A 72089-nucleotide genomic window follows, 5' to 3' on the forward strand; every position below is an offset into this window, starting at 1 on the left:
GGCTATTCTTAAAACTCTTTGATACACGTAAACACCATGTAAGACTCATGTAACAACATGCTCCTATATCAGGAAACCACAGTTCTAACAAATCTAACACACGTGTAAACTGTAAAAAATGACTCAGTGATTCTTGTGTCAGACTTTAAGAGCCGTGCAGTGGGTTCACACAGACTCTACTGGTGGAACCTCCTGGGATGATAACATGGTTATGTAAGTAAAAAGGGGCCTTTATAAGGCCTAACCTGTAGCCAATGAAGAACATGATTTTATCAGTAAGGGTGAAATGGTCATGGATTCTCTAAACCTCCCTCTGAACACCACTGTGTTAGAGCAGCGTGCATTGGAGTGCAGAAAGAGCAATACTTTTTATAACCTGGAGGATGGTTTCATTGCTTTTAAACTCTACAAAACTAGAAATGAGCAACAGTGAAAGGAATGGACGAGTTCATGCTCTAAAATGGCACGTCTGGTTGCTACACTCATGACCCAATGTTACATTCGAGGCCTGGAGCATCCACACTACTATTATTTGGTGTGTGTTACAAAATTAACAAGTAGAACTGTTCAAGGTTGCTACAGCTACTGTAGTATGTCCACATCGCCTGGAGTTGGTTGTGATTACAGATCATCAGAACCTTTTTTATGAAAATATCTGTGGAGCTGAAGTTACACCTCTGAATGTGAGCGTAACGGTTAGCAACAGCTAGAAAACATAAGCAAAGCATCTAATCATGTTGGACTCATTTTCAAAGCGTTTCTCTTATATTGCTTAAATACAGTTTGAACCAATGAACCAATTATAAAATCGGCCTTGGTCAAGAGTGTTTTTATAGATTGAAATAGAACTCTTTTCCCAAGTATAATTTTCAGACCAGTTGTGCAAAGCAGTGTGGCCTCTATAGGGTCTTATTGGCTCTGTTAAGACCTATTATTAACATCTGTATTGAGAGATCCGATTACAATTACATTTACCCAGTCTGATGACATTGTTTTTGGTGTGTGTGTGTGTGTGTGCGTGTGTGTGTGAGTGAGAGAGAGAGAGAGAGAGAGAGAGTACAAACAAGAGAGAGAGAGACAGAGAGTGAGTAAGAAAGCGACCAGAGACAGGAGCGGCGTAATGAATGAATGCACGCAGCTTGCTATAAAATCAATGTGTAGACACTGAGAAGCGTAAAAACACATTTAAACGATAGTGCAGGACACCAGCTGAGTAGGCAGTCCTTCATATGTGGCCCAGGACCCATTTAAGTTCACACAGCTAAAAGGATATGGCCACATGCATCCCAGAGCACCACCGAACGTGGTCTGAGTGAACAGATCTCAGATCACATTCGGGTACGTTCAACAGTCAGCTTGAAACACTAAAAAGAGACACCTATAACTCATTGTTAAGCATATCTTAACTGGGTAGCTAGATCCTGCTGATGAAACCTGCTAAGAGAAATTGTCATGGATTGTCAAGAAGAGAGGAGTCAGTTTACCTACTTCTACTATAAACTGAGGCACATTGCCAAACATACTATTCCCAGAGAATGCACTGGTCTTTGAATCAGCATTTGTAAGGTTCATCTTCTCACTCAGTGATGCTTGAAGATGTGCAGCAGCTCTGGTACCACATGGTAATTAGAAAATACTGGTGCTCAGGATTCAAACTCACACACACACACGCGCACACACATGCTCACCTCTCCGATAATATAACTATGACATATGTGGTAAGATAAGACGCAGTAAAAATGACGCAACCGGGTCAAGTAAAGTTGAGCAGCGCACGTCACTACACTGACAAGTTGGTACTTGCTAAAGTCTGATGTTTCCCGTCAAGCATCCGACGGACCCATATGAGCAGGATGCTGCCAAGTTGAACATGATTGACACAAATGACCAGGAAATACATGTATCATTTTAGCATGAAAATGAATTTGCTCCATCTACTATAAACCGACATCAGTAAGGTGTTAAGACCTTGACTTTAATGCACAATATGTTTAAAAAAATTGATGAAGGCCATTGAATTGAGTCGTATTAAAATGTTTAATTCACTGTTTAATTAGAACTCCAGCTCGAGCTCCTCCTTGGGAATGACGCAGTAGTAATGTTTCAGTCTGTGGTATCGGTTTGCCTCTCATGGTGCTAGTTTTTCCACACTGGTTTTGAATTATTCCTATACTTCTATTTCATAATGAATGAAAAAGTGAGACCAGGCAGGCATTGCACCCTATGGCTAATGAGTATCCAGTGTTGAAGACATCCGCATTAGGGCATGTGAAGTGTTGAACCAGCCGGCTGGGTGAGGGTGCAGCATGGGATTGAACCGTGTGTGTGTGTGTGTCGGGGGTGATTGCAGAGCCTCATTAAGCTGCAGTCTCAGGAAAATACAACCTCAGGCCATACTCAGACAATTTGATCCTTTTGGTCATTGATTTTCATTCGAAATGAATTGATGCACAGAGACGTCACGAATGGGAACATGCTGTATGTATGCGCACTGAGTCATAGCTGTACTGACCATAATGTTCCTTGTCGATGTTCTTTTCCTGCACAGTATGCTGACTCTTATTAGCAAGGTTAATTATGTTATTCTCCATGGTAAATACAGGAAACACCAGTGACATTGATTGGGAAAGAGCTAGCTGGGTAACTACAAAACGCAGGATATTGTCTACATACAAACAAAATTGGACGTACAGTAAGAGGGTGCTATACAATTTTAATTCCCCCCTATATTGTTTGTGTTAGGTATGGAGCAGCACTTACCTTTGGGGCATGTTCTATGAAACTGGTCCTTGTAAGTCATTCAGCGGGAAGCTTACTCATTCATATGGTAATGTTATGGGTTAATATTTGTTCCTCTGATTTGCAATAACCCAAAGTCCACCTCCTCTAATAAGCCCAATGAATAATGCACAATGCTTATACAATGTTTAGAAATGCATATCTTTGGAGATGAAAATCCCGGCCAACCTTGGGTGAGTTAATGGGAAGAGACGCGTCTCCCTGGAGGATGTAAAAGAGGCTCAGCAAAGTCCAGTAAACACCCCAGCTTCTCTAATGTGAGAGGTGAATCTTAATACTCAGAGTACAGCTTATAAACTCAGCATCTAGTGTGTTAGCAAGGATTAGATTTGAGTCATGTTAAAGAGTTGATCCGTCTCTTTTTTCTGTCCTAATTGCTCAAAACACACTTCACATCCTACAGTTCACGAGAGTCAAAAGGAGAAACTAGTCACTTTCTGTAAGTGGTGCTTATTCCTGTCTTCTCCCAGCCATACTGTTTATCACCAATCATGTTCACTGCCAAGATCCTCCTCTGTTTATTCAAAGCACACCACCACTGGTGGTGACATGGACATAAAATGCATGTAGCTGGGAGTCAAGCCACAAAGCACTTTAAAAGTTATTAAGAGAATTTCAAAATCAATTCTGGCAGGACGATGGCCTGGATAGTGAGGTTAAAATGGGACTAAATTTGAATCTGAGACTGCCAGCTGATCTCTGGACTGTGTGGAACCATTTGAAAGACTTGAGACAAACCAAAGATCACGACAATAACTTTGTCTATGTGGTGACGACCAGTTACAATCATTTCTGTTGGAGTTCAAATATCATTCCCCTAATTTTCAGCATTTCTGTGTGAAGTATCACATGTGAACTGTGGAAAATCTCTGTAAAAATCCCAAGTTGTCCTTCACAAGCAGAGAATGTCCATGTGAGACCAATTCTAACCTACTTGAAAGACTTGGGTTAGTTATGTGAGGGGGGGCATTTGTGTGAAGGCCAACTGACAAGCCTACTTGAGTCGTGTGTGTTTGTCAAAGTTTACAACCATCCTTGTGACATGCAGTGCTCCTAACAGCAGTTGCATGGAAAGAGAAAACACTGGACCAAGAATCGAGCCCTGTAGCGCTCCATGCCTAATTAAGAAGAGTGAAGAGTCATTGTCACAGGAGACAGAGCTATTTATTGTTCAGGAAAGATAAAAAAAACTTTTTGAAAAATTAGGGCATTTCCTGATTCTGCCACTGAGAGCTTCAGTCTGTTAATCAGTGTACAATAGTCATTTGTGTCAAAGGCTGCAATCAGGTCAAGTGGTTCCAAAAACAGCACCAGCATTCATCAGCAAGTCATTTATCATCTTGAGGACAGTCTGTATTATATAATGGGTTTTTCATCTGCATCTTCCATGAAAGGTGCTCTAATCTTTTTTGAGTGGGACTTTACACAGAAACAATATTTTCCATGGTTATAGTGGATACATTTGAAATTCAATTACTTGCAATGCATTGGGTTTTAAAAAAAAATGTTAATGTGTTTTTCCCTTTCCTGCTTCAAAGTTAGAGGACTTAGGAGATTCAAACTTTTCACTTCAACCAATCAGATTTGTCCGACTTCCGTGAGACAAACATGTTATGGCTGTCAAACTTTTTCTTTCTCTGCTTCCATTTCAGTGTCAGATCCATGAAAGCAGCTTCACTCCATTCACCTCGGGCCCTCTCCAGATTCAGCTGTCCGTGGCTCCTTCCACTGAGATCAGAGGAATTTATCTTCCCTTTCTCTCCACCACCAACGCTTCGTCAGGGGATATGATGTGGCTACTCCTGTACAATGGGGTCATACATCTGTTCAACTTTTCCTGTTTTGCAAATTATGTCATTTAATTGAATAACTCTTTAAATTAGTATCTCCTCAATGAAATATCCATCCATCTATTCTCTGCCTCTGATCCTTCAAGGGTCGCGGGGAGCCAATCCCAGCTGACATTGGACAAGAGGAAGCGTACACTCTGGACAAGTCGCCCGTGTATCGCAGGGTCAACAAAAACATCAACTACCATAAAATTGGGTTTCTCCGGACATTCTCCTGACTTTGCCTTTCACATGTGAGGAACGCAGCAGGAGATTTTCCAAGCCAGACGAGCCCTGACTGAAAAATGAAATATAATTATTCTACTTGCATGAAAAAAAAACCCCTCATTGAATGTGTCTGAATGGGAATAGTTGACCTTGGGACAGGGTTGATTTTCTATCTGTGAAGGACTGGACAGTTTCTGTTTCGTCTCGGTTCAACACCCTAAAATCCTGGACTCATGTATGAGTCTACAAAACCTTTTTTCTTATGTTGTAAAAAGCAAATTTTTAAGCACAGGCAGAATCATTTTATTCATACGATGGCTGTAAGTCTTAAAGTTGATTCACATTTCTATTATACATTACTTCATTGATATATGTATATATTGTAGGTTTTGTGATTCCTCCTGAAGCATTTCTTGGCAGGTCTAAAAAAAACAATGGAAAATCAAAGTCAAAAGACTGAAGCTGGTTGGGCCTGTAAAGGATAATCACATTTTTCAAATAGACAATATTTCTCTAATTTATTTCTATTTATGAGACTTTTTAGAAAGCATGGCACTTTGTTGCACTGTGTTAAAAAACTCAAATTCAGAAACACCATCAGACTCTCAATTAAATTAGACAAGCAGTCTTATATTGGACACAGTTATATAATTTAATAACTGGCTGGAGATGCAGTGTGGTATCAAAGTGTGAACACAGGCGGGCAGCAAGCGAGTGCCTCTAATATGCTCCCACCCTCGTAACACCACCACCCTCCAGCTCCAGCTCAGCTCAGTTTCACTCTCTCCGTTTGAGATGCATGTTTTCATCAGCACCACACATGTTTACATCACATATACGTCTCTCAGCCCGGCGAGAGTCTGGGGGGGGGGGGGGTTGGCACCGGCTCAGACCCCCTCACTCCTCCCTTCAACACATACGACTCCCTCCCACAAAGAACACATTCCACCCCTCTCTTGTCAAAAGGATACCCATCTGCCCCCGAGCCAAATTCCAGCCATGTTTTCTGGAAAGCTCGGCCTGGGTGAGCCTCCCCCTGAGAAGGGCCGGAACCCCCCCCCCCCCCCTCACCGCCAGGCCCCGAAAACGCTACACAGCATTGAGGGAGCAGACACTGAAGTCTCTCTTTCACCCCCCCTGACAGGTACCGCTGGGCCATTATCAAGATGTTAATGGATAGACGGAGCTGTATGACACGACGGGGAGCGCGAAGGTTCCAGAGGTGCACGTCTTCAGGATGAGCGGGCCTCGTTACGTCAGCCATGCCTTTTTGTTGAATATTCATTAGGAGACATGAATGCTTTGGATCAAAAAAAATTTCACAGAAACAACAAGCGGAGGTGATTCTGACACCAGTGGCCCTCTGCGTCCCAGATACTCAAGTCTAAATGCGACACTTTTGTCGTCTTCTTTGGAGAATGAAAGATTGAGATTGTCAGAAGAGAAGACGTGTACAAAATTCTACATTCCTCCCAGCGCTATCAAGCAGGCATGAGAGGAGGAGATGTCAGAGAGGCTGCCCGAGGCTGCTCTGGTATGCCTCACTCTTATCTGCACAGATGAACCCTTCTGGCTCTGACCTGGCAACCATCAGCCAGCCCCAGCACTGAGCGTACAGCCGCTAATGAAAGAAGTGCAGATCAGAAGTAGATGCACTCTCATGCTGCCACCACACATTAGGCAGCTCTCTGTGTGGCAGCAGGAAGCAATCACTCAAATTTATGTCCAGAAAACAAAAGCCAATTTGAATGTCTTTTAGTATGAATTTCTCTTCTCTCTATCATTATGGTGTCTGTGGTCGGTGCACATTTGTTCTGAGGGACACTGAGTGCTGGTCGAATGTAGAAAATGTATAATCTTTTCTAATTTTGAGATTTTGCTTTTTTATAATTAATTTCAGTGTAGGCTATAGTTTGTTTTTCTCCTCTGCTTAATTACTTGTTACTTTTATTCTAAGATTATACACTAAAACACCTGTGATCACTTACTAAAAAAAAAACAGTTGGTGCCTCTTGTTGATGTCTAGAGCTTCTTTCTAACATGCACTGAATCCCATATAATCTCCTGAAACTATCTGGAAGGGCTGTATGTGAGAACGCAGTTGCTGCGGACATTCTCTGGAGTTTCTCCTGCCCTGGGAAAAACTCCAGGTGATGTGTGAATGAGCCGATGTGAGAACACAGCAGGAGAGCGGGGAGGAGTGAGTGGACATGTTCATGATGGTTCTAACATGCAACAGATGGAAAATTGAAAAAAGCGAGAACAGTACAAATATCTAAGGATTAAAAAGAGGAGCCATACATGTAGAAGATGCAGGCAAAGATGTCGACTTGGAAAGACAAGATTCTGGAGTGGTAATAAGGAGCAACACCAGTGTCGATGTGCTATAAAAGATCTCCAGAGCGGAATTTATACAATATGTCCTGCATGCTGTGCCCCCCTCACCTGAGCGCTCTGTGGATTTTTCAGTTGTTGTGAGCACATCTGACTGGGTTCTTCATATGTGACTGACAAGCGCCGGACACCGCTAATGACAGATTTGAGGTGAAATTATCCAAAATGTTTGTAAAAGCCAAGATAAAATAAAAAAAATACAGAATATAGTGAAGCAGAATTTGTATCCTACCCCAATAACCATCTTATGACCTCACCATCTCATCTTGTGGCTCTTTGCAGGGGCCTGAGCCCTAGGTTAAGAGTCACTGTTGTAATTTACCCAATTGAATATAGAGTAGTTGGCATGGCGCCAACTCCCTCCATTACCAATATGTAATTTCTTTGAGTCACTGTTGGTATGTGTGCTGAGAGGAGGGTGAACATTCCTCTCGCTCATCTGATCAACATTTACATGAGCTGTGAACTTGTGTGGCCTTTTTTTACCCCTGGCACAAAGCGGTGCCAAGCACGACGCATGTCTTTACTTGTTTCAGACTGATACAGTTGTCATTTTCCGCTCCAGTGCCCACGTTGTTGACATAGCAAACTCATTAGAGGCCATCTGAGCGTACATGAATGTGTTGGTCTTAGAATGAGGAGTGTTCAAGTGCATCGTCGGAGCGTCGCTATGCAGCAGATTGTGTTTTTGATCCAACAAGAACCTGGTCTGAAGTCAGTGGCACGGTATTTCAACGGTGCTCAACGCTGACGTTGTCCTTGTGCTTGAGGTGAAACTGTTTCCTCTGCACAGACGCGTTGTCTCTTACTACCTTGCGGAAATTTGTCCTTATAATACCAGTCCACCGAGGTGCATCTGGCTTTTAAAGGGAATCGGTGACTTTGATTAGTATGTTGCGTGTTACGCTCAACACATGCCGATGATTAATTAAGAGACTAAGTACAACCCTTTTGAACCATGCACCTGGCAGAGTCACCTTTAATGTAGCAAAAGTGGATTTGACCTAAAACGATTGCACCATTTGCTTCAGACCAAACACCCAGAATGTTAAAACAGAGGCCATGTTGAAAGAGATATGTTGCGTCCAGGCTTCCTGCTCACACAGGTTTTTCTGTTGGGAGACTTGAATTCCCTGACCTGCCTGACCCTGAAGAAGAGGGAGTGCACTTCGCCTTTAAAATGGCTTTTTGTTAGAAACATCTAATGCTGTAATGAAGTCGCTTCCTAAGAATGCAAACTGTATGTATTGATTGTGCCTTTTAAGAGGGTGAATTTCATTAATATATTGGCAGAGTTCAACTGAGAACTCGTTGACACCGGCATCAATCTCTCTCTAGTCTGGAGCTGAAGTGGCAGTAATTCCATAGATGCTCTCTGATTGGCCACAGACGTCAGGTGACAGGGTTTAAAAAGTTTTGGAAGACAGGAAGCTGGTTGGTTTATTTTTCACTCTGCAGGATGAGAGAGGGCCATGGTCTTGCTGACTGTGTGTTTTCCTCACTAATTTGGTCGATGTGTGCTATTTGCTTCCTGGGTCCAAGCTCTGGTGTTTTTCTCGATGTCACAGATCTACGTCCCTTGCTGTAGTTTTGGATGTTAGGCTATGCTAATGTTAGCCAGCTAGACATAGCTGGGCAGCACAGAGGCAATAGGTTTGAAAACCAAAATATGGTTTATCAAATAGGTCAATGACAGTGTGCTCCAGAAGGTTTGGACCAGGATACTGATATAACATCACATGTAACGTCACACTTTACAAGCGGAACGCTGCAGAGGATGAATCTGGAATCAAATGTCTCCTGTTTTTGTGGCTTCTCCAAAATCGGAAAAATCTACACCTGCATGTAGGCACATGCTTCCCACTCGCTCTACCAATAATCCTCAAGTACATGAAACTTCACCCCCAGCTCTAAGCCTAAGTCTATCCACTGGGCAGGGGGCTGAGGGGGCGAGGGAGGCAGGGGTTGACATGTGAGTGACAGTGTCACTGCCAGTTATGTCCTCAGGCCATTGGGGAAAAAAGCAACACAGAGCAGCACAGCTTTAGAAGTGGAGGTCTTTTCCCCTCCAGAATCCCCTGAAGTGGGCATTAGTGTGGTGGAGGGCGCTGATGGTCCAGAGCTGTATCAGTTCGAGCCGTTGGCTGCAGCCCCAGTGATGCCCGAGGCCGGAGCTCTCGATGCAATACAAATGTGGGAGGGGGGGGGCATTCACTGAGTAGTGATGCTAGTCAGAAGGCTAATGTTAGCAAACGTTCACATATTACGATAAATACTTTGGTAGCTATTATATAAAATATGTCCGACTAATCAAGAGCCACACACTTTATCATCAGAGGTCTCATTGCCGTCTCCTTTCTCCCTTAGAGAATGTGTGTAATGTAATGCTGCTCTATTGAAACAAGACTAGACCACAGTTTGTCTATAAACACCCTTCCCCCAGTCTGATAATCAACCTGCCCACATTTGATTCGAGGGCGTTTACTTTAATATAAATTTTATGATGTGGAGATGTCCCAAACGGGTGACTCCATATCAGCATTGACCACGCAAGGTCCAAGGCAGTTTGAAACACTGGGCTATGAGTCATACATTTAGTAAGAAATGTGATGTTAAAATCACTATTATTGTATTTCTTCACAGTGCACTCTCAATCAAGTTTCAAGTTTAAGTTTATTCATGTCACTCCAGCCATATGTGTAAAACATACAAACACAATTGCATTTCTGAAGACCTGTGTACACATAGAAAGAGTTAAAAGGATTTAGAATAATAAAAACAATAGTAGTAGTCATGTAATTTGACACCACCTCTAACCTAACATCATACACACACCTCATTGAAATTTGCCTCTTAGCACATTGCAGCACGTCAGCGTCTGTTGTAAGTCAAAGGAAGGAGGTGATTTCCTGTTATTGCCTCACTGTTTGGTTTCCTGGCAACGCAGCGGCGACATCGGAGACGACAACTTCTGGGAGCCGCTTTTTGATCCTTGAACCTTGTTTCCTAATAACCCTCATAATGTGCTGTATATGAAACGTTAGATTTAACTCCTTACTCATAATGAAAGTGCGCTGTCGAGCCAGACACTCCTATTGATTGAAATAATGAAACATTTTGTCTGTCACCGGCGTCTCAGACAAATCAATCAGTCTTGAGGTTCATTAATCATGGATATCTGACACCAGTTGCTTTTGTCATGATCAGATTTGCATCAAGAAGCTTGTGCAGCATCTTCACCTGAATCTCTCAAGTGTTGAAAAAGCCCCACAAAGCAATACGTTCACTCACACACATGCCTTTTCACGAACCAATCTATGTTCAGTGACAAGAACCTCCACATAAAGTCTAATATAGTGAATCTATATTCGCTATATCAATATTCTCTATCTCGACCCAGTGAAAACATTGTATGGGATCAATGTGTTCGGCCTCAGGCTCTGAGATGTTCTATTAACAGCTTCACACAGCCATTTAAATCAGTGGGAGCCGATCGATCCCGAGTCATCCAGTGTATTGATGATGGTTGGTTTTAATGACTGGAATGTAAGTATGAATAACACAGAGACGGTCTGTTAGCGGCACTTTTGTGGCTGGAAAAACCGTGTTATCAGAAATCGCGTATGCAGCAAAATGTAATAAAGACACACGCATAAATAAGATAAAACGAAATGGAGGAGTTAAAAGAAATGTCGGCTTCAATGAGGGGACAGCAAAAGATGACATATCCGAGTCCATTTAGCGGAGGCAAAGTTGAAACATTACGGCTGATATGGCCTCTCCAAGGATGAGCTTTCTTTAAAACTGCAAACCGACAACAAAAGCATTTTAACTTTAAGGGCCAAAAACTAAAAGCAAAGGGCATTTGCATCAGATTTATATTGTTTTCAGGGTGAAAAGCCTCGGAAACAACACTCAACAACACTATCATGTTGCATTAAATCTTCACACTGACACTCAAACTAATGAAATTATTTTTACAGCGCTGGTGTTTTTTATATGGGAGGTGAAAATGTGGCCCAGGAGGATCCTCCATCAGATCAACAGAAGGGCACAATTATTTTAACTTATAATTTCAGAGGGAAACATAGTACTTTTGAGTCAAGAATTGTTTCTCACATGAGTGAATCAATAATTATATGAAATAATATAATACACATATTCCATTATGGGCCATTCTGCATAATGACAACTTTAACTTTTGTACTTGCATTTTCTTTTGTTGCTGATACGTGTACTGTGCTTCTGAATCCTGGACTTTAAGAGGCAATGATTACTTTACTTGTAATTATCTGAGTACTGATTACTTTTCAAATTATTATTAACATAATTAACATAAATGTCTAAATCTTCTGAAATATATTTGTAGCTGTTGTAAGTGTCTCACAGTGTTTTCCAGCAGTTACCATTTATAACAAATACAATACAGATTTGAAGTATGTATGATGTTTAACAGCTAATAAAATGCTTGTTAATCTGAAATGTTTTACTGTTTTGGTTCACTGTCATCAGCCGTGTTTCCAGCCACAGCAGGCAGCTGTTATATTCAGAAAGGCTCTGCTTAACCCACTGTACATGACCTGCTCAGCAGCAGACAGACACAGTCAGCATAGCAGCTGGCGAACATAGTGAAGCACTTAGCAGCTGAAGAGCCAGGGATTTCCCTCAGGAGGTGGTGGAGACCAAAGACGGAGCAAAAAGAGAGGGAGCACTGGACTTAGATTCTGAAGGTGGACCAAAGCACGCCTCTAAATCAATGATATTATGTGGTGGTGGTGGAAACAGGCATCTGTTGCTGTGGTGATTTAAGGTGATTACAATGTTTGTCGGTGTTGTGTTTACAATGTGTTTCTTCTGCCACAGGTGGCTGAAAATTAATGAATGTAAGAGTTGAGTTTTTTTATTCTGTAGCACTGGCTCATTGTTTTCCACTACTGGTGATGGATTTGGGGGGGGGGGGTCAGAGTGGACTGTGATTTCACTGCATTTTAAGACCAGCGACCGAAGCAGGACAACAAAACACTTCTTTTTTGTGTATGTCAAGTAACATTTCTCTCTAATTTGCTGTTGCAGATTTATGACATACAGATGTAAAGGGGGGGGGGGGGACGGATAAAGGAACCCGAGTGAGAGAACACTATTGTGACCACAAAATAGGCCACACAACATGGAGGACGATGCGTCACATGGGTACTCTGACTGTATGGGGCTAATGATAGTCGAGGAAGCAGGCTGAACAAAGAATCACTAGAGAGTCTCAAACAATGGACATCCACTCGCTGGAAACCAGAAGTGACTGTAGCTTGTGACTTCAGCTTGTGTTTGTTCCTCCATCTTTCCTTGTGAGCGGTAATTGCACAGCAAAACATCCTGTTTTGAGTTACCTAACTCAATAGAGTGGCCGCGACAATAAACAATAAGTATATTTCCATAGCTGTATAATGGCAAGAGTCACTGGGAAATGGATTGTGACAGGAGAATGTGGCAAGTAAAGTTAATACGGCCGCACATCTTTCACACTCGACGGACTGCAACCATATTATCCCAAATAAGAGGTCAAGCTGACACGCTGTCTAGTTTATGCTGCTGTAAAGATGACAGCGCCCCCCCCTCCCCCCCCCAAAAGATTATGGATGAATTGATAAGATACCAGCATGGGGGGAAGTGGGATGATTTATGCCAGGAACCTACACACAGGGTGGCCCAGGTCAGGGAGAAAACGGTGGCCAAGGTTGTCTGTGAGAGCAGATTAAGTGTCCAGACAAACGCTGTCACTGAAAATACAGCCTCAACTGTGGGAGCCGGGAACACGGCCAAAAAGTGAATGGCAAGTCCAACACATTTTCCGACAAACATCGGGGCATTAAAATCCCTGCGCAAGAAACTCACAGGCACAAGAATTGGACACAGAAGAGAGAGATGGGGGGGGGGGGGGGGGGTTACAACAGGAAGTGAGGTAAAGCTGCAGTTGTTGCTTCCTGCTGCTGAGATACAAGCATGGAGAAGGAAGGAGGCTGGGAGATTTGAAGGGGGGGGGGGGGGTTGGTGAGTGGCTAGGGGATTTGGGATAGCAGATGGTGGTTCTCTCAGTGTGGAGGGAAGTGGAGCTGAGCGAAGATACAAGGAGAATGGTAAAGAGCGCGGACAGAGGAGGAAGGATGTGAGTCGGTCCCAAGGGGGGGATGAGGTAGTGGGGTTATCCACCGGCTGGGCTGGGCGTGCTCAGCGCAGCCTGGAACCATATGAGCCGAGCAGGAAGGGTCAGAGCCAGAGTCAGAGGGCGTCTCTGCAGTGGCAGGAGATTGAAAAGCTCAAGTAAGATGGAGAGATGAAGAGATGGAGTTCGGTATAATGGGTTCATGTTATATCCAAGGATACGAGAGGGATTTTTTTTTCTTCCACAGTTCCCTCGCTGTCTCGGAGAAAAAGTTTGATATTGTGGGACATTTGCTTTTCACTGTCTTGTCTCGAGTTGAGACTGACATCACTGTCACAGCTGTACAGTGAATAGGCAACTCGGTCTTGCAGCTTATTAACTCTGCTAAGCTTAAAGAACAGGAGGAAACAGCTTCCCTGGTTCTGTCCAGCGGTAATAACATCCACCTACCAGAAGCTCATTAATGAAGGCATGTCTCAGGAAGCAGTTACGCCATTGAACATATTTCCTCTGGGATTTCTTTCCATACTCAGGATAATAAAAAACAAATAACAATAACTATATCAGCAGGCTATGTAGCAACCTACAGATCTAATGACACTGCAACACTGTGGCAGCACAAATCATAACCTGGTTTTATCCATATCCATGAATGTCACCATCTCCAAAAGGCTTTTTTTTTCTCCTTTTAAAGGTTAAAACATAAAGAGCGTTCATTCCTCTCGACTCTGCTCTTATTACATTACATGACATGTGACCTGACCTCACTCCCTCAACTTCCCGGTGGTCATATTTAACCTCTGATGGTCTGAAGCTAATATTTGTCATGTAGGTTGCCAAATCAAATAACAATTTTAGATTGTTTATTCAGACATATGGAGCAAACAAAATGTTACGAGGCTGGATTTGTGGTTATTTGCATTAGATCATATCTGTGCGGTGCCCGTTCTAGACATGACTGTTTGGAATGTGTGTGCATTAGTAGGTAGATGTCAAAGTTATTTTGTGTGCATGAGTTCTTTTGCTTTTGAAGCAAAATTAAAAAGCCTAAAACTGCAGTGTAAAAATTATACTTTTCTATTTTACAGATAAGAGGGTGCTGTTCCTGGGGGACAGAGAGTCACAGGGGGGAGCAAACACAACACGCTCTCATGCACTCCCCCAAATGATGAGCACACAGACCGGGAAAGTAAAGAGTCTGACAGGGCCAGTGAAACTTTATTGATTTTTCCTCCGGCCCACCGATGCGGTTTCCTGTCAGGTATACCTGGTACGTCCAATTGGAGAATCTGAAACTGGGGCATGGAGCACACTGGACAACATCTAGGTGCTACTAAAAAAATAGCATTCTTTATTTACGCGTGATAATCAGAGCATTCACAACATCTCACTCCAAATCAGCAGGGAGAGGTGTGTAGAAGCAGCTGCTCTGCCTCTGTCTTGTTGACTGTCCCAAAAAGCTCTGTTTACAACCGTGAAAAGCAGGCAGGCTAAGAAACCAAACTTCTGTCTGTAGATCACGTCCGCTCTGTTTAATCATCAGCATCAGCGACCTGAGTTATTGATCTCTCTCTCTCTCTCTCTCTCTCTATTTAAAATACATCTGAAACAATCAAACAAGCCATTTAGGAAAGACAGAACATATAGGAATAAATCTTACATAACATTCATAGACAGATTTTGATAGTGGCAGAGAAGGTATCAGATTCAATCAAAAACAGTTAGGTGCCGTCCCCAATCTGGAAAATCCTGAGCCCTGGTCCAACCCTGTCTACACACAACCACCCAACAACCAGACAAGACATCATCTTTGAGCTTTAGGTTACATGTTTTCATTTGAAAGCATCAACTATGCCCGACACTTTCGCTACTGTAATGTTTTAAAGCCGGTAAAACAGAGACATTTGGAAATGCTGGTGGTACAATTTTAGTTTGAAAACTCCAGGTTATTTTTATGTGCACATGACTGGTCACGTGATGTGCATTTTCAGGCCTCATGGTAGGAACAGGGATTCAAACTGATATGTAGTAATATGTATCTTTAGAGGTGTTGGTAGGCAAAAATCTTTAACATTCCCCTCTATAATAAGCTAAGCAGCAGCTGTTGTTGTAGCTACATATTTACTGTCGAGAGGTAAGATCAGAATTATCATGTCCGTTTTCTCACTTACCTGTTTCTAAAACATTCCAGCGCCTCTCTAACACTGGAGTTTGCCTCGTTTCCCGACAGTGACACTATCCAAAGATTTCTGCCTCGTTTTATTTTGTCGAGGAATAGCGGTGCTGAAAAGTGCAATCAGCTTTGTGTCGAACAAAAAGCAGGTGTGTGAAACTAGCTGCGAGGGGAAGGAGCTGAAGCGAGAGGAGGAGGAGGAGGAGGAGGAGGAGGAGGTGGTGGGGAGGGATTCTTCACTTTTACATCCATTTCAACCCAGCCCCCCCCCCCCAAAAAAAGCTGAGGATAAATCCCAGGAATAGATTTAGGCTCAAAGTGGCAGACACCAAGCTGTTTCTCTTTGCCATACGGCAGCTGTCTTCAAACGTCTGGGATGACACAGCACGCATCCTGTTTATTGACTGCCAGCAGGAAATGCTTTCAATGCTAACAATGCACTACTTACAAGTCTCCTTGCTGCTGCTGCTGCTGCTGCTGCTGCTCCTGCCTCTTTTTTTTTTAACCTCATCCCTCTCCCAAAAGAAGAGGAGGGGGAACTCAAAAAAAAAAAAACGAAACCAGCAAAGCTGTGCATCAATATTCATTCATGCAGAACATGCATTGTCAAGTCGAAATAGAGACGGTGATGAGTGCTGCATTTATTTGTCATTTACCTCCTGGTATGCTAATATAATGAGGTCTGCTCACCAATAACCAAAGTCTGCATGAATACTGATTCCGTGCCATGTTTTCAACTGCATCCAGCTCCGAGAACACAAACGCTGCCTTCAGGGTTTTTTTTTTTTTTTTCCCCTTCCTCCTCAAGAGAATACTTAGTGATAATAGTGGGCTACATTTTCCTTTGAGGCAGTGAGGAGAAAATTATATTATTCCATCAGCATAAGGTTATTGCATTATGTGTTCCTCACATACTTCAATAAGCAATAAATCTGAAGGCCGCCACCAGTAAAGCTGCACAGAGGTACAGTACACGCTCGGTTTAATGATGCCAGTTTTGAAGTGCTGCGACACTCAACGTCTGTTGTTAGCGAGCAGAAGGGCAGCTCAAACTAATATGAAAATTATCAGGGGGGTCAGAAAAGGTGAGGAGTTATGTAGGCTACCTTTAATTTTTGCTGAAGGCAGGGAATCTGGGGATCTGAGGTTTTCTTGCGAGAGCAGGGGGACTTTTAGCTTATTCTTGTTTTTTATTTCAGTCGTTCCTTGTAGTATTTATTCCAGATTCAACCAGCAGGTTAAGTAAACTCATTTCAGCCCACTGACCCTGCGCTCTACAGTTTCCACTTGCCCCTCGGAAATACCAACCTGTAGTAGGAGGCCTTGATCTTACTTTATCTCCGATGTCCCCGTCTAGGGTCCCACCTCTAGTGTGTCCTAAAGAAACAACTCACTGACGTACCCGGCATGAATGTTCGCTTTGTCCCCAGGCATGTAGGGTTGTTTACGACTGCTAAGGCAGCTCCCGTTCAATCCAAATTTAACATATATGTGAATAATCGTGACCAACATTAATGCCTTTGAATCCCTGCAGAGCAGAGGCTGCCACTGCTTTGCCCAGTCTCATATTGAAACTGAATCATGAGAAGATTATTGTTCAGTGCAGACTTTGGACTAAAATAAAATGTCAGGTAAGAGCACAATAAAACAAAGAATTGTTTTATTGTGGTTGGGTTTTAATACTTTTACTTTTGTTTTCTAATTCAGCTTTAGGGGGCTGTTATTTGTCAATATCACTCGAAACTGTAAAGAAATACATTCTAGGAGTAACTGTGGCTTTTTCAGTGCAGACGTGCAGCATAGCTGTCTTTGTGTTTTATCTCATATTTGCATACCTTTTACTGTAATGCCTTGTCCCAATTCCTCTACCTTGGCCCTACCCCTATGTGAAGTGCCCTTCCCTGGAAGGAATTGGGACACCACTCGCTACGTCATCAGCAGCCAACCAATTATAACAGTGAACAAACAACATTAACTCATGTTAATGTATTATATTAACCACCATTGTCGTGTTGATGAACAACTTTTCACGTGTCCAAATCTCACCAAATTTGATACTTGGGCATGAAACAATACACATGCCAAGTGTTGAGCCGATGAAATGGTTCTCGAGATATGCAGACAGACAGGCAGAAAGAGATTTCATACAAAGATAACCATTTATTTAGCAACTATATATTCAAAATTGTCCATGTTTTTGGTTATTTTTGACATATATACTGTACATCATTTATAGATACTTGAGTGAATATTTCTTTGAGGAAAGTCCCAACCACTTTGTACAGTCAAGGAACACTGGTTAATGGTTTATAATTTTTAAATGACCTTAATCTGGAAATTCTGATCACATGCTTTTTTTTATTTTGACCGTGAATATTTCCTTCTCAGCTTCAGAAAAATATGGACATAGATCATGGGACGAACATGACATTATTATTATCTACAGTCTATATATCTCCATCTCCTCTATGGTCTCTTCTCCTACCCAGCAGACCCTCACAACCACACCCATCCATCCCACCCCACCCAGATGTGTATAAAACACTCGACACATACAGTTTAGTGTGTGTGTGTGTGTGTGTGTGTGTGTGTGTGTGTGTGTGTGTGTGTGTGTGTGTGTATAGTGTATACCAGCGCAGGTTAGCACCACTATCTTTCACGATGTAAACAGTCCTAATAACAGGTTGACTGGAGACAGAGTGAGTCAGGTCTCCAGGGGGTTACACCAGGACTCTGTACGTCTGCATCATCTCAACCATAATGGAGCCTTCAGTTATACGGCTCCAGCTGTATAGAGAAAAAACTACGCTGGCATTGACCCAAAGGTTGAGAGTGTATGTATCCCGTGACGGCGGGGGGTTTATGGCCTTCCATGGCCTTGACACCTGGCTCTGAACAGAAATTCAACATCTTTGTTTGGAGGGACCGATGTTTTTTCTGAGGAAGGGACATGTTTGAATACAATCCTTGCTCCTTTCCGACGATTTGTTTCTTTGGGATTTTACACTGTGAATTTGAATGGATTTTTTTTTTTCTCATTACAACTGAACGTGACCCCTTTGACCGTCTAATTCTTCTCTCGTTCCACCCAAATATTTCCTCCCAGTTTTGTCTTTTTTCCAGAATCATAAAAAAGCAGAAAGAATGTTGGGCACAAATGTCATGGTTGTAATTAAGGGATGTGTCAGTACCACAGTGTCTTTCCAGGATAAAGCCCTGAGCGCTCTCCCTCTCTTTCTTTCTGTGTGTGTGTGTGTGAGTGATATTGTTTATGTTTCACTTATCTCTGGCAGATGTTAGCTGAGTGAAATTGAATTCCTGGCAATGAGGGGGAGAGATCACGGCGTGCATCCTTTTTTTATGTCTGGGGACAGGATTTCTCCTGGCCGTCCTTGATCCCTTGATTGTGTGCCCTGCGATGCTGTCGGAGGATAATGACAAAGGTCGAGGGTGAAAACTGCTTTTCCTGAGTCACTGGGCCAAGGAACCACTGTCAGTGGGTTGATTTTAAACTGGTAACAACTTCTAAAGCAAAGCAATGATGCAAAAAGCCTAATGCATAGTAAAAAACAAATAATATAAAACAGTGTCAGCACAGTATGTGGTTATTTTATTCTGCATTAACAGCGCTGGTGGATTATAGGTTTCCACACCTCTGCACAACTTTGAGTAAAATACACATCATACCAGCTTTATAGTTCTTCACATTCCAGCTTTTTTCCACATTACCAGGCCGAACTTGTAAATCTTCCACAAAGATAAATCCTGCAGTGATAAAATGTAGTCAGTCATCTTTATTGGATTTCTGAGACTGGCGTGAAGACCACGAGATGAAATCGCATTGCTTGCAAATAAAAACATAGCGGAGCCCGCTGAGTGAAAGGCTCTGCTCGTACGCTGCAGTAGCGCGCATTTATCTAAAAAACTCTGAGCTGCCATTTCTGCTGCAGTTGAGCATTTCCCCGAGAAATTGTTGGCTGGATGATACAGCGTCGCTGTACTGTAAAAACAAATAGAGAGAGAGAGAGAGAAAGAGAGGGGATGGGGGAGAGGGAGGAATAAAGAGAGCAATTTGATGTCATTTGCTGAGAGGCAGGCCTCATGTGTAGGCGCTCTGTTTCCGCTTGTTTACCCCAGGCTGTTTTCTAAACCCAGGATAACAACCCTGAACAAACATGACTATCAGCTGATATTGCAGAGGTCTCCGAAAGCATGTGCAGATGACACTCATTACCAACACAGGTCAGGCAGATACAGAGCAGTTCAACAACAACACCTCTCCGGACTCGTTACGCTTGGTTTGAATAGGTTATGGCAAAAAAAAAAAGAAGGAAACCATCAAAAATGACAAATGCTGAAATGAGAGGCAACACAAAAAAGTCATAAATACAATGTGTGATAAACTGAAGACGCAGTACAATCATATATCTGTCCCTGTCCGTTCTGAAAACACCAGTCAGTACTACCTTTAATGCTGTGTAGTATTAGTATTAGAATAGTATTTACTGCTAATATTTGCTTGCCAAAAATGTAATTAGCAATGCTACCTTGCTTAAGTTAAGGCTAACGTGTCCCTCGTCCTGACTCAAAGGAAGCAATTATCATAAAGAACCTACTTTGTTTTGAGCTAGCTAACATCCTCATGGTATAATTCTCACGATCAATGCTTACTTGATTAAGTTAAGTATAATGTTGACCATGTCTTAGTTTACTGTGTTAGCTAACACACTGATGTTTGTGAACTGGTACTAAGCACAGAGTAAAGACGAGGCTATAGGCTAATGGGAAAAAATATTGACATGTTGATGGTGTTATCATCAGATGATCATTAAAATAACTAATTCATCCTCTGGGGAACATTAATGCCTGAACCAAATTCCATGGACTCATTGTTGAAAAATGTCAGTCGGGACCAAATGGTGGACAAACCATGAGTGCTCTTAACAAAGCCATGTTGTCATCATGACTACAAAGACAGGTCCGAATTGAAGCAGCTGTCTTTTGAATGAAAAATGCTGGATTTTGCAATTCCCATAATGCAACTCAATGGTGTCTTTTTTCCGGTAGCCCCTTCCTACAACACTAGGGTCTTTTCCTAAGACTTGACAAAGCTCCACAGGAGCCAAAGCAGACACTGTGTAACTATTGTCCCAGGTTGAGTAGCTGTAAACTGACCTTGATGTGTGAAAAAGCTGTTAACTCTCCTTTAACTAAATCCTCTTCACTGACTGATTTAAAACTGAGCCGTGAGCAAATATGGTAATGGTGTCTTTGTCAGCCCTCATGTGGCTGCAGTCTAACTCTGTGCTAATGCAGATGCACACTGTGTGGCTATATATTATCTGTAACCAGGAATGCAGCCATACAGTGTTTATCTGCCCTTCAACAATATAGATGATAGGCCCCAGAATGGGACAGCAACAGTTGGCACGTTCCCAACTTCCGTGGGCCAGTTAATAAATAAAATCCCCTTACTGTAATAATTCATCCTACATATCTCTTCTGGGCATCACGCGCATGAAACAACAACGGCAAGGAGCATGAATGTGCCCTTCAAGACGCCTGAATAAAACACAAATTCTGAGCATTGTGGAAAAAAGGACCTCCAGAACTAAACCTGTTATTCTTTTCACTTTGATCCCTTTTAGCATGAAGATGACCCCTTTATCTACGCCACGGAATGGATTGAAGTAGCCAGACGAGTTTGTGTGGAAATGGGTTGTCATTCACGACTGCTTTTTAGGGGGTCTCGGATATTAAATGCACAGATAATGTTAAGGGAAGAAGGCCCATTATTAGGAAAAGTCCACGGAGCAGAAGGATGGTGCCATCACTCAAAGACGACGTGAGAGATTTAGATCTGTCCTCTTATATAGGAAAGCGTATGCACAATGTGGCTGATCTCCATATTCATATGTATAACTCTGTGCCGTGTCATTAATAATCCCAAAGATGGTCCATAAACCCAATAGTGGCGCAAAGGCAATTCAATATGAGTGAGCGGATGGTGTCGGGCCTTAAAATGTGTGGGGGTTTTGATTAGGGTTGGATGGGGAAGTGGATAAGGAGAAGATATAAAAGCAGCCACACATCTGCATCCCCACAGGAGAGCTTCTGGAGAGGAAGATGAATATGGATTCCCATTAGAAAGCGAGTAGTTCATATGCAGGTGATCTGTTACAAGCTATCAGCACCTCAAATCTCCTCTCCCTTCCTCCAGCGCCACCACTCCTCCCGCTGAAGTCATTTGCGGAACGAGTTTCCTCCAGACACCCCAGATTAAAATGCAGTTGAATGAAGTGGCAGGTGGCAGTCACTCCCCCAGCCCCTCTCCACCGAGCTCCCTTCATCATCCCTCCTCCTGCCTCTTATTTTATTGTGTAAAAAAAAAAAAAAAAAACTCAGAGAAGATCTTGTTTAGTGCAAAGAGGATTTCAGGAACATCGGTCACAACCTGATGCTAATGACGTCTGATGAAAGGCTCGGAGATGAGTGCGTGTGATGAAAATGCACGCAGGTGCCCAGAGCGAGCATCAACAATGAGGCTTTATAACAAGACACCATAAATAATAACCAGCCACAGCTTGAGCAATTTTTGATGGATGCTCGGTGACGTGCCTTGACACGGTACATGTTTTGGGGTAATGATGCTCACCTGGAGCAAGCACCAGAGGTTGTATCTTTTGGGGTTGGGAGAAAAGGATGTTCGCGCATTGACCTGGTTTCTCAAAATAGAGCCATTAACCAAAACAGATGTATGTTAAACACAGAATTCACCAGCTCTACTTTATCAAACTTTCCCCCTATGCAACTAAACCTGCATGTGAATGTTAATCCCTCTATCTGCACATCGGAATATGTTACCCAAGGTCTCGGCATGTCACTAAACGTGAAAGTCAAGGTCAACATTTTCTAGGAGGTCAAGGGTTTATCCAAAGAAAGAGCAAAGCCCCATTCAGCACAACAATGGAGGGAGATGGAGGCCACAAGCAGACAATGCTGCTCCTTTCACCTTCATATCTCTGCACCACTTCTCCGTGTTTTCACACCAAATCAATAGGGGCCGTATAGAATTGAAATTGGCTGCGAAAGTAATGACGAAAAAATATCAATAGGTGTAGATAATGTGGCTGCAAATGTCTTTATTGCCATGCCTGTAATGGAAAGCCATTATCATTTTACTGCTGAATTCCCCAACCTACTGTAATTGCAATATTATAGCCTATTGCTGTACAGTTGTGATATTTTTATTGATGCAACTTCTATATTTCCTATCGGTGGAATGAGCAAACAGTCACATATTCCCACTCCTCCCTGTTTGTAAAAGCTACACACCTCCTTTGGAAACAAGTTACAACACAAACCTGTGTGAAAGAAAGGAAGGTCTTGTCTTCCAGTGACAGGACTTGTCCCAACCGAGGCCCCTGGCGCGAATCATCCCAGTCACTCCGCACACACTGTTTCCTGGCTGCCACATTTTGTTTGCAGACGAGTCCATCAGCTTTTGTTAGGCATGTGCACGGCTATCTGCATGTGTGTGTTACAGTGAACTGTGATGATAACGCCAGCAAAGGCATCTCAGAAATGCAGGTCCTTGTGCATGTTTGCATTCACCCCTTTCTCTTGGAGCGGGACCTCCGAGCAAAAACAGCGAGGGGGCAAACGTAAACACGACACGTACAGATTGATGAGCGTGAAACCGTGTTATATAAGCCAGTGTTTTTCAGCTGTGTGCGTCGGGGGGGGGGGATCGATGTTTGGAGGTTGGCACAACACACTCGGTGTAGGTGCTTGAGAAAGATGTATAACACCAAGCCGGCTGTCAAAACACCAGGCGTGTTGCAACATGTTGCATTTTCACTCTTTGCAATGGCATAGTATTTCAAGCATGTTGCACAACATGCTGACTTGATAGCAGGAGCAGCGATGACAGATGTGTGCCACTGCAGTTGCACGGAGCACTGACAAAACACAGAGGAACCAGAGCCCTTTTCATTCCAGCCGTTCTATTCAGCCATGTGTCTGAGTTGACTTTATATGAACGGCTGCAGAGTTTCTCCATCACAGGTGTAGTAGCTCATAGTAATGGCCACAAGGCTTTCTCCAATTGTTGCTCTGCCAATTAAAGCAGCTCATCAGAGACTGATGGTGGAGCTGTTGTTAGTCTAATTAGTAGCCACAGGCCATGTTGGAGCCTCAGCACTCCGGCTATGGCATAAGCTTTCATATGAACAAGTAATCACAAGTCCAGTGTGCGTATGCAAATCTGCTCAAGAATGTCTCATTATCTAACAATACAGCCGGTTGATATGATTTTTATGACCATGTTTGCTCTTGTGATTTACAGCGGCTTTTCTTTTAACATGTCCCATTATATGGAGTCGATTTGCTTGTATTTGTAGTCCACATTATTAGTCAACTTCTTTACAGTCACACTTTGAGTCAGACGTCTTGTCAGGTCCAAGCAAAAGGCAGCTTGAGGTGGCAGTTCAGAAATGGGATTTCTGGTTAAGAACTTTTATTTATTTCCTTGGAAAGTTATTGTTAAATGTTTAAACTGGTCGACAACCTGTACTGTGTTGTTGTAATTGTATTTTAGTAGTTAGTAGCGCCTTATAAACATAGATCACGCTACATTTTCTGTCAGGAAGACTGCTCAGTGTGTTGTCTTTGTTTGTTTGCACTGAACAAAATAAAGCCAGAGTATTACTTGTTCTTTATGTGAGAAAACAGTGCTTACGTCATCTTTACAGTTATTGAAATTCATTGGAAAGAACACTTCCCTGTTTCATAGTAAATGTTTGAATAGTCATAAATTATAGATTTATCCGTATCAAACAGATTATTTGACAAAGTGGATTATTTTTGCTGTGTTTATCTTAAAACATGATCTTTGGGTCCTAATATTTTTTTATGAGTAATTCATAATAGCCCTTCCTTTCAGCACCAAAATCTGATAGTAAATGTTTGATTATGCCTTCACTCAAACTCAAAACTTCAAGGAATCATCCCCGGCAAAGTTATAATAATGACCAAGTGTGCATCCTTGTGCCCTTCACCTTTTTCTGCTCATCCTCCTCATGGACAGCAGGTCCCATCAAACCACATCATCCGGCTCCACAGCAATGACAGGGCACCATTTGGCTTGAAGATGTTTAACCATATCCCAGGGCACCAGCTGGCACTCAAAACACACTTCACATTTCCCTCCAAAGTGAGTCTCTTGTTTTCTGTCCCCATCAGCGGAGGGTATAGTGGGGAGGGGAGGTGGTGGTGGAGCAATCGAGGACAGGAACAGTGAGGGGGAGACAGAGAGTGAGAGCTAACAGGCAAACACTAAAGGTTACCATCCCCATTTCACATCAAATATCAAGGACACCAGTAATTACCGCATACAGCTGAGAGGTTCCGACACCGGCGTAGGGTATCTCTTCTATCTGACCTTGTAATAGCCTGAACTGAAACGCTAGAAGCTCATACTGGAACTACAGTCACAGAAGGGGGGGGAAGGAAACTTGAAAATGACACTTGCTAATTGCAATGCTCCCAAAGTGCATTGTACCCTAATTGCATGTCAGGATGTGTCCAGTTTGGCTCCTCGACAAAACGCATTTCTCTGCGGATTTGATCCCATTGCCTCCGTGCAAACAAAACCCGCTTTCCTCACCTTTCTGTCAATGTCACCGAGCATGATGCAAGTTGAAGAGCCCACCAGCCGTCTCAGGCGCTTTAAATGTGTGTTGACGATTAGCAGTGTAGGAGCAGGGTTAGGTGGAAAAAATACATTTTTTTTAGAGAACTGGTAGAGAAGAAGAGAAAATAAAAGAAGAAATAGCTTCTTAACGTCCATGTGCCATTCAGTGTTGCGTGTGGCTGGGGCTGCGGCATGCGCTGAGGGAGTAAGTGTGAGAATGTCTGCCTGGCTTTGTGGGTGGGCACGGGGCCGCGGCTGCATGTGCTTGTCGGGCTAATGCAGAGTCAACGGGGAGAATCTGATCCCTGGTTTGGAAGGCCGGGCGCATTGTTAAATACCCGGATTAGGCGCCCATAAAGGGAGGGAATGTTAACTGCGCTGGTCAGCAGGCTTGTCCGGGATCAGCACACTTATTGAGGCTACTCTGGTAGCGTGAGATGACGCGACGCCCCGGCCGTGTCGCTCCCCACTGGCCCACATATCACACCTACGTACAGAAAGTCCCAAATAACTGTGCTAAAATCTGCCGTGCCTGTTAATTAATTCTCACAATAGGTCGGCCAGCTGCAGGCTTTTGTCGCGCACATACTTTGACTGCAAGCCTGCATTAGCTGAGAATGCGGCGCTGTGTTCCAGACGCAAAGAAAATAACTCCTGTGTGACAACTTCACGATATTAAAGTAGATAAAGGGCACACTCTCTATGAATAAATGTTTCTGGAATATGTTTACAGCCAAAGGAGCAGAGCTCAAAATAAGACTTCCTGCAATATAGCACACACCTGTGCTAAGAATAGCCCCGATTCAAAACTGTAACGGTGGCATGTATGAGAGGCGTGCATGTCTCACAATGGAAGCGAGGAGTAGGAAGTCTCCAACAGAGAATGATCAATTAGGAGCTCGCTCAGGTGCCCCACGCGCTGTCGTGGCTTATTTGGGTTGTTGTTGCCACCGCTGCTGTTTATTGAGCCCCAGCCATTAGAGTTTGTTGGGGGAAAAGGTGGTGTTGTGCTCCCCCTTCCTCTTGTTTTTTTTTCCCCCTGGGGAAGGCCGCCGTGTCTCCAGTCATTACAGGCAGTGTGTTTGAGGTGAGCGGGGTGCTGTGTGTCTACACTCGTCTTTGGAAAGCCACCCCGCTCCCCTCCCGCCTGTCTGCCTGTTGGGTCTGGGTGTGTGTGTGTGTGTGTGTGTGTGTTGCACCGGGAAGGCACTGGCTCGTGTCATTGCTCTCTGGGGCATTGCCCCGGCCCTGTGTATATCGGTCTGTTTACTTGTCTGCTTCAGTCTGCCAACTTGTCCGTCCATCTCTTTGTGTCACCTTGCTTCTGCGGCATGGCGGGCCTCATGGTGTCTGTCCTGCTGCAAGGCTTCAGTGTGACGCTGGTTTGAGGCTTGTGGCAGAGACAGGTTCACACATTCTTCATTATTAGCGGCAACATGTTGTGCCGAGGAACAGTTGAGTCTTAACTCGGTGCTTGTTAGGACAGTGGCAGAGGTGTCAGGGTGCTGCCTATTAAAATAGGCCTCATTTAGTTTTAGTGTGTTGTCTCCACTGGAGGCCCTGTTCAGACCTGGAATTAACATCCATCCCAAGAGATCCGGTCACAAGAGGCAAGGTCCGTTCACACCTGCCATTAAAATGTGTGCTGAATGTGTCTCCAGTGACAACTTGTGATTAGATCACCCACTTTTAGAACAGCTTTGGTTCCAGAAGTAAATTTCATGTTCCTTTTCTCCACTGACGATTCAGAAAATATTTGAGGTGTTTTAAGCCTGGAACAAGGACGACCAGCTAAGCGTCAAATTGTGACCATAAAACATTTGGTTCAGAAATTTGTAAATAGAAAAAAAAATGTACAAGACTGAGTACGTAATTATTTTATGAGTGAAGGAACTATGCATCCCATAAGCCTTTGCAAATGATCCCTTTCCAGTGACTTACAGTGCTTCTTCTTGAATATAACCTTGTTGATAAAGTGTTGCAATATATTGTACATAGCATTTGCGTATAATAAGACCAAACCTGATTTTCATAGTTGTGGTAAACATTTCCATGGCAACAGCGAGCTCCACCAATCAGAAATGTTGCTACTATACCTGAGGACATTGGGTAGTGTGGTACTTCTCCTTGGCATCGTGAATCAAACAAATTTTTCTTTAATTGCTGTTTATTTATAGGAACACATAACATTGTTTCACAGTCTCTTAGCTTGTGGACATTGGATGGTGCAAATCTCTACTCAGAAAATGAATGGGATTTTTCACTTCCGGAGCCACACTGTTGAGCACACAGATGTGCCAGTGTTGCCATGGTGGCGATGGTCACAATTCAATGTGAAACTGCAGCAGGTCAGAGATGTCAGATGAGCAGGGGTTAGGGACCCAGGACACTTGGGTTCACACAGCAATAATAATGGGGCCACGTGCGTCACAGAACACCTCTGAATGTGGTCTGAGTGATCCGATCTCAGGAGGGCTGGGTTCAGGATCACCCAGGGTGGATTTTTAATACCAGGTCTGAATGGGGAGTTTGAGTTTTGTTTACTTGACTGTACTGAAACATAAGTAACCCAGAAGTTCTGATGCGCTTCACATGATTATTTTAATCCCATGCTATTTATGCCTGCACTGCGCTGTATTTGTGTCCCTCTTTACCCCACAACATTGACATTAACACAACAGTAACAAATGATGAGGTATTCAGTTGTATTTTTATTAAAGAAATTCAGTGAAACAGTATTTGTAGCAGCAGTATCATTATTTATACAACAGTACTTATAACTGCCTGGTGGTGGGAATAGCAACAGGTCAGAGCTGACTCATTACCTGCCTTAGAAAGTCACTGTATATTTGTTGATGTCAGCGCTGCTCCCTGGAGCTCGTGGTGGTGTGACGGTACAACTCACCACTCTGTGTCCCGGAAACCCGCTGCTGCCGCTGCTGCTTGGAACAACAAGTCTTATTGGAGCGCGGTCATGAGATGTGAATGAGTCATTCTCAGCTGGTCAAAGGTATCTGCTGAAAGAGGAGGAAGGAGGGGGGGGGGGGGGGATCTCTAACACTGATGATTATCATCTGATTGCTCCAGCAACCAGATGATGATGTGCAAACAGGAACACATGCTGTTTCATGGCATCCTCGTGGACTATTTGTTGAATGTGACTCTGATACACTCAGGCCCATCACAGAGAGAAATGCATCGCTGGATTCTCTGCATTTAGTGCAATTAGCTGTGTTATTGTTAACTCACGAGAGAAGTGAAACCCGCACTGTGCGGGTCACCTCGGATCGACACGCCAGCTCTCAGAGAACAACCATTATCTAAGCATGGGAAAAAGGACTGACGGGGTTTTAAAGAAAGGGCCTGGCACGGTAACGATTATGCTAAAGAAAACTCACAATGGAACGTAACAAAGGCGACGGTGGAATAGGTTATGGAGGGAAACAAGAGGTTTCAGGATAGGATTTCCTTTTGACGGTGGAAAGAAAACACAAGGTGTACAGGGAAGGGAGGGGAGGCGACGGAGGGGGAGGCACTTGTGAAAGGAAATGCCGATGACACACTGATCAAATAAATGACATAACTGTTCAAAGTTCAGCAGCGCTGCAGTGGCAAGTGAGGTCATTGTGGGCAGGATTTGTAACTCTGGCAACAACAGGTCGTTAGCCTGCCCACTATCTGGGTCCTAATGTACAGACAGCGCTGAGTCAACAGAGCCGATGTTTGGAGTCAACCTTTAAAAGTCACGACCTTAGCGAAAGGTGCAGCGGTGTATTTCATATACAGCACAACTACCTAAAGTTCACAGTGTGCATTAGCTGCTGTTGATGAGCGTTCCTGACAAAAATCACACGCAATTATGATTAAGTGGCACCTCACAATAAAGATTTTCCAAAGTTCATTCTTTACAGTGCCATAAACCTTACTTTGATGAATCTTATCCTGCGTGCAGATACACACATGGAAGCAGATTCTTAAAGTGATGACCGGAGACTTCAGCCCCTTTTTCCACTCGTCAAAAAACTTGTTAATATCTGGCTTTTGTCTATAATGGGAATGGATACAATTGGCATTCACACCCGGGTCAAATGACTGTGGAGTAGATGTGGGTTTTTATCGGCTCCGGCCATGATCGGAACTCAGGTTTTGGTGCATTGTTGATGTCAACAATGACAAATAAATAGGAAATAAAACAGAGAGGCACCTCCTCTACTGGCAATAGTATTTTTCAGGACTTCCTTGTGCCACTGCTCCAAGTTTCACTTTAAATGCTGCTGACAGTCGTTTCTTACTATCTTGACCGTGTAGGGAAAAAAAGTCCCACTTTGTTTGACTGAGTGTGGACCCTGTGCAAACAAAAGCATTTCCTCCTCCTTCTTCAATCACATTATCTATTTCTTTTTCCGATACCGTGGGCAGCAGGAGCAGCAGAGGAGTCAGATAACTTCATCTGAAACTGATCAGTGACCCAGATCTGCAGCAATAAACGACAGATCAGAGTTGGGATAAGCATGATAAGCAAGGCAGTGGAGTCACATTGTTCACAGTAGTGTGAGGACAAAGACCCCCCCGGGCAGAGGCCTGCCTCCCAGGTCAGTGGCTCAGATAGCACAGTGAGAGAGGTGACTGACAGAGATTTGGTATCAGATTGGAACCAGGCACAAAAAAGCTTTTTGGTGCTGGTGGATTTTTTTGTCTTGCAGATCAAGCAGGGATGACACATTTACTCCATCATAAGATGTGAGGGAAGGCTTTCTAGTCTGCTTTCTGCATACGTGTGTCAAATTTTGTTTATTCAAAATGAAAACATCCATGGTTAGTTTTTGTGTAAGCAATGACTAGTATGTCTGAGTGTGTCCTTGAATGCTGTATCTAAAACATTGAAGCGTTTGAAACCTTGAGGTGCAACACAGCTTTGAAGCTTTTAAAATCTGACAAAATTGTAAAACTTTAACCTAACTTTCCTGCATTTTGAAGGGAGAGGTAAGCCACCTCGCTTCCAATATTATTTATCTCTAAATTGTATGAAATAAATAAGTTCTCCAACCCAAAATAAATTATGACCTCGACTCTAGAGGTTATGTTTGTGTCTGCATTTGTTTGTTTGTCTGTTAGTTGACAGGATTACGCAAAAACTTCTTAACGGATTACCATGAAACTTGGCAGGAGGATGCGGTAGAGACCAGGAAAGAACCGGGGATTTTCTTGTGTTCCTTTTAAATTTTCATTACTCAATGACTCAAAGTGTTTTGCGGCTAAACATTTCCAAAACACAATTTAACCAGATTTTTCATTGAAGCTCAAAAATGTAATTAATGCCAAGCAAGAACGAAACCACTTCCCTGCGACAGGAATGACCAACACATTTATTTCAGGCTACACAGGCTGTGAAACTCTGAGTCAGAGTTACGAGTATTCATGCCAAAGGAATGTATCCGTGTGCCTCTCCAGAACTGGGGGATAGGTGGTCCTTTATCAGAGTCTGGGAATACTACATTCAGCTCAGCGTGTTCATGGTCATGGTAACCTGATCGGAACCCCCCCCCCCCCTCCAACCACCCACCCCTCTAACCCCCCGCCTCCTCTCTCTCTCTCTCTCTCTCTCTCCCACACCCGAATGTGTACAATGAATACAGCCCAGTTCCCTAATCAGTGGGTTGGGTCTGTGTTTACATCGTGGCCTCGAAAAATACCACCCCTGAAACAGCCAGAGAGTACTGGTTCCCACACATAATAAAATACTTAACATTCCTCCACCCCTGTATAATGGCAGTAGCCCTTTTAGTGCGGAGCTGGCATCACCGGAGGGGAAAAACAACTCCGCAGCCACTGAATGCGACACTCTGTGTGAAACAATGACCATTGAACTGTCCTGCAGATTTTCCAGCACTTTTTAAGATCTGCCATTGAAGCCTCTCTCTGTGTGACTGCAGCATTCAGACAAAGCAACAACTTGAAATCTTTCGCTGGCACAGTGTGTATTGGTAGAAGTGAATGAAGCCTGGGGGGGGGGGGGGGGGTTGTTTGGCCTCAAATGTTGCTAAAGATGGTTTGTTTCATCGAAAGAGAAAGAGAGAGACTCCTGAGGGCGATGACAAGTGTCTCTGTGGATAAGTGAAACTGATTCTGTTGCTGTTCACTTGAGTGATGACCTCAAGGCTACATGACGCAACGTGCGTGGTCACTGGTAATCTGCTGTTGTCAAAACACCGCCGACCATCACCACACACAAGGTACACTCTAACAGCACATCACAGTCCACTTTAGACGCTTTGTCCAATTGACAATACCAGTTTCTGTTGTCATTTTGTTTTATGCTGGAGCAAAGAATGTCTGCAGGATGCCATTTAAAGTTACTGAATTGTTTAGATGTAACAGTGTGAAAGTATTTTCTTATTCAAAGAAACTTTTGTGTTTCTGAGACTATTAATGCTAATGTGTGCCACCGATGACTGGTAGCAACCTCATCAGTGGCAGTTGTAGGACTTTTCTAAATTAGGAGCCACAAAGGGGCCTCGATTTACGCAGAGGGGCAAATTATATATCCAATATCTATGCACAATTCCTGATTCAGTGAGGTGCTGAGTCCTTGTTTACTGTTGGTTCTACAGCAAAAAAATCTTAGAAAATACACATTCTAACATATGTCATATCTATTGTTAGTATTGTTAGTAAGTGAGAGAGTCAACAAAGTCAGCAGGATTTATCCAGGCAAAAAGGACTTGGGGGGGGGGGGGGCAACGGCAAGGCCCTACACTCTACTATAGTTGCATGAGGCCTCAATGGGGGGATTCCGACCTTGGTGTTGTTACAGTCTCCTGTAAATAACCAATCATAGAATTGAAGAAGGTTCTCACAAAGTTGTAATTAATGGGGACTAAAAGTATCAGCCGTGCCTGGGGTTTATCCTCTGGGCACCCTGAATGTCAGCAGCCACATTGCCTTTTTTTATGTTGCAGAAAACATGAAAGAAGAAAAGAGAGTCACTTTGTGTAGTATTTTTAAAAATTGCCTCCTTTTAGTAGTTGTCAGTATCTGGTGATGCACCCAGTGATATTAATGGACTAAAGCCAACACAGCGATTGCACAAATCCTCCCTTGGTTTGTTTCATTTCCCTACAAATTGAAAGTTATTGTTGTCACAATAAAATCCATGAAAATCAAACATAGTTGCTTAAAGACCATAACAACAAAATATTATGACAAATTTTGATTGGTGTGTTAATTATATTGGTACCACGAGTGCAAATTTCCTGTTGAACTCACTTACGTGTATTTCAGTCTTGATTAATGTGTTGTCCTTTATCAATGAGAGATAAACAGAAATATTAATCATGGCATTTTGTAAAGGGTGCGTAGCTCAGGACAAGTAACCAGACCTAAACAAAGAAATCTATGTTGCCACAGGTTTTCACATAGTCTCTGAGTGCAGCTGGGATCAGGCATGGATCCTCAATCATACTGGAGGTGGACAATATTGATTTCCACCCCAATATATCAGCTAACTGATTTATTTGTCTCTTTTGAATGCAAGTGCACAAACCAATTCACCAGCCTCCATCACCAAACATCACAAGAGCGTCCTGACTGATTGCTGTGTCCCATGCATGTCCGCTCAGGAAAACACACACATACGCACACATGAACACACCCTCACGGGGCCCCTCTCTTCATCCTCAAGGTCAAGAGCCGCTGGGAGGCAGAGGCTCCTCGCCGACGGCCTGATGGAGCTGACACCACGCAACCCATTGCACACACGTGTTGATCTGTCCCCAGACGTGGCCTGACAGTGGCACATAAGGGCGACGCCGCGCTAAACCGCCGGCGCATTTCAATGAGAGGATCTTGCTGTTCATGTGTGTGTGTGTGTGTGTGTGTGCGGGACAAGAATTGCAGCGAGGGGAGGATTGTAACAAAGCTGAACACATTTGCAGGCTGGACGAGCCTCAGCCGTGTGGAGTATGTAATCCAAAACCAGGCCAATGATTATCTCCCCCCTCCCAGCAAGCGCTGACTCAATTCTGATTTATGATTCGAATGAATATCGATTTTCCAGGAGCTCTTTTTCCCCCCTCTCTTTCCTTCCATTTCTCCTTTTAACAAAAGAGTGAATGATGTATGTGCATTGATTTCCAATCAATTACTTTTATTTTCATTTTATTTAAGCTTGGACAAATTTTCAGTGGCCCCCGTGGAGAGCAATGCATCTCTATCAATTGTGCTGTACCTCACTACTAACGGGCCTTCTGATGGTAAGCAGGCAAATAATGAGGGGACGTTTGTTTCTGAGGCCGTCACGTCTGCTTTAACATTGTTGGACCATAAATTTGTCTCTGCTTCATTTCACAAAATAAAATGTATGCACACTCCCTATTCATGTACCACTGAGGCTTACCACATTCCATTTGCATCATGGAAAATGTAGGAGCCAGGGTTTTGTTGCTTAACCCATACTATTGATTTTGATCCTTCAGCTCTGAATGTCTATGACTGAGTGAGTAATACAGTTGAGTTTGGGATCACGTTACACTTTTGGTCATCCAGAGTTTGGGGAGATTCCCCAGTGGCTGTTGCTGAAACAAAGTAATGCAAATATCTTCAATCAGACCCCTTAAGCAACTTATTTCCCCCCAAAAAGCAGCTGACTCCTACTGTCACACACGCACTGCAGCCCTGAACTTTGATACACATACATGGAGGAGTCTGGATAGGTTGAACCAGGCATTAAAGACACATTTCGCTGCAATCTCCCAGGGTAAAAGTCTGTTATGTCTAAATGAGCTGACACGAAAACAAAAAGGGTTGAAACTGACCCTAAATCTAACCCTGAGAGTAGACAGAATGCAATGCAATTACATGAATTTGAAATAACTGACAGTTGGTGGATGATGGATGGATAGACAATGGCAGAAAGTGTAATACAAAGCTAAAGCTCACATAAATCTTTAAAAAATTTACGAAAACGTATGTCCAAAATAATGGCATGAAGAATATAGGTCCAGGCACTCAAAGTGGTTTGATATTCATATTTCAAAATAAACATAGTCCCATATCATATTTGAGAACTTTATTTGTTTTTTAAATTGTTATTATTATTATTATTATTATTATTATTATTATTATTATTATTATTATTATTAATTGCTTCTCATTATCTGTTTTGAATTGCTTTCATCATTTCATCTAATAAAGCACATTACAAGTGCTATTCAAAAAGTTTACTATTATTATCGTTATTATTACTATTAATCTCACGAGTCAGTCAGTGCACAGTGAGGGCATGACTGTTGCTGGAGCTGCAACTAACAATCACTGCTGATTATTTTCTCTACTTATATATCAATTGTTAATAATGTCAGTAACAATTTTCACAGCCTGACTCCTTCAAATGTTTTGTTTTGTACAACCAACAGTAAAAAAACCTGCAAGAATACCCAAACATGTAAGAAGCTGTAATCATCAAAACCTTTGGTATTGCAGCTTGACAATGACAAACAATGTTGTGGTTAGACAAATAAATGATGACTAATCTTCTGTCAATCATCTTGACTAATCATGTTAATTCCAAATCTATTTCCTGATATTGAGTATCAGAGCAGGCATACCCTGTTTCCCTATGCACAATATGAAAAACAATACAACAGTTGTAACACACAAAGCCAAGTTACGCAGAAAAAAAAGCCCTTTGAACAACTCACTGATTGGGTTGACAGTGATGCATTAAAATGGGTCATCCTGTAATTGCTCTTTCCTGTGGCTACTGGCTGGGCTGGGATTACATAACGATGATAAAGCTGCGGACCTGGCCTTCCAAGATAAAAGCTGCCATGCAGGACCTTGTGCATTCTCTAAATGCTTCATCTAAGAGGCCTTCTGAAGGAAGTGATTACTGCAGCGCTGCCCACTAATGCTCCGGCGGGACCCGTCAGTGTACGCTGTTATTCATCAGACACGTACAGTGCAAGCCTTGGCAACTTCGGAAACGCATGAATAATGAGTGGGCATATTATTACGTGATGATAAGCCATGCATTATGTTACATTTCCGTGTGGTGACAACAGGAGTTTTTCGCAGCTCTTCTTAATGGACATGGACTTGGTGAGTTTTTGCTCTTCAAAGCAGAGTGTCCACTGAGTCCTGGAGGGACATAATGAATAGCCCCATTAGTAACATAAAAGCAAAGCGGAATTCCTTCGCAGGGCTACTGAGGCCAGCTCCGGGCTTCACAAGGCATCCCATCGCCATATGACTAAATCAGATGCTATGGGTGACTAATATGGTCTCACAGCTGAGAGCAGCACAAAGGACACTCAGTTGTCTACCCGGGACGGCAGCATAAAAATACTGCCACTCTGGAGACAATGTGGCTCCTGTGCGGAAACGTTGTTTATCTCGTCTGGCCATGGTGTCCCAGGTTGCGCAGCGACTCAATGCGTTGGACTTATGCAATAGCTGCAGGAAAGAGATGCCGCTGTGGCACGCGAGCACTTCTCCACAGAGGAAATGATAAGAACAAGTGGATGACGTCGTGCCACTGCCAAATATGTGATGGAATGCCGACGGAATGAAGAGCCATTCATGAGAGAACACAGCTGGGTATCACCCCAGACAATAGTGGAACTATCAACGCTATCATTCTGCTGCAATGTGACGTTTCCTGTTTTTACTTTGATGCATGCCTAAGACCGAAGACTAGCATCTAAACTTTGAGTTTAACTTGCATTTTACCCTCTGAGGCTAGATTTAAAGTTTGGCAACAGTCCTGAAAACACAAAAACACACAAACGTTTGTTACTGATATCACAGATCTGAATTCTGCTACGTAACATTAACTTATTTTAAACTCTTTTAAACTTCTTCCCTTTCACATTTACATGCGTCTCACATTACAAATTGAACTGTGCTACTGGTGTAACACCACCTGTATAATAAATCAATATCTGTGATATAACTGTACATACTCTATTAGGACATAGCCTACAGTCTTACGAAGTAGCAAGTAGAAGTAAGTGATGTTGACTTTAAATGATAATATAATGGAGACAATAAAATACATTGAATACAATATGTTGGATAAGATACGATTGACACGATATAATACAATACAATAGATACAATTTTAGTTGAAAAATGTGTTGTTTACCAACTTTTTAAAAAATCTAAAAAAGTTTTTTTCCAAATTGAAGTTCCCAAGTGTCCGTACAATTTGCTGATATCAATTTGAATGAACTTATTTTGTCTATTTGTACCAATCAAGGTCATTTTTCAATAAATGTTCTGCTATTACTGTAGGAGTAAGTGAACTTAAACACACTGTATGAAACAGCTGCACATAAATTGGACTTGTTTTGGTAGTTTGGGTTTAAAAGTTCTTCAATATGGAATTTGTTGTCCTGTATCCGAATAACTAAACTTGGGTTTGAGTTTCTTTAACTTCAGAGGCTTCTCTGCAGTATGTTTTCCGCTCTGTCAGCTCAACCTAAGAGGCCACAAGTTGCTCCAGTCAAACCTTTGCCTCAGGACTCGAGTTCAATGGCGGTCACATACTCTTCGGCGTAAAGCAGAAGTGTGTATGGAGGCCGCCAGAGGAGGAGAGGTGAGGACTGACGTTTCCCCTAAACTCTGGTGACACAACAATATCCTGGCCGTCCATTAGTCGGATGTGTGGCAGGACGTGCGCTCACCCAGTGGAACTTTTCTGACGTGAACGCACGTGCACTTTGAGCGGCTGAACTCACCCGGGCTCAGAGGCTCCGGTGTCGCAAGTGCTGCTCATGACCAACTTACACACACACACACACACACACACACACACACACACACACACACACACACACACACACACACACACACACACACACACACACACACACACACACACACACACACACACACACAGAGAGAGAGAGAGAGAGAGAAGCTGACATGTTTTCCAGCAGCAGGCCGCGGTTCTGGTAGAAGTGCGGCCGGCTCACAGGCGCTGTCTGCGGCCAAACGCTGAGACCAACGCAGGCACTGAGAGCCTCCAGCCTCGGCATATATACATGCCTATAAATAACCAGCCAATCAGCGGCGAGCCACTGGCAGTCAAACCCGCCAATTAAACGCGAGAACGGAACGAATGAAGTCGCAGCTCGGCCGCCATTGGCCGCCCGTGATATCATTCGCGAGCCCTTACGCCGCTCGCCTCCGATTGGCTGCGGGCGGAGCGGAGGCCGGACGGAGGGCGGAGAGGGAGAGAGAGAGGAGGGGGCGGGGCCCGGAGGTTTGAATAGGGAAGTTTTGCAGAGCGCAGTTGTTCCTCATCCAGTCCGCTGCGCGTCTGTCAATACGAGAGAGAGGAGGAGAAGAAGAAGAAGAAGAAGAAGAAGCGAGAGAGAAGGAAGGAAGGAAGGAGGGGGCACTGACGGAGCCACTCTGCCGCTGCTCGGATCGCATCGCCGGGGGAACGCTCTCACTCCCACTCCCTCCGCTGGCTCTATTTTATACCTGACTCAAATATTTAAAGTGCAGCTACTCGAGGCTTATTTTTTTTTTTAAAAAAAAAGACAAGGGGGGAAAAACAGAAAAGATGGATGTTCTACCCATGTGCAGCATCTTTCACGAACTTCAGATAGTTCACGACACGGGCTATTTCTCCGCCTTGCCGTCACTGGAGGAGTACTGGCAGCAGGTGAATATGTCCACTGTGTGTGTTGGGGTCTGGGCTGCTGCTGCTGCTGCTGCTGCAAAGCGGAACTGGCTGCGCTTCTTTTTTTTATTTTTTATTTTTTTATTTTGGGCTTTAATAGATCACAGGGAAGTTGAGAATATTTATACAATCACATCGTGTTAGGGCTGTAAACACAGTGGTCCCAGTGCGTAGACGGAGCCCGTGCGCTCACCTGACACGCTGCAGCAGTGTGTGTGTGTGTGTGTGCGTGTGCGTGTGTGTGGGGTATGAAGTTTTTGGCAGACTGAAGTGGATCAGTGTGTCAGTCTGACAGCTGGAGTCCAGCCTCTGCTGCTGCACCAGGATGAATGAGAGAGAGAGCTACTGCACGCTGCCTCTCTCTACCTCTATCGCCAGCTCTACCTCCATCTCTTCCTCTGTCTATCACCCTCTCTACCTCTCTCTATCACCCCCTCTACCCCTCTCTATCACCCCCTCTACCCCTCTCTATCACCAGCTCTACCTCTCTCTATCACCCCCTCTACCTCTCTCTATCACCAGCTCTTCCTCTCTCTATCACCCCCCCCCCCCCCTCTCTCTCTGCATGCTGCTGTTGTATTTCCAGCATGATCTCTCCTCCTCTGAGCTCATGCTTCCAGGATGTGAGAGCTGGTTTCACTTCCAACACAAGCTGCTCAAACGCAGGAGGAAGTAGATTTTCTCGCTGATTCAAACTCACATGTAGCGCTGGCTCAGGATCAAGCCCTGCAGCTCGTAGTTTTTGTTTAAATATTCTATTTTCAGAACATAAAATCTGCTTTGGTTAATCTTCACTTCCTCTATCGTCAACTTTAAATGCAACACATTTTTGTCACAGCTTCCTCTCTTACCCCATATAACCTTTTTCTGCTTTGCAACATTAAGTCTAGTCAAAAAACACAACATTAACATCAATTTTAATCAAAAAACATCATTTCCCACCATCCTGCTATTTGAATGGGCTCCTCAACTTCTTCTTTTCGAAACCCTATTCTCCCTTTTTATTCCTGCTCTGTAATATAGATTCTAGTTAAATACAATCATTTTTGCATGATCCTGTGATTTGAATGAGCACCCCCCCCCCACCCGAACATGACACGATCAAATATCAGCCATGGCCCAATCCCTCCTCGCATGAGTAGGCACCAGCACAGCTGGAAAATATTGTGCTGCAGGAGCCCAGAGGAAATATTTATTCTACATGTGCCCCGTCAGAGCCTCTGTCTCTGAGCACCCTCCTAATGAACGGCCTCTTCTTTTCTTTTTTTCAACTTTTAACGGCCTCTGTAGTAAATTGGAGCCAGTGTTATCTTTTTATTGAGCAGTTGAGGGGGTGGTGGTTGAGTGGCTGACATGAGGAAGGATGTGATTGCATGGCAGAGGTACGCATGAGGGTAAAAGCAGCTGAATGGCTGGAGGAGGAAGTCGAGCGGCTTCCTTAAAAGGACTATCAAAATGTGTCGGGCGCTGAAATGACAATGCACGTTTTCTTAGGTGCAGCAGAGTTGGAGCTTACGCTCGTGGCGGTGGAGGGGGAGGAGGGGGAGGGGGGGGCAGCAGCAGCTCAGACAGAGTAAATCACATCAAGCTGAGACCACTGGAACATGTTTGAATGAGATGAGGCTGGATATTGTGAGGGAGGATGAGTTTGTGAAATGAAGAATCGTGACGTGCAAATGCAAATAATGGAGACTGTCATCAGTTCATCCAGTCACTGATTTAAGTCTTTTAAACATAAATACGTAGAGAAACCCAGAACCACTTCCCAGAGAGCAACACATGTCCTAAAACCAACAAATGTTCAATTTACCATCATATGACACAAGAAAACAGAAGATCCTCACATTTCAGAAGCTGTAACCAGCAAGTGTTTGGCCTTTTTGTTTAAATATATCTGAATTATTCATTTTCTTTCAGCTGACTAAACAATCAATAGACTAATCATCGCAGCACTAATGTAAAGATAAGTGCAGGGATGACTCATATGTCCTGCTGGAAGCATCTAACCAATATGACTCATGTGCACGTGCAGTGTTTTGCTGCTGTGAACGAGCCTCCTCTCTTCAGGGGAGCTGCTGCACTTCATCTCTTCTTACTCTGTGTTTTCATTCAACCAGACATGTTTGGAGTTGGAGCGCTACCTGCAGAGCGAGCCCTACGTCTCCACAGCCGACCTCAAGTTCGACGGCCAGGAGGACCTCTGGAGCAAGCTGATCTTGGCCTGCGGGGACAAGGCCAAGGCCGAGTCCGACCCAAAGCTGCCGCGGGCGGACGAGGAGGACAATCAGGACAGCCAAATCTTGGACACCAACAGTGTGAATTCAGACGCCAGCAGCGAGGCCTCGGACAGTTCTGAGGAGCTCTCGCCCACGCACAGCTTTACCTCCAACCCTCTGGGCTCCGTCTTGGTTGGCTCTGGACCTTTTAGCCCCTCGGTCATTAGCACGCCACCTTCCTCGCCGGAGGCCAACTCGGAGCCCAACTCGGAGCCCATCACCGTGACGAACAGCTGGGTGGCCATGCACGGCGACTTGCACTTGCCGGTCAAAATCAGGAGCGGTGGCTCCGCAAAGGGTTCGGACAAGACGGGACTCATGTGCGGGGAAGCGTCTCCGGACGGCAGGAGGCGAGTACACAGGTGTCAGTTCAACGGGTGTCGCAAGGTTTACACGAAGAGCTCCCACCTCAAAGCACACCAGCGCACTCATACAGGTCAGTACAAACTGCCAAGGCCTAAATTATGTCCACTTGTGACATGTGTGAAGGTTGAGTCTCTCCTCTGTTGCTTTCCCTCAAAACCACTTCATTCATAGAGTCAAAGAATGTGAGTTTTTATTTAGAGCGCTGGCTGGAAGTGCGATGAATTCAGTCTGTCATCGTAAAGGCATTGTCCAGCCATTGTGTAATGTAATTAAAGGTCCACATTGCATGATGTCCTCAGCTGGAGCGCTGTGAGCATTAGCGCTGCATGGCTGGATACCTAAACTGTGACCTAATCTATCTGGAATGTGACTCACTGAGCCAGTGAGTGAGTGAGCGAGCGAGTGAGAGCAAGGGGGAGGGGTTGCACATGGGAGATAAAAAGGACTTCAAACCGGATTGAGTTTCAGCATGGGAATGGGGTGAATGGGTGGGGGGGCCCAGGGGGCCCCAAGTGGGAGGCCTCTGAATGGTCATTTCAGTGTTCCTTACTTCTGATTAGAGGCGTGAAATTGCACATGTTACTTATTTCATTTTCTACACACTGAGCGTATGTTTTGTATTCAGCTGCAGAGCATCGCTGTTAGCATTCTTGGCATGTTTCATCAGGCTGCATTAAAAAAAGCCCAAGTGATCCAACAGGTTCAGTGGAATCTGGCTCTCGACTGACCTGTCATCAGGCCTTGACCCGGGGGTGATTGATTTGAATTCGTTTTGAATAACAACAGTTCAGGGCCAACCAATCATTGCCTGAGCAGAGAAAACAGGGTGCATCAGTTGTTTGTTTTGTGTGTCCAAACTTTGAGCTTCACTCACCTGTTCCATCTCCCTGCAGGTGAGAAACCGTACCGGTGTTCATGGGAGGGCTGCGAGTGGCGCTTTGCACGAAGCGACGAGTTGACCAGACACTTCAGGAAGCACACTGGGGCAAAGCCATTTAAATGCAGTCACTGTGACAGGTAAGCCAGACTTTCATTATGTCTCCAAAGACTGAGGACACTGAGGTCTTTTGAGGGCTCGGTCACACAGACACAAATGTTTGTTACTCTCACATCCAATCGAAGGAGCAAAATAAAACCTTTGCTTCCTTTGGTGAGGCAAATCACAGCGTGGCCTCACATGGAGTTCAACTTTGATGAACTTTGACCTGGCTTCACATTGATGTGTGTGTGTGTGACTGTACCCTTACTTAGAGCTGAACTGAGGACTAGCTCAACATGACTAGTGTAAATATGGGCCCATACTAGCTTACTGAAATGTGTGTATGTTGGCTAGTGATATGTTTTAGAACAGATGTAGCACTCAGTACATTTGTTTCATGGTCATAAAATTCGCTTTGTATTATAGGTTGTGTAAAGAAATTTAACATCGTCCAATCAGATTTCAAAAATCTGTATCTGCCTCAGAAATCAAATCTTCAATGGGCATTTAAATGAATTAAACGTCCAGCTAAGGATGTATCTGTGTGACAAGTAAAATAAACAACAAATTCATTGGGGGAAATGTACAATCAGCTCACTTAATTTTGGATTTTTATTTTTAAAGCTCCCAAATGTCAACATCAGGCTGTCACTATAAACCAGGAGGAGATAATTGGTCTCAATGAGCCACTTCTCAATAGGAATTTGTTCAGTTATTACCTCACGTGTCATTAAAAAGCATGAGTTCTACACCATTAATGTTTAAAATCCCTGTAGCACAAAGCTTCTTCCTCCGTTCAGTACAACATGTCTGACTTCCTGTCCCCCCCCCCCCCCCCTCTCTTCCTGTTCCAGATGTTTCTCCAGGTCAGACCATCTGGCTCTTCACATGAAGAGGCACATCTAGAGAACAGGGCGAGCGCTGAGCGAGCGTCGCAGTGAAGGGGTGGACGTTTTTTTTTTTTTTTTTTAAGAAGAAGAAGAAGAAAACAAACGCCGACGTCTCTCCCGATCCGGTCTCTTGGTTGAACTGTCCCAGAGAGCAAGAGTAGCGGGAGTGTGTTCCAGCCAAAGCATGCCGTTTTGCACCATACTGAAACCCAGTGCCTCCGGGACCTCTCTTTGGAGAAAGGTGCTCTGAAGGTTGTCTGTTGCGACAAGAGGACAAAATCATGGATTGGGGAAAGAACTTTGTTTTTCATTGAGAAGGACTTAAAACATACAAAAAAAAAGACAAAAAAAAGATAAAAAGACACGCAAACAGAATGAATGATTTGTATGTATGGTGCATGATGTTTTGGGGACATCTCCCGGACAGCAGATACACTGGTACTTTAAAAAAAATACCTGTCTGAGGTAAGCATGTGTGCACTGTGAATGTCTGAGATTGGCCGCCGGGCCCCCGTGGAGAAAGAGAGCGAGGATTTCTGGGAGAAGAGATGGATTGATGGATAGATGGAGCGGGGCTGGTACCGATGTCGCTGTGGACTGAATGGGGTTTTCTGGGGGGAACGTTCCCACTCGTGTTTCCCCTGGTGGCAGTGTGAGGAGGAGGCAGGGAGAAAGTTCCTGCCCTGCCCTGCCTGACACCCAGACTTAGTGGAGGAGGAGGAGGAGGAGAAGGGGGAAGTCTCCTTGGGTTTGACTAGAGAGAACTAGAGCATTGACGTGCCCCCTTCTGGTCTGTGACCCGGGACCAAAACTCTCCCCCTCTGCCCTCCTCACTCCCTTGGTCACTGTATGACCGGAGCTTTTTTTTTTTGGTGTTTTTGGTGCAGCTACTAAATGTGCAATGTGTTACGTAGCCTGGTTTATTATTTTTTTACATGCTACAAAGCTCATTTGTAGTCCCAATTGTATAAGCTGTGTGCTTAGAGGTATAAAACACAACTATACTATAACTTCAGTATCATAGACAGGTGTTGCATGGTTCTAGGGTTTGTTCACTTCCTGTTTCCAACTGTAATCAGGACTGCAAATAGGTTTTTTTCTCAATAAAAGTGCAGCTAAAACGCGAACGGTTTTAAATGTTACAATATTGTACATAAGCGCCCCGATGATTTCCTCTTCATCTTTACGACATCATCAAACATTTCCCTTCACTCTGGCTCTGCACACGGCTGCAGACGCCACCACTGCTTGCTGATTTTCTCCTCATTCATCCTTTGCCTTGAGGAATACTTTTTGATTTGTTTTTTTTGTACTTTCCTTTTCTATCTTTATAATGCACTGTTGACCTTAATGGTGCCTTATGCAAGTGACTCAGCCCCGTGGCGGCGCTTGTTTTCGCTCCCCCCCCCCCCCCGGGAAGTCACATTTGTTGTATGGGTGATTTGACAAGCTTGATTAAGGCTCAATTACAAATTAACTCACACCTCTTTGTGTGTAATGGAAGCTGCCTGCATCTATTCCGACGGTTAATTGTGTTAAATGTAAATGCTTCGAAAAGTCTCTCTCTCTCAATTCACTCGCTTTTTTTTTTTTGTCTGCCTCTTTTGACTCAGAGACGCAGCTCAGTTGATCAGTACATCCCACTCATTGGAGTCAGAACATGTAAATAAGACAAATGCTGTATGTTTAGAGCACTTAAATTCATTTATTAATGCTGTTAACTACTATGTAGTACGAACTCAAGTCCATCACACTCGGCTCCAAGGTACAAAATAACCAGAGTAGCTAGACGAACACGTTTTTTTTCTCACAGTTCAGCTCATACAGTGCTGCTCCTTTTTTAGCCTGTATCCCTCCCCTCCATCCTCTGCTCCCTGTCCCCCGCTCCGTCCCCTCCGTCGCTGCAAGTGGGACCGAAGAAACCGCTAAAGATTTATTGTAATTAACAGGCCGCAGTCGGACAGGCCTTGCCTTGTACTGCCTCGCGGTAATGAATTGCTAAAGGCTTTGTTGGCATGGAATCTGTCACAGACTGCTGACTGTGTAGGTTGGTTATTGACCTGTCTGGGGGAGCGTTGTTTTAGCCAAGCTGCAACAGTAATATGAAGAAAAAAAGACAGAGAAGGGGCGGGGGGGGGCAGGTGGGTTCTTGGCAGCAGATAAAGATCAAGCATCGATGTTGCACATGGAAATTTGGCCCAAAAAAAAGAAAAGAACGTCAATGAAGTTATCTCCTGAAAATTGTTTTTGTTTTTTTTCAATTTTTCCCACTGGAGGGGGATGGATACTGGACAAAGGGTGGAGACCAGACTAATTATAGGGATTACACTTATTACTGCTTCAGGATACAGTGATTGGTGCCACCCGCTCCAGATCAGCGACCTTGCTGCTGGAATCTTCGATGTTGCAGCAAGCCGCACTGTGGCGTGTTCCAACATATGGATTTCAGATCAGCGGGGTGAAAGAGACACGATGAGTACAAACCTGAAACTGCTTGCTGCGATAGATTTGGGAGTGCTGGCGATGCCTTTTGTGGGCAAAGAGAAGGAACATCCATTCTGTGAAAGCAGCAGCCAATATTGTTCGAGTGGTAATTGAGCCTTGATTTAGCCCCATGTTTGCTCGCATCTTTCACACTTTCACACTTCCCATCATCCTTTTTCATCCCACTACTCCTCTGTCACACACAGACACACACACACACACACACACACACAGCTCTTTGTTCTCAACTGAATCTTTGTATAAAAAGAAAAAAAAACAACTTTTGTAAAATTGTTATGTTTTTGCTTTATGAAATTTTTATTTGAAATTGTTTTGCAAAATTGTTATATTTCTGTATGAATGTATTTTTTATTGGAATAATAAGAAATTCTTATCTGACTTTGGCTCGCATCCTTTGTCTTATTTCTTAAGTCCCCTCAGTTGTGCTTAATTATCGTGAAAGCTTTTTTTTTTTTTATCAGTATTTGTTGCCCGTGGGAGGTTTGCAGCTTGTTGAGGGTGAGTGGCTGCATTTCAGCTGCACCCTGCCCTCCGGTAATACGGACAAAATTAGATTAGGGGCCAGGGTGTGAGCAGCGAGGGTGCATATCTGACATTTTGAATTTGTCACTTAAAAAATGCATTAGAAACCCAAGTGTTTACCAAAGTCTCAGCAGACAGCTTGTGTTAAACGGCTGTACCTGCTGCTGCTGCTGCTGCTGCTGCCGCTGCTGCTAGAAGCACTACATGGCCTCACCTCCTCCTGACTTGTAAACACCAGCATGAAAATAACTCTCCTCGAATGAGCAAATTGCATCTCTGGAGAAAGTGTTTGCTAAACACGGGAACCTGACGAAGCTCGCCCCCGTGGCAAACATTCAGATCTAGCGTTTGGTGTTTTGTTTTTTTTTCTCGTTTGGAAAAGTTTCTGTAAAATTCTCTCTGCAGTGGTTTCAATCCTGAAAAACGTCTGACTGTTCACTCCTTAGAGCTAGCTAGCTCTCATCAAAGCACTATAAATAATTTATCTCCATCGCTTACAGCCCATGGCATTTAATTAGAAAGCCCGCTTTTCTACATTTGTTAGATAATTACTCTACTTGACACAGATAATGATACAAAACAGCAGTGGATAAACCAAAAGAGCCCTACTTTAAGTTACAAACTAACAAGAAAATAAGATATATATACATATTAAAGGGGGAAAAAACCAACGAGCTCTCTGCTCCCCTGCTTATGATGCTGATGACCTAGAATGGGCCGGCAACTTATTAGCTCGTCTGATTTCCAGTAAAAGCCCTGTGGTTTATAAATGAAGCTTCGCCTGCAGTTGGTAATTAAGCTCGCTCTGGAGAACCTCCCCTCTTTCGAGTGGTGAAGAATGTTGGGAGGGCTTTTTTCGCCTAAAATGCCGCAGCTCTTTGATCTCCCCAAAACTCCTGCCCCACTTGATTTGTAGACTTGAACTGTACCTGCGATGCATAACGGAAGGCCGACGAGCAACCTGACCCGCAAAAAGAGTCCAAACTGCTCCTTACTTGACCCAGAGAGAGAAATCCTAGAGGCCCCGATTCTTGTATTTTAACCTCTGGAGTCGGGGTCGGGCGAATGTTGCGTTTGATTTCCGGGCAGCTGACTCACATCCTGACGAGAGATGGGGGGACATCCTGAAGTGGACCATCATGTATAAAGTTTCTGGTAAATGTGGCAGTAAGATCGGCATTCTTTCTTTGATGTACGCAGAGTGCACGTCCTCCATGTGCTTTCCCACATCGATACTGTGACTCAGCCTAAAGCCCAGTGGATTACTGGGAGCGATTATTCATTTTTGGATGTCCCACATCTTATCTTCATGTCTGAGGGGAGTGCATCACATGTAGGGTTGTATCCCATGACAGTGGTGAGGCCTGGAGAGGTTTTGTACATATGATGGCTGTGGAAAGTCAATTTAATCAAGTGCTGTGCTTAAGTACAAACTATTGTTACCTGTACTTTCTACTGTATGCTACTCTGGTCTTGTGCTCCACTAGATTTCAGGTCAAATGTTATACAGAATACATTTATTAGACTTCACGTGAAAGAATAGAAACATACATTATGGTGGTCAAATACACACACATACATATTTGCACACAAAATATTTGTATTAAGTCTGTACTTAGTAGATGGTTCCTTTTTTCAGTATTTGAGACCAAGAGACCTAAAAATAATGTATGAATATATATTCTTGTAATTATTGGGAAATCACTATGATGGTGAGATGTGCTGAATCTTGTGTTTCACTTTGTGTAAAAGCAACCCCCCCCCCCCCCCCCCCCCCCCGCCTGCAGTTTCAACCTCAATATGTAAACAGAACTTGTGCACCGCCAGTGTATATATTTATAAAAAACCTGATACTGAGAAAAAAAACTGCTTTCCTCCGCATTTTACATCAAACCTAAATTTAGTCCCTCGGAAAAAAAAAACAAGACCCTCAGCTGCCCTATAAAAAACTCTACCCTAATTTGTCTACCCTCACCCTTTCATGACCCCCCCGACCCCCCAGTGCATGAGTGCATTTTAGTTGCTAGTTACATTATAATTTAAAACAGTTTATGCTTAGTGTTAATGAAAACCAAACAAATACCCCAGCCACGGGATAATTTTTGGGAATATGCCCAATTTCTTACGAACTGAATTGAGAAGCCTCACACTTGTTTTTCAGGAAAACAAATCTCCATCATTCTTTACACCGGCTGAGAGCTAATTCAAGTATTTACAGAGCAGAGTGTGTTTTTTCTCGTGTGCTAAACTGAGCTGGTAACAGTGATGAAGGACGACGGGCGTGTTATTCACAATCATTTCAAAGCGTCGCCGTGTTCCACGTCAGATGTATCAGTGAATCTCAATGGATGTGACTATCTCCCACGACATAATTGCAAAGAGATTTCTATTTCATCATTCGCTTTCAAGCGGAAAGGCCTTCCAATTGTGGATTGTAAAATAAATCATTATCCAAAATTGCTGTGAATTAACAGACGCGGGGCAGGAGTGAGAGATTGCCTCGCCTGCGGTTGTCTCTCTCACACACACACACACACACACATACACACACGCGCGCGCGAGAAAATGGACTGTGATGGAGGCACACAGTGAGTTAAATGAGGGGAAATAATCAGGAAAGAGGAGGTTATCAGACTCTGCGCCCGGTTCATTCAGTCAGTCAGACTGCAAGTCATCACATATGCAGACTTTACTCTGAAAGCCCCAGCGTCAGGGCTTTCTCTCTCCCTCCCTGTCTTTCTGTTAATGGAGTCTATTAGGACTTGGCTTGTAGGGGAAATAGGACTGAAATCTGAGGTCAGTGACTCTCCTTTATGTCCCCCCGCTGCTGAGCTCCACGACTGCGCTCGCCCGCCACATGTGTGCCATAATCGCTATCATCGCTGATCCCACCATCATCATCATCATCATTGCTGCTATCTGTTCATACGCCGTCGAGCCCATTTCAATCCTCACCATCACTGTTATCATCAAAAGCACAAGTATCATCAGGACTATTGTTCTTCTGCAATCCCAACATTTCTCCTCCTCCTCCTCCTCCTCCCTGGGTTCTGCCTTGAATAATGCATGTTTCCTTAAACGAACCCCCATGGTAAATTAGATTCTACACCTAATTACCATGTTGCAATTAGCTGCAGAAATGAGAGAGGATCTGAGAACATTGCCCACAACAAAGTGAGGCAGATTTGAAGTTGTGTTTTTTTTTTTTCGTCTTCTGTTTTGTTTTGTATTTAAGACCCTGCAACATGAAGTGTGTGTGTGTGTGTGTGTGTGTGTGTGTGTGTGTGTGTGTGTGTGTGTGTGTGTGTGTGTGTGTGTGTGTGTGTGTGTGTGTGTGTGTGTGTGTGTGTGTGTGTGTGTGTGTGTGTGTGTCGTTCGACGCAGATTAAATTCTGACCGAAACTGTAAGATCATCAGTTCTTTTGAAATTTGAGATGCAATCCTTAGCGAGAGACTGCCTCACCCCAAAAAAGAGGCATCACTCTCGGGAGGAGATTTGTGCGGGACACATAAGAGCCAGCGGGATGGGGGTGGGGGAGTATCATCATAATATGATTCTGTTGACAGTTGACAAATATAATTATCCCAGTGCAGTGCCCGTTCTAAACCTGCCTGTTCGGAATGGGCTGTTAGCTCGGCCTGTGGTAATGCTCTGGTGCATCTGGACAATATACTGTCACCTTTTTATTGTTTGTCTGCTGGACGTAGTGTGCAGAGCTTTTTATAAACAGTCGATGGAGCAGATTGAAGTTAAAAAAACCTTGGGTTCATCCTACCTGGTTTATCTGCAGTGAAGATGTTATAGTCAATGTTTTACATAGAATGACAACCGTTACTGTTACTGTTCACCTCTATGGTTTGTATTGGACACAATCTTCAACCCAAGTTCACATATATTAAAAATAAAATGCAGCTCAGCTCAATATAAAGCATTGCAGCAACAAAACGAACATTGTGCTTTTACTTCATAGAGAAATTGCTGAAGAGGAAGTGATTCTGTGAATGTTGTTGCCATGACGGAGATCAGCGACCGTGAATGTGTCAGTGCCATATGTTAAAAAAAAAAGATCAAACTTATGTAGCAATGACTTTGCTCTGCGGTTTAACCCAGTTGTTGATCCGTGCTGTAATATATCAGAGGCCGTAGAAGAAGACATGTTCAACTACGTCTGCAGACTGAAGGCTCACTTCCCCAACCCCGCTGACTGCTACAGAGAGCCTGTTTATTCAAATTTGTCCATAACATTTTGAAAGTTCAAATCAAATTCGATCAGATCAAATTCAACACTACACTTCCTTGGGCCATTAAGAAAAAACACATGCCAAGTGTGAAGCCCATAAGATGAATGGTTGGCGAGATACGTGTTCCACATACAGACAGACAGGCTTTTGTCGATTTAGAAAGTAGATGGGATAGGTAATAATCCAAGGATTGGTTTAAATTAATTCATAAAAGAAGGAATTCAGCTGAATAATAAGCTTGTTCATCAGTGATAAGAGACAAAGAGACTGAGTGACACAGGAGTCCCCGGGTTCACGCTCGGTCCTCTGCAGATGCATCTCTGCAGCTCAAGGTAAATGAGTCCATTTGAATACAAATCCGGGTCGGCCTGGGTCACAATCATAATTGTCTCTGTAATTAGATTCCCTCCGCGAGTCTCTGGCTTGTGTCACTCCGGCAGACAGCAGCCGTGCACTCGGGAGGAGGATGGACCGAAATACGCCGTTAGCCTCTGGAGCCTGGGGTCGAACGGTCAAGGGAGAGGTGAGAGCGCATTCCCACATAATGGTCCCGGGTGTAATGTTTGTTTTCTTCCCTGCCCTTTCCCCCTCATTAAGGAATTCTTGGTGGGTCACATTGCTGTCAGAAGTATAGATGCAGCGGTTCGCCGTTTATGCACACTAACGACGAGTTGTCATGGCACTGTCATGGCATCGGCTGTAATTTCTAAATAACTTGTTGCTACGTGGCTTCATGTCATCGTCGCTCCGGCCAAAAATAACTGCATTGTCACTTGAAAGCTTCTGTTTCCAGTCCACTCGCAAAAGTCTTTTCCACAAACCGCACAGCTGCTCCGCAATCCAACGCGCTGGAATGTTTTATTTTTTACGACATCCAAGCGAGACGTCAAGCTTCATAAAAGCCGGTATGATTTTCAATTTCTGCCACTATTGAATAGGTAGCGAGCAGAGACAGTCATTAGTTGGAGTCAAGGTCTGCGGTGCTTTGAAAAGTCCTCTTCTCTCTTCTACAGGTTAACAGTGTGCAGTTGCATTAATCACCATGACAACTGCCTCCTGACTGTGTGTCGTGCCTGGCAGAGAGGAGAAGAGAGATGACGATAGCCTCGTGACAAAAATGTGTTTTAATTTCACACTTTGTGGATGTTTTGACTTCAAACGATTATTGTATGAAAGGATGAGGTCAACCCATACTGGTTGTACGACTTTTTTTTTTTGTCCACTTCATCTCTGTCTTAGAAATCCAGAAACTTGAGTGATACAGGTTTCCCACCAACCTATCCATTTCCATTAACCATTCAGGGTTTGGGCTCGGTTGTAATGTGGAGAACGTAATGAAAGGGTTTCTGTTGTTCCATGCCACAGCTGACACAACCAACATGAGCACTTATCGCTGAAACGCAAAACTACGAACCACGCTGCTGAAAGCATTTTATTCCCGCTTTCCACAAACCAGTGTGCAACCTGAAGCATCCACCAAACCAACTGGAAACCTCACTGCAGCCGGCCTCCAGTCCATATCTGTAGACAAAAGCTGCTGCTAGAGCAAGTTATTCAGAGTGCTGGAGAAAAAAAATACCAATTTCCATCAAAAGGCCACTTGTGTACTGATGTCAAACAAGATCTGCAGAGAACCAAGACAAGATATTGCATCATAGTAAACAGCGAACATTTTATTTTCTGGCTTCTAATTTATTAACAGGTTATATATTAAGAAAATGTAAGATATTTATATTGAATTATCCTTTAGTGAATTATTATCTTCTCTTTTTGCATATGTGGCTGTTTCTTCCATATTAAATCAAATCAGAGCAGTCATACATTGTCGTTGAAATTTGATTGTAGCATGAGAGTTGAATTTTAAACACTGTATTGTGTATCAAATCCAATCAAGGCAAGGACCCTTGACCTTTCCTCTAGCGCCATCATCAGAATGAATGGATTACAACACATGATGGTTCAACAAGCAGCCAGTTTGCGGAACCGAGCATCTACAGCTAACAGTAGCTCAGGCCTGGTTTGAGCTACGTCCCCAACTTAGTCTTGTTCTCAACTGAAGGCTTCACAAATGCAAGCAATGCTGCAGGTGGCTAGCTAGCCTCTGTGTCGCCACAACATACGAACAGAAAACGTCCGCTCTCACAACTTCCAGGCTGGATAGGGGGTCGCTCATGTGGTCGTCAAATAGGGATAGCCTAGGGTAATATCTTTCTGTGTGGATTTGTGACATCACAAACGAAACTTTACAGCCTTTCCATATTGTGTCAATCAAGCAGTGAGCGTTGTTGGGCTACTACATCAGCCAAAGTTACATGTGGCTGTCAAAGCACAAGAATCCTGTTCTTCCTTCATTGGACTTTATTCACTTTACTTAAACTGAGCTGTGGGCCTTTTGGTTTGAAAGCAAGTGAAATAAATTGATTTAGCTCTTTAGCCCCATTCACACCAATTCATTGAGGACAACCTAGTGACTGCCCTCCAGGTGAATTGCAGCCAATTCCAGTACAGCAAGTTAAATAGCAAGTGGACAGGCTCTCTGTAGACAGGCTCTTAAAAAATAAGAGCACTTAACAGGCACCAAGAAATGTCTCTCCTCACCTCTTTGGATAGAGGCTAACTTCTCTGCGGCAACTACTGTGTCATCCAGTAATGTAATTATTGAATTTGAAGACGTAAATCCTTCACACTACTTGTGACTTCAAAATGTTACAACGTGACTGTATCATTGTTCGTAAAAACACACAGGTTCAAGTCCTGAAGTCATTGTTAGCTTGGTTAAACGACTGTGTACTTTCCTTTCATCCCCGTTGAGTCAATCATCAGGTTTTATGTGTCTCATATTTACATTTCCCTTCATCGGCTCTCTTGAAAAACCAGAGGCTACAGACTTACAGAAACGCTCGGGCAGAATATTAATCCTCCCCTCCCCACCTCCATCTCACAAATTAATTTTGCAAGGCACACCAGCATTCTTTGGCCTAGACCCTAATTAATTTTTGGTCACACTAATTAATTATCGACTGAAAAAGTGAAGAGCGTATAGGAAACACTGTAGCATGTGACAAGGAGGAGAAGAGATAATAAAAAAAGGAGTTGCAGCTGGTGTCAGAAGTTCATCTACATGCTGAACATGTAAAGGGAAAGTGGTACAAAAACCATGTGAAGAGCAGTTGTATCACATTGAGAAAAGCCTAAACTCGTAACTCTTATTACAGCGTGTGAAATGTCTGTTTGTTTATTACACTTTTAAATTGCTCACACGACACTGTGTCATAAAGTTAGATTAAGGATAAGTGGTGCATTATTTTACAGTGGGTTACACACAATGTAAATGGTTTCATATTCACGTTAGAAAACTAGAATAACTGCCGGGTTGTTTGCCTCTGCCGATCTCTCAGGTTGCAGGAATTACAATCTTCACTCCTCTTATGGTGTTTAAAGATGGCCAGAAAAGTGTTTTTGCAGAACATAGTATCCCAATGACATTGACCTTTTGAATATAAAATGTCTTCACTGCATCATTTTATCCAAATTTGTCGATTCTTTCAAATTAGTGTATGAATTTTTGAGTGAGGACAAAAATAACAAGGTAAAAATGACCTCAACCTCTGACCACCAAAGTCAAATAAGATGAGATAAGAAGTCCTTTATTCGTCCCGCAATGGGGAAATTTGCAATGTTTCAGCAGCAGAAGACATCACATTAGTAGCATGCAGTACTTGGGTGAAGGAATATACAGAAATAGAATATATAGAAAAAATATATAAAGAAAAAATCTCTTTGAGTCCATGATAAGATAAGTCAAACTTTACTGATCCCATGGGAAATTCACTTGTTCTAGCATGCGGTAAACAAGAAAACGCATGAAAGTATAAAATAGAATGAAACGGGGAATAATAATAATGACGTCCAGACAAACGGATTTCCCGGAAACCTAATTCCTCCAGCCAACGCTGCAGCCGGCGCTGAGACTCAAAAGGAAAAAACGAAAGGATGGAATGAGTGAAGAGGGCATGCACTTTCTATTTTCAGCCGACATTTTATCCAAAGACATATTCCAAAGATTAATTGCCGCTCTCTGTGGAAAAAGACATCTGTCCTCCAATTATTAAAGCGATTGTTTTGTTTTGCCAGCTTATTCCTCGGGTCACGGGGTCCCGTAGTTAAATATAAATGACTCAGGCTGTGGACGGCCCCTCTCTGGCATGCTGATGCATCATGCTCTGGAGACGACACTTAGGAATGTTAAAAGGTTTCATATCCTGGATCGACTTTGAGGCTAATGGTAGATTCTCTCTGGGAAGCGAGTCGCCTATTAGCATCGCAGTCATCTTGGAAAAATAGCCGACGCAGCTAGAGAGCAGACGTGACGCAGCGGTTTATGTGGAATCCTCACGTCTCCAATTGTGGTGATTTGGATGCTTTCATATTTTATCATGAGGCTGAAACCGGAGCTGATTTTCCTAACGTCTTGACATTTTGAAGATGGGAGGTTTTAAAGCTTCGATGATGAGGCTATTGCCATGAATCAAGTGGTCTTACTTTCTTGCCACAGAGGAATAAATGGTAAGACGTGCAGTTGATAACGGGGATTCTTCACACTTATAAACTAAGATTTCCTGTAATCCTGTACTTCTACCTACTAATTCCATAGATGTCTGTCTGTGTGTGGAACCATTCGGGGGGGGCTTAACAGTCAGTGTCTTCTTCTACGTCCTTGAATAAACTACAGCACCAGTTGGTAACTGGGTCAAACTGTGGGTCACAAAATGCCATCAGATAATTTTGATTATATATATATTTTTATTTCCCCATATCGGACTAACACAGACATTGACGGGAGTCGCAGGTGTTTTCCTCCGTCACCGCCAAAACTTTTGTAGAATTTAAAGAATCACTTCCTCTTGAGCAATTTGTCAACACAGTTAAATCACAACATTAGTTTGGTTGCTGCAATGTTTCATATGGAGTTGAGTTTTTATTTTGAAAAGTTGTGAACTTGGGTCTGAAAATAAACAACATCCAATGTTTGAAAAAAATTCAGTTTAATTTTATTCAGAACATCAATTTTGCACACAACGTCCAGCACACAAACAATAACAAAGTAACAGTATTTTGTAGAACAGTTTGATGAGGTCTCACTAATGACGAGGAATAATTCTGAAGGAGACTCAAGAAAACAGGCAGATTTAGAATGATAATAACCTCAGTTAGGAATCAAACCCAATAGCAAACCGTCTTCATGTGTCCGCAGTGTGGCACAAGTATGGAACCAAGAGGCAGCACGGCTGTATGGCCGCGCCACGTCACGTCCAATCACCGCCGCAGACAGGCAACAGGTTACTTTGCATTTTAATTATGAGAAGGTCAGGCCGGGGTTTGTTCGCCAGCCTTGTGCTCCATGTGATTAAACATGCACCGGACGCATAATTTATAGAGCACAGAGGACGCTTTGACCCCGTCGCAGTTTTACATCTCCCACCAGCCTTTGTTGGTGCATGTAAATAACGCCAGTAATTTATGGCAGAAAGATTAAGGTTGCTGGTGGGAAAGAAAGACCAAAAAATCAATGATGCATATTTTTGCAATTTCATCACCTGCATTAACTCACGATCATTTCTCTTTGTTGTGCGTTGTGCTGTTGCCAAAAGGAAACAGGAAACGACATTGGACAAAGAGCACTGTTCCTGCAGTCAACCTGCACCTGCACGTTCTTGTGATGTTTCTAGTGTTTTGTCACCGAACACATTTCACCGTGGTTCTCATTGTTTATCCCCATCGAGCTATTTTCAGCACAGCACACTACACGGCGGAAAAGAAAAAACTCCACAGTCGACATGGATTCGATTTTGTAGCTTGGGAAATTCAGAAATGTCAGCTCTGTATGGGTGCCAAGCAGCGTCCGCTCGCCCCCCCCCCCCCCCCCAGTAACAACAACAACAACAACAAACGGATGCCCCTGTATTTCCAATAGATTTCCCATGGAAGACCGCTCTAATTCACATCCCACACCCCCCCACACTCGCCGATAGACTCTTACATTCACTTTGCTTGGCTGGCCCTGCTCCATAAGATCCAGTTCTCAGACTTTAGCCTTTTCCCCTCATTTGCATACTGTAACTCAGCAGGGGAGGGGGCAACTTTCTCACATTGGAGGCCAGAGACTGTGACATAATTGTTTGGCACATTATTAACACTCGGTGGCTGTGAATGCGGCCTCCCATGCTCGGCTGGAGAATACACTCCGGCAGAAATTGGGGGGGGTTTTGTCTTCTGAGCAAAGAGGTGGTGATGGTGGGGGTTAGAGGGGTCACTATCAAAATAATGCTTTCCCACCCGCCCCCGTGGAAGGGGAGGAAGTGCCTGTGCGGCGGCCGTGTCCGACCGATGTCAGCGCCAAGCGAAACCCCCCAAAAAAAAGAGCAACAACCCTGTCATAGCCTCGAGGTCGTGTCCCCCTGCTCTCGGGCTCGGGGCCCAATCATGTCATTCTTATACACAAGCACTTTCAGGGACAATAACCCCCCCGTCATCGTGCGGCTAATGGAGGTTTTCAATATCGCTCTCCACGTCTGCTCTCAAACTGAAACCATGAGCGTCCTTAAGTATTTTTGAACAGACCAGAAAAAGAGTGAAGGTGACCACACACACACACACACACACACACACACACACACACACACACACACACACACACACACACACACACACACACACACACACACACACACACACACACACACAGACGCACTCCTCTGCTAATATTGCTCTTGGCCTTTGAGAGCCTCTGGAAAATTCCCCCTATGATGAGCTGGAGGCGTCTGCTCAGTGGAGAGGTGATTTCCATAAACCAGGTCACTGTGGCAGCGGTGGTGGTGGTTAGGGCTGTGATCACTCATGTCCACTTCACCATGAGTACCATACTTTTGTTTCTGTCCCCGTGCCAGGCTCCAGTCACTTCCTTCGCTCTGGGCAAAGGAGAGTTTGAGTTCAGCAAACAAGTAGACGAATACCTGCTGTGAAGGTAAAGAGAAGAGGCTGTGATTAGGAAAGCTTGCACTTCACTTTCCTCATGTCTGACACTTGATGTAATAGTGATCATGCTGTTTTCTGACATACAAACTGCAAACATAGTGTAAGTGCTGTAAGTTTGCATATTAGGCCACGGGGAAGATTGTCTGTTGTGTGTTCTAGTTCTTTGGGATTTGGCACAAAATGCACATGAGAGTCTGAGTCAAACAGGAGCACAACCACAACAGCAGGTTTTCTGCTCCTGTCATATATTCCTCTGTTCTGCTTTCATTTTGAGATGATGTCTTTTCAACCAGTCCATTTCCTGCATCCCAAATTGTTTTTCCATTTATTGTTTCCTCCAAAATCCATAAATATATTTAGTTTCACATCACATAAGATTTAGAGAAGTATAAAATCTTGCTTGAACTAATAAATGTGGTATTTTTACTTGAAAAATGACTGAGCTGCTGGACGGAGACAGGCAGGTTGTCTCCTTCCAGTCTAAGGTACATCCATTCTTAGTTGCCTTCGCAGCATTTAAAAAATACAATGAAGTCTGTTTCAGGCGCTCAAAAACTAAAACGTTGTAGTGTGCATGTAGCCTCAGCTAAGCTAAGACAGCTTTAGCTTCATATTTACCATGCAGACATGAGAGCAGGATCAATCTTCTGTCAAGCCCGGGCATGTACGACACGGAATGTCTTGCTTTTCATTTGTAATTTCTATGTTATCAGGTTGGAGGGGCCACCCTGCCTGTGTGAGAAGCGCCTCAGGTGCGTAAGCCGCGCTGCTCTTCTAGAGAAACAAGGTCTCCTCTATTTTCTCCCCGTACCGCACTCGGTTCACTGCAACATAGACAGTGAAAATGATCTTCCACCATATTTTCAATGTCTATATCTGTCGATTATGTCACAAACATAAATATTCGCAACACTTCCTGTATCCGCTTCAAAGTAAAAGCACTCTCTGGCCGCTGTTGATTGAATCCATTCGTTTGTTTTAACAAGATTTTAATTGTTATTGCAGGACAGAAAGATGCACAGCTTCATACTGTAGAGTCCTGATGTTGCGCATATAGCCGTACTTTTATTTGAAGAAAAACAGGAGCCAAACCAGAAACGTCGTATTGCAGCCCAGCTGTTGGACAACCTACAGAAGGATTTCTTTTAAATGACCGACTGTTCATCTAAAACATCATCCTAAGATTTCTACATGACACAGGTAGCTGTGAAAACTTAAGACAAGGTCCTCATCTCTACAATATGGCATTTAACAAACAGTAATATGCAAAAGTTTTAGGCACTTTTACAAGTTTGTAGGCATCTGATTGGTCCAGGATTTGTTCTGCAGCAGGACAAACACACAACCAGAGTCCTACAGAAGAAAAAGGAGCCTGGTCCCCACAGAGACCTTATCTCACCTTCATGGAGACGGTGTGAGATCACATGAGGAGACAAGACACTGCTCTGAATACCTGCTGTTTCACAGGCAGAGGAGGTCACAGCGAATACTGATCCGATTTGGATTTTTTCCGTCTTTACTGCACAGCGCTGTACTTATTTGATAGAACTTCCTATTTGCTATTCAATGTTGAGCGTGACCTGAAACACTTGCAGTCTTATGAGTCTCCTGTCTGATTTCCTTTCCTCTTAAAGAGCTCTGCCGTTCGGAGATGGAATCCAGTAAAACTAAAACACCAATCTGCAGGAGACGCACTTGGATATGGATTTAAAAAAAAGGAAGAGATGGGCTGTTTTTGACTGAACACCAATGGAATTGTGATGCACACTCACACAAACACACACACACACACATAGTACACACTCACACAAAGAGAGAAACACAGAGAGAGCATCTACACTCCGAGGTATTGAACCTCCATTTGTTTGTTTTCATGTCGTGTTTGGAACATTCAACACAAAGAATCCAGCGCAGCCTGGTTTATGTTTTAATTAGTTTACCACTGTTGCATATACAAATCATAATTCTGCCAACACCCCACAGTTAATGGATCCCAATAAATGAAATGTACATTTTGAAAATTGAGCCGGCACACTTCCAGAATAAAGGCCCAGTTAATCATACGCAGACGGTTATTCATTGATTCTCCGCGTCAAGTCGACTTCTGATACGACACTTCCCTCTTATTTCCCCGCCAGCTATTCATTCCTGGTTATTTGCATGACAGACTTCGTGCGCGAATCGTCTCCCCCCCCCCCCCCCGACACTTTTTTTTTTTTCTCCCCCTCCTGACATTGTTTGTTTGGTTTTGTCGGTACGTATCCTGTTGTTTTGTTTCGAGGGTGTAAAGGTCTTTGGGAGACCGAGACAGCCGTATCAACCCTGTTTAGCATAAAGCTTGTGGCTGGCCCCGTCCCTGGCCTAATGAAAAGTAGAAGATAGGCTATGCTTGTCATGCTCGGCTAGCCCTGTGATCGGCAGACTGTGGACAGTTGCTCTCCTTGCATGCCAATTAATCCCTGCCTCTGAATTTCCCACCGTCCCTGTTTTTATTCACAGCTTAATGGAGAAAGAAAAAGTCTGCGGGCTGGTTTAAAACAAATAGTCATCACAACACTGCATGTTGGATTTATGTGCACGCTGCCGACTGTATCTGGAGATTTTATAGTTTCACACAAATTGATTTTGCTGGATTCACTTTGCATGCTCGCTTCAGATATGGACATTATAGTCTAATGGTTTTATTCAGCTGCAGATAAAATAAGGCGGTCGGACTCCCAGTTGTGTAGGATTACAGCTTTCCACGGACTGTTAGATGCCTCTCAGGATCATATTTTCCACCTTGTGATATGCTGCATTGGTTAAAGGGCACTTTTGGCCGGATTAGCATGCTGCTCAGGCAGCCACTGAACATTATTATTCTCTTTTATTTATGTGTCAAAGCAGTGGGAGGAACCTGGATCCCAGCGCGGGCTCAAAACGCTGCTGGCTCCGTCTCAACAGACAGCCTGAGTATCTTTTAAATGGCCAGTCATCGCCATCGGAGAGCAGATAAAGATGGATTTCGGATGAAGATTCATGGTGTGAAAACAGACCTGAGCTTGCTGTTTCTGGACCCTCATCATTCATCATGCATCATCTGCTTCACGCTTACATCGAAATAAATAAATATATGTAAAGAAACAAAAAAAAAAATCTGAAAAGCACTCATACAGCTATTTTACAAATCAACAAAGAGCTGACAGAAAAAAAATGCCCATTCATCATTAATAATAGACGCGTTGGCTGAGCTCACGAGGCAAGTGAGGAATCCAGGTTACAATTTATGGGATAAATATTTCATCGCTTACATCTGTCTGTATATTTTGTGCCAGCGTGTTGTGCGGTTGTTACAAATGAACGTCAAACGGGAAAGTAAGTGAACAAGCCGTCGAGGGAGCGGAACAAAGACGTAGCGGCGCGGGGAGGAGAGAGGAAGATTCACAAGAAAAAAAAAACTGAACGGCAAACAATCTTCCTTGGCTCTGTCAAACAAATTAAATATGCAGTTTGGCGGACTTTACTGCGTTGCTCTTGTAAAGAGAAAGAAACAAGAAATGAAAGAGAGAATGAGAAGTGACTGTGGGGGTGTGTGGGGGGGATATATGCCCTCCTGCGCTCGCCCTTCTCCCCCTCTGTTGGGACCGCGCTGCAGCTCGGACAGTACTTGCATTCTTCCCCAGCTTATCCCAGGACCCTCTCAATTAAGCGATAATAAGCGACCACACAAAAAGAGCTCACAAATCAAACAATAACATAAAAAAAAGCAGTTGAGGGCCCCCTCTTCGCTTACACCCAAATTATTTTGGGCTCTTTTGAGGTAGAATCACCCACCTAATTGCCCGTACTGTTTCTTATTTCCTGACTCTGTTTTATTGTCAGGGTTTTTGATTTGATTATGCCCCAAGGCCCCCCCTCCTCAAAAACAGGCAACCGTCAGCTCATTTGACCACGGCCAACAGGAGGGCGAGCTCTACCTATGACAGCTCCACTTTGACAGCCACGGAGCGCGCGGGTCAAACAGCGAAAGTGTTTTGACAGTCGCGGCAAGAAAAAGCGATCGTCCGAGTTAACATTTTCAAATCACCACCAGCTTCCTTCGCTCGGCGCTAAATGGCTCCCACGCCATTGTTTAATCAAGAAGAAAAGAACAACGCAGAACATGAATACAAAGTGCCTATAGCAAAGCACCATACTGAGCGCAGACCAAAGCAGTTGCCACATCACAGCACATCCATATGAAATGAGTTACTGATGGGGGCTTTTTTTTTTCAGCTTCAGAGAATATGGCACAGAATCCCCCCCCCCCCCAACACACACACACATTTTCAAAAAGGAGGCAATCCCCCAACCCACCTACCCACCACCACCATCACCACCATTAACACCACTGCCACCGCCTCCCCCCCAACAACCATAACAGGCTGTGCACCCCAGCGTCTGAACAAATGTGCGAATGACCTGCACTGACGGGGAAGGAATAAAGTGGGGAGTGGGGGGGTGAAATAGAGAAAGTGTTACATCTGATGTTGTTCTGTGTGTATAAAGCTGCTTTCAGACAAGCAATGAACTCTGGATAATCTCCTGACATTGTTAACATTGGCTGTATGTAAGAAAGCAAATGAATTAGTTGCTGCGGACAGTTTGCTGAGTTTCTCCTGCCAGCCCCCCAACAAACACTCGAGTGAACCCATGTGAGAAAACAGCTGGAGATTCTCCTGAGGATTCACCACGAGAGAGTGGGTGTGATGATGACGTCTGTAACACCAATGGAATACAAGTATCTCAGGGAGAAAAAGAGAAGCGATACATTCAGAAGACACAACCGAAATAAACATGGGATCTCTGCAGCCGAATTGGTACAAAAACTCCAGGGAAAGTCTGGACCCAATTGTGCCGCCTTTCTCCAGAGTTCATGTCTGAAAACGGCTTAATTCAGCGTATATCCACTTTTCTACATCTGAATCGATGACCTACTGAAGATACACATTCAGTATGTTCCAAAAAGCAGAAGTTGTTGTTTGGATTTTTCTACAGAAAGTCCTGCTTTTGTTTCAGTGTGAAACAGAAACTTTGACCTGTTCTTGACGATAGAGATGTGTTGTGTATGAATGTCTCAGCTCATTGTCTTCACACATTCACCACTGTGAACTCAAAAGCAAAGCCTGAAGCCTCGGTCACTGGTATGTGTTCATATACAAAACCATTCTTGCCAGGTCTCCCTTGTAAAAGAGATCTTTCATCTCAATGGCACTAACCTGGTTGAATAAAGACTAATGAAAAGAAATGAAAAGCCCTAAATATAAACCTAAAAATATTGCTAACCTTCACCACTCTAGATTTTCCTGTCTAATATGTTTATTTCATTTTTCATTTTAAATGTAACATGTCGTTGACTGCATTACTCATGTTGCTTTGTCTCCAATCAAATCCCAAGACTCTTCAGCTCGCTTGAAAGCAAAGTCACTAAAGGTCATTTCTAAAACGTCCTGAATACCACTTCAAGTTCAAAAGCAGTAAAGGAGTTTTCTCCCTAATCTGAGTCTCTCTCTCTCTCTCTCTCTCTCTCTCTCTCTCTCTCTCTCTCTCTCTCTCTCTCTCTCTCTCTCTCTCTGTGTGTGTGTGTGTGAGAGAGAGCTTTTCTTCCTCAAGTGCTGCAAGGCCACAAGGACGAGTACAAACAGTCGGCATTTGAATAAAGTTAGTTACACATGGGCGTCTCTCAGACGCACAGTGGCTTGGAGGCAGAAACAAACTCGGCGGAGGAGGTAAATATCATAGATTTAGTGCTCAGGAGTGGTCACGCTGTGTAAAAACCTTGAGAGCAGTGTCGAGTGAGCGATATATACACAAGTGTGTGTGTGTGTGTGGGGGGGGGTGGTGCATGCAGAGCAGCTGAGAGGTAACTGTGATATAAACGGCAATAATTGCAAATGTAATGACGTTCAGTAAATAAGGGAAACTTCCTTCAGGGAGCGACACAGGGTCATGTTTCCCCTGTTTCCCAATGTTCTGCTGTGTTTTCTCGTCAGTGCTCGTTCATGCATGTGTGTGTGTTTATGTGTGTGTGTTTATGTGTGTGTGTGTGTGTGTGGTGGGCAGGCCCACTCACCTGCCCACCTGTGGTTCATCCCCCATGTTGCATTATTTAAATCCTGGCTCATTCACTCACACAGTGTGGTAACACTACAGCTGCTGTAATCCAGGTCTGATGCTTTGTCAGTTTGCCTCCGAGTAAATCCTCACTCAGCTTCAAGACTCAGCTCGTCTCACTTTCCTGATGCTTCCACCTTTGTCCGCAGCTTGGTTCCATTTCCTTACTCACCCGATAACACCTCCACCTTTTTTCTGGAAGCCCAGTCTGAACACACCAGTCAATCTGCTCTGCTGTTTTGAATCCTGTCATCTGTCCAGAACCAGAGTGAGCTCCCATCAAGTTACTCATGACCTTGTTTTACAATAAATCTTTAAAAGCTTATCCTGACTCTGTTCTGCCACCTGATTTCAAACCTGATTTCATCATAACTGCTAGTAGGTGCTGTTCTTTCAAATGTCTCTTCATATCAAAGACACAAGTACTTCTTTTTTACACCAAACTTAGCGAGTATACTCAGGTTTTTTAAATGTGGGTAAACCTGCTAAAAAGGCGATTGACTCCTTTCCAGTTACCAGTAGGGCAGTGAAATACTTTGCTCTCTTGCTAGTGTTGCACCTTGCTCGATATATCCGAATAAAACATTTGCTGTTGCACATTGTTCCCAACATATAAAAAGCAATAATTACACATGGTGCTTGTTTGATTGATTAAGACACTGCTCACTAATCAACAGACAAAATACTCCAGAGCCAGAGTTAGCTTTATAAGCTAATTTTCACATGGCACCCAAAGTTCAATATGGGTGTTATAATTTTACCTCAAAACAGTACTTTGTATTGGTTTTCATGAAGCTACTTCTTGTCCAAATATTGATAAAGTCTTAAATAAAAGCTATCATGACACTGTTCCTACCCCCTGCTGTTTGTAAAAGGGAAACACCTGTATGGATCGAGAGTAAACTTGTCGGCCTCCTCCATTCTGGGTCCTTTACACTGGTCTTCAGTCCATCCCAGTCCGATTTATCCATAAAAGACTTTTGATCTCTGTCTCCACTCTTACTTTTAATCCATCCACTTCATTTTTTTAACTGCCTCCAAAACGGCTTTGAATCAAAGACATTCTTCTCCTCCGATCTGCCAAAAACAACCGCAAGATTTGTTTTCCCAGACCAGACAACCCTCCACCCACCCCTCCGATACTCCATGCTGAGCGCTCTGGTGGGCTGAAACCAATGGAGAATGTGCCATTAAATCATGTATCTGGGTAATCCGGAATCACTTTACGCCAAAGTCGGCTTTTAAAAGAGCACTGAAACTGGCTTTGCTGGTTAGCCACGGTCCCGCACAACCCCCAGACCCCCCCCTCTCCCCCACTCTGTATTTCCCTTTCAGTGTATCCTGGGAACCTGGAGAAGTAATTACATCATTGTGAATCTCCCTTTCAGGCCAACACGATTGGGTTTTACGGGAAACCTTGGCGCAGGAAGGAAGGAAGGGATCGCAGGTGTGTTTTATAATTGGGACAACAGAACGAGCAGAGGAAGTGTTGTGTTCTGCTCGCGGAGCAGATGGAGAAGTGTTTGTTGTGGTCGATTTGCGTGAATTTTTAGTTTTTTTTATTACCAGGGCTGCTATCTATGATACCAGCTAAATATATTTTCACTGAGTAATGAATGAAAACAACCGGCGCAACCCGAGACCATTTGAAGAAAATCAAAGTCACATTTCTTTGGTCTCGTTAACTTACCATTAAACCTCCTTTTTTGTGTGTGTGTGCGGCCGTGGCCCGCAGCCAGATTGTTTACATTCGGAGCTCCATCGCTCCCTCGGAAACGTCCGTAATCTCGGAGGGGTAATTAGAAAACGTGCAGACCTGTCCATTAGCTTCAGCTCCCAAACAGCCATTGTTGCGGCACAGTGTGCGGCACATTGTGGTGGCATGTGTACAGATTAAAGAAAGGGGAAAAAAGAACATAGTCAAACACTGTTCCTCTCTTTGTTTCCTCGCTCTCTCCGTGTGCAATAACAGTTGTGGTGCTCCTTGTGAAGTGGAGTTCCCATGTGACTGGCAGCCGTCTCGGCGTGAACCTGCTGCAAAAAAGAATAGGCCACAGTTTTTATTTATAGACGAGGCCTCCTATGACTGTCTCTGCATAATGAACTGGTGGATGCGGCGAACACGTCACTTCATAAATGTTGCAGGGATGAAGGAAGAAGGGAATAAATAGGGAAAACAACTTTGTAGAGCTGTTTTTTTTTTTTTTTTTTTAAATAGAGGTTCCTTTATCTTGCAATGGTTCCTGTTCCAGGTTTCAAAGTGTACATTTGCATGACAATTAGTTGTTCTACATAAAAAAAAAAAAGTGGAGCGTTCGTATCTCTGGTAAATACACTTAACGCAGAGGCAGGGTTAGGAAGAAGCGCCGTTTTAAAACGCCTGAGACGACTCTTTGAAATTCACTGCCATCGCAAATCGATTCTGACAGGTAGTTTCACGAGGGTTTATTTTGCCGTGTGTACACTGAACTGTGGCGTGCGTCGCTGAACTTATTTTCAATTTGCTCAGTTTCACTCTGTTCACTCGAGGTCAGGGAGCCTCAGCGGGGGGGGAAACCTGCGCCGCAAATCTTCCATCTCGCTCTTGATTCCTGACTCTTTTGCACTTCAAAGTCTCGCCGCGCACCTTGATCACCAACTCTGCATCTCAGGTGGAGAATAAAGGGGAGATGCATTCTGCTTTGAAGAAATTGATCCCTGAAGATGGCAAGCTGGATGTCAGCCAGCGCGGTTGTGATACTGTTATGGTTCTGCGAGACTGTTTTCATTTAATCCTTTTGTGAAAACGATACTATTAGATGTACTATTACGAGTCGATAATCTTCATCCCCTGGTGTTGCCAATGCACTGATGTGTGTTTGGATGTCACGTCATGCGAAGGGGAAGGGTTGTCTACAGTAATAATCCAGGAAGCAGCTGAGATTTGACCCAATTTGTTGTTTTATTACAAACTTCATCCGTCTGGAGCTAAGTGCTCCAGTCAATCTGCACGACACCACATAGAGTTAAACAAAGGTAGGTTTTATCACAACTCGATTTGATCTAAATCTGCTGCTCCGACCCCCTCTGTACATCAGAGGAGAAACAAGCCGGTCATACAGCAGACTCAGCAATCCATGTGATGTGATGTGAAACATGCTTACTGCTCAATGGACCAGATGGAAGGGGGGGAAAAAAATCCTCAACTCCTGACACAACATTATTTCTACAAGTCTATTAGAAAATAACTGCATTTGCAAAGACGGGGGAGGAATACATTATCAGCAGTTAGGCTGAAATGACAACACACATTATACGGCGATTAGTTTACACAAGGCAGCTAATGGATCCAATCACAGCACATTAATAAACAAGACACTTAGCTTTGTATCTACCTGAAGAGTCTCATCAATCTTTCATTGAGATAGCCACAGCTGGGCCAGCCAGCTCCAGTCCAATATTTTCATTCCGGGGGGGGGGGGGGACAACAGTGACGGCCCATGTTGGCACGGCGACTGTAGCGATGCAGAAGAAAGAATGAAAAGAGCAATCAGTGAGATTATTCTCTCTCCGCTCCGCTGCACAAAGTGACCATCGTATATCTGCAGGAGTTGATAGGATTGCTAATCAATGGCGATGAATCAATGATTTCTATGCCAGGTGCTGAGAATTCTGGCTTTCAAAATAAAATAAAAAAGCTCCCCCCACACTGCCACCGCCGCCGCCACCGCCTGGCATTATCAGCTCGGGACGCCGCTCTAAGGCAAACAACGCCACTGTGACACGTTTTCAGCTACGAGGACTAAAAACCGTCATTCTCGAACCACCAAAACAAATGAAAGTAAATGCCAGAGCTGCGTTTTTATTATTGCAATACTTAGCAGGATGATATATTACCTATTCACTGGATGTGTCTCTAATTAGCTTGCTTACTTGTCTCTAACTGTGCAAAAGAACGGCTTCACTGTTTCTGTCAAGTGCCGGCCACCACCACACTGCAGAGTGAGTGGATGTGATGAACGGGGGAAGTTGTGTACAAGGAGCTATGTTCTGTGAAGCTCTTAGAATTCCTAATAGAGAGCAATACAATGAATAAATGGCATAATGAAAATTAAAAAGTCCCAATCAGATACATAATGTAATGCCTGCAGCAGTGTAGTGACAAAAATGCATCGGTACTGCAACGCTTATTCCTAAAAACGATGAAAAATTAGGGCCAAAATAAAATTCTGAGAGTATTAAGTCGTACTGTTGCGAGGTTGTTGTTAATTTTGCGACGTGTCACATGAGAATTGTCCAAGATTTTAGATCAAGATGGAGTGAGACAAAAGATTATTATTGGGAATTTCTTATTTCTGGGAAAACTACGACTTTATTCTCAAAATCACTGTCGGTGTATTTGAATTGAAGTTACACAACTAATGGTGTTTATGGTTGTCCCCCGGTCGGTCCGCCATGCCTCAGATTGAAAGCTCCAGATATGAGAGTATATGGAGAGATCAATCTGCTACTCAGTCAATTAATCACCTCAAAAATGCATGTTTATCAGTTGTCTGTAACACTTTCATTCTGATGGATTACATGCATTACGGCCCTGCTGCCGATCTGATTTGTATTCCTCGCTGCGCTGATTACAAAATTACACTGCTGATGCATTGGTTTTCTCCATAGAAGATTGATGGCACTGATGAACAAAAGGGAAAAACCAACTAGGCCCGGTGCATTTAAGACCAAAATAAAATGCTGAAAAAACAAATGGAGATTTGCTAAATAAATGCAAAAGGTAAAAAAAAAAAAAAAAGGATGAATGATTAAGCAGCTGATGGACTGAATGACAGGCAGTTTGGGGGTGGGGGTGGGGGCTGGAGGGGGGATAAGCCGTGTTTCTCGCTTCTATTCCAGATTTTTTTTTTTTTTGTGACTCGGGGGCGTATTCCCCGTGGTCTGCAGACAACCCCAGGCTGTTCTCTCAACTTCACCAAGTCTCTGTCTCTATCAGCCTGGGATCAGGGCTGCTCCGAGCTTGTGTGTGTGTGTGTGTGTGTGTGTGTGTGTGTGTGTGTGTGTGTGTGTGTGTGTGTGTGTGTGTGTGTGTGTGTGTGTGTGTGTGTGTGTGTGTGCCCACGCTGTCTGTTGCTTCAATAAAACCAGCCAGAGCAGGCTGGGACCAGGGGGGAGATTGACAGACAACACCAGCTCACAGGCACACAATAATAATGCAGAAACACACTGCTAGTAGTGCAAGAGCATGCAGGCACACACAGCTACACATACTCCTCTCACACACAGACGTCAACACTACGAGGTGTGTGTGTGTGTGTATGCATGTGTGCGTGTGTTTGGTTGGGAATAGCAGGCCTTCCTTCCCCTGGGTGCCAGGTGCCGACAGGACATCTTCTGCTGGAGGCAGTTATCTGAGGACGAGCAGAATGAGAAGGAAGGGGGAGGAGGATGAGCATTTTTCACCAGAGTATTGCGAGCATGCCGCTGCAGACAAATCAGCTCACGGTGTGTTGACGTGCTCGCCGTCATGTGCACATCACCAGCTCTGAAGAAAGTGCAGATGATTTTTTTTTTTGGGGTGTTGCATGTGTCAAACAGACAGATGAGGTGAATCAGGTCATGTGCAGGTGTATCAGACTGTGCACGGATTCAGAAACTTTACTGGGCCGTGATCCTGCTTTTCAACGCGCACGTTTTTTTGGTTAATTACAGTATGTATTTTTACAAGTCAGTTTAACCAACACAAGTCATTGGCAAAATGAATGAGATGCAGTAACACGTTAAAAATCAAACTGAAAATCACAGAATGTACCTTGGAAATACTGAACTCCTTTAGGAATATGTAAAGGCATTTTCAGACGTGGAGGATGTCCTCAAATTCCGGTCCGGACTTTCTGCAGAGTTGGCTTTCACATATAAAAACAAACAGTAGGAGATTCGCTCAGTTGTGTTTACAACAACACAGAAATCTGTGGAGCGGGCAGACGCAGGACATAAGGTGTTAATTCCACTGCGGACATCATGTGTTTTTGTTTAAAGCACATCGACATCAGCTTGGCCCTTATCCCCCATACCTCTCGTGACATCGTCGTTTTTCATCCTGAGATATTTCTGTTCTTCTATTCTATTGCATCTGCTGCTTGTTAGAAACGTCATCAACACTCCCACTTGCTGGTGGTGAACCCTGCTGTGTTCTCATCGTCATTATCCAGAGTTCTTACGGGGACATGTCAGCATTCAGCCCCTCTGGAGAATGTCCACAGATTCTCTGCGAATTCAGTGCATGTCTCAAAGCAGCTGAAGCCCCACACTTCCTTTTCGCAGGAGACAACAATGTAGTTTTTACTCTGCAGGCAGTTCCATAAACTGATAACAGACAAGAGAAAGTACCTCGCAGGTTTAAGCTCTTCAGAAGGTACCTCTGTGATTGGATGATCCACAGCTCCATCTCAGCGCTGAGGCTATTCTAAATGCAGTCGTGGCGTTTGCTGTTACAAAGCTACGCAAACCATAAAAGATACAAAGATGCAGAGCGCGGTGGAAGACTGTCCCCGCCCTGTTTATGTCCAGGAGAGACGGTGGTGGAGCTCTCAGCCAGGAGGGAATCCTCCATGGCCGTGTAATCCGGGCTCCGTCGTTAGACACAGCACATGAAGGACGGGTTTATCTCTGGAGGGCTCGCTGGGATACAGCTACTGGGAGGAGAGGCGTGTGTGTGACGGGGGGGGGCTCTACCTCTGAACAGATCCTTTATGGAAACTGCATGTGTTCTGCGATTCATTTACACCACGATGTTGCAAAGTGATAAAACCCGACAGGGTTGCAGTGCAAAACGCATTAGCATCTTTAATGCAGAGTTGAATACGCCTGATGTGCAGTTTCTGCAGGAAATGAAATGCAGTGGGTGAAAGGTCTCTACAAAATGTCTTCTCTCTAGTGTGAAGAGTATCTTGATCGCCCCCTCGGTCCTGGCCGCAGTAAAGGTCATAAACCCCGGCCTCCTCCATGTTAGCAGATGGGAAATGACACAAAATAAAAAAATAGAAGTACACATTAAACATATTTTTCTGGTAATGTGATGGTATTAAAAATGGAGTGAAACGTCATGGTTGACAGCTGAGACTGATCACTACTTCCTGGCTCCAAATGATGTAAACGGCACAAGATGGCAGCGTTCGTATCTGTCGTTTTCTAAATATGTCTTGACAGTGGGAGGAGGTTGGGACATGTACATCTATACACACAGTCCATGGCAACACGGTATAATAAAATATTACCATACTACCAGAACCTCCTAAAGCTGGGGTTATCAACTGAATTCGTCCAAGGTCTAGAATTTGTCCAAGCACCCACGCTGGGTTGTGTTGGCTACTCGCTGATAATAAGATGGATTATAATGTGGGTCGAGCCTACATGTCTAAAGTAAATCATTCCTCGCTGCCAAGTACAAATTGAACTGAATGATACAGAATACAGATGTCTCTGTTCCCTGTTATCTCACCTGTTGCTGGTTCTCCCACAGCAGCATGATGGCTGCCGTCCTCCACCTCCCCTCATATCTCTTACCACTTACTAAACCTCTCTTGCTACTCCAGGTTCGGCCCTCGTGCGTCTTTGAAAATCTGTTTCAATTCCGAATGAGGTCGCAAACATTCAGTGTCAGAGTTAAAGAATTATTACTGATGTTCTTCGCTTGTTTGAGTGGTCGGTGAAAAGCCAATAACGATCCTTCCTCCCGCGCATGATCATGTTTTGATACAGAGGTGTGCACGGACATGAGGTGGGCTGGGCCACGAGGGGCTCAGCGAATCACTGCACTGCAAGATAAGATTTTAGTGTTCATATTTTGTCAAAGTTGTGCGCAAGTAACACAATAAATTATGATTATGTAGTGGGATAGAAAGTGCAGATAATTGCTGATATATGTAGTAGTGGAAAAGTAAAAAACACCTGAACATCATTCTATCTAAGTAAAGAACACAGTAAAGATACATGAAAAATATACTTGCGTACAATAATGAAATTGATGTTCTTCATTACGTCCCACCACTGGCATTCAGCAACATTCTGTAAGCGTAATATATATACAAACCATATATATATATAACCATATATACCGCTATATAAATACAAAACAGTTAAAGGGAAGCTTTGCTGGGTCAGATGCTTCAGTTAATATACTGTACATTATTTGTTGTATTTAGTTTATACTGTTTTGTTTAAACAGGAGCCATGTGCCACATTCCAGGAAGTCACTGCGTCCTCTAGGAGAAATAAACAAATTCTTGGCGACAGAGCCGCAGTGTTTAGATGACATCCGGGGGGAGGTGGGCTACACCTGTTTTTCTCCCAAAACCTTCAGCGTCGCTCACTCTGCTTGTCTGAGCTTGTGAAGGCCTTTGTTGAGTTTCACCTCTCCCCAAGGACATGTGCTCAACCCTGTATAACCCCGCTGTCACATCATCCCATCCCATACAGAATGGAACATACTCCCCTCCCGTTGCCAGTTTATGCTACTATTTCATTTCCCGGCTTTTGTACTCGGTGCTCAAGTCCCAGCTCTGGGGCGGATCCCGACATAACAATGAGCTGCGCCGCTATCTGTGTTTTAACTGGCTCTGCCGGAGGAACTCTCTGGGTCGCGGCCAAAACAATTCATTCACACGGAGTTCCTCACACGCCCATGTTATTTTACTCCTTTATTTTGGAAAAGAAATCTGCGAAACGGCCTCATTCATCACCGCTGGAGCTGTAGCAAATATTTTCTTGTTCTTTCTAAGGACAGGAGCTGGTGTATAACTCCCGGTGCCACCTGAATATATCACACGTAAATAATGCAACCAAAAGCTATTACGGTTGTTGTGGGTAGTTGGCGATGATGACAGTCATCATGAAAATAAGGGTTATTTATTTTTGGAGTCGCTTTAGGTTCAACCGTGGGATTGTGTTTATCCTCAGTAGAATCTGCATCAAGTTCACCGGGTTCAAGCAGTGACTGCCAACACTGCTGTCTGCTGTGGCCCAGCCCTTCCATTTTTTAATCAAATCTCTCCTTCCTCAGCTCTTGACTTCCTCCTGTATTCCTACTTCGGTGGGCAGACAGACCCATCCTGGCTCCATAATTAGTTTGTTTTCTCATTCTCAGTCCTTACCTGCCTTCCTGTCCACCCGCACACTTTATCAAGCGCTGTTATC

General features: G+C 43.7%; 1 protein-coding gene across 1 annotated transcript; it reads left to right on the forward strand.

Moving 5' to 3' along the window:
* Positions 1–37481: 37481 nt before the first annotated feature.
* klf6a (Kruppel-like factor 6a) lies at positions 37482–45359 on the forward strand. The gene is made up of 4 exons (XM_034573174.1): positions 37482–37947; positions 40083–40677; positions 41501–41624; positions 42441–45359. The coding sequence occupies exons 1-4, from the start codon at positions 37846–37848 to the stop codon at positions 42490–42492; spliced, it is 873 nt and encodes a 290-aa protein (XP_034429065.1). The 5' UTR covers positions 37482–37845; the 3' UTR covers positions 42493–45359.
* Positions 45360–72089: the final 26730 nt, after the last annotated feature.

The sequence above is a fragment of the Hippoglossus hippoglossus genome, chromosome 20, assembly GCF_009819705.1.
Source record: "Hippoglossus hippoglossus isolate fHipHip1 chromosome 20, fHipHip1.pri, whole genome shotgun sequence".
Lineage (NCBI taxonomy): Eukaryota > Metazoa > Chordata > Actinopteri > Pleuronectiformes > Pleuronectidae > Hippoglossus > Hippoglossus hippoglossus.

Bases quoted from the DNA above. Each gene is read 5' to 3' on its own strand.
- klf6a (XM_034573174.1), top strand. From the start codon at position 37,846: ATGGATGTTCTACCCATGTGCAGCATCTTTCACGAACTTCAGATAGTT. The intron at 37,948-40,082 runs GTGAATATGTCC...TCATTCAACCAG, and splicing joins TGGAGGAGTACTGGCAGCAG to ACATGTTTGGAGTTGGAGCG. The intron at 41,625-42,440 runs GTAAGCCAGACT...TTCCTGTTCCAG, and splicing joins AAATGCAGTCACTGTGACAG to ATGTTTCTCCAGGTCAGACC.